This window comes from Amblyomma americanum, chromosome 4 (genome assembly GCF_052857255.1).
Source record: "Amblyomma americanum isolate KBUSLIRL-KWMA chromosome 4, ASM5285725v1, whole genome shotgun sequence".
Classification (NCBI taxonomy): Eukaryota; Metazoa; Arthropoda; class Arachnida; order Ixodida; family Ixodidae; genus Amblyomma; species Amblyomma americanum.
Window position 1 is genome coordinate 150,387,306 of NC_135500.1, and position 72,089 is coordinate 150,459,394.

At 44.9% G+C, this 72,089-nt stretch overlaps 1 pseudogene across 1 annotated transcript; it reads left to right on the forward strand.

Annotated features, from left to right (window-relative positions):
* Positions 1 to 14,890: 14,890 nt before the first annotated feature.
* On the forward strand, positions 14,891 to 27,611 carry LOC144130410 (methionine-R-sulfoxide reductase B1-like; annotated as a pseudogene). Its single transcript, XR_013314092.1, has 4 exons — positions 14,891 to 15,037; positions 17,115 to 17,263; positions 24,063 to 24,174; positions 27,295 to 27,611. The product of XR_013314092.1 is annotated as a methionine-R-sulfoxide reductase B1-like (transcript).
* Positions 27,612 to 72,089: the final 44,478 nt, after the last annotated feature.

Sequence of the window (72,089 nt, forward strand, 5' to 3'; positions counted from 1 at the left end):
TGCTTTGGACTGGAAGCAGGAAAATAATTTTCACTATACTAGCTCACACCTTGCTCTCCAGATGGCGACACCGATCAAGGCGCCCTCCCTCTCAACAAAAGAGCGGGATGCACAAAATCAGATCTCATAAGGAACCGTTAGTTTCATAACCAGAACAGTCCACATATATTAGCGCAGATTTTTACAAAATATTATTTAGAACGTTCAGCCATATTCTCAGAAATGTCGTAGAACTAAGAAGAAGTAATTAAACTAAGAAAGAGGTCCAGTTATATCTGCAGGTATTTCGCGCCTTATTTGCTGTATACTTTGAAAATGTCGTTCTTGTTTCACCTTCTGGATCCCTGTTTATCGTTTGGTCGGCAATTTTGAATTAAAAAGCACGCACGCTGAGAATCACGTTTGTAAAGAAATCGTGCCGTTACCTAACGTGCCCGCCTGCTAAGAATGGTTATAAAGCTTGGAATGAAAGGGCGGCCTGAGAGAATCCTCACTCTCTTCCTGAGTGCTGAATAACCATATGCTATGCTTGTACATAGCCACCAAGAGGTAGTCGGTTCGAGATGTCTGTATTGATTAAAACTGCGTCCAAAGACTGGTTTAAAACAGTCACAAATAGTACCATGCAGTACGTTCCTTGCATGCTGTTACATGGCCACACAAACTGCTTGAACAATAAAAGTGACCGCAAAAATTTTTGTACGGGACGAATCGAAGTCACGTTCTAAGGTGCTTTTGTATTGTTCCGTGTAAAACCGCATCTTAAACATAGATGTCCCACACTTGTTAGGCTGCAACCGAAACCACCGAATAGAAACATCCTGATATGGAACTCGTATGAAGGAAGACACACTTGTCAAGGTCAGGACTCGTCTTGGTGTGCAACCTAAAGCTGTTTGGAAACAGGCAGATGTATACTCAGTGCTTTAGTCATTGCACAGTACTTACGTAGCGAACGCTTCCGCCTCTCAGTTGCATGAAAGTAGACGCTTTCGACCACTGCCCATCAGAGGCTAACAAGCCTATATATCGCATTAATAATACAGGTTTCACATAAATGCACCTTTCAAGCATCAACGGACTAAGGGATGACTTTTCAGTGTTTCATGGCTTGTCAGTAGATACCACTTAGGCATGGCGTCTGCCCTCGTATCCATAGCTCTTAGTGGTTGCCTGACGCGCTACGCCAGGCGACGTGATGAGTATGAGAGTTACGTGACTAGCACTAAGTGAGACTTACCCCTGTAAACTAGCCGAATAGATGGCGGGGTACCTGAGGAGAGGTCCATTAGCTATTGTTGATTAGGAAAGAAATTTTAGCTTAGCCTTCATTAAAACCCGTAGGCGAAGCAAGCTTAAAGCGATTTCGTTTCCATTGAAAGATGAAAAACACTAACAGAAGCTATGCGAGGCCTTTTCACAATCTTATCATCTAATATATGCTTTTTTATGTGTGCATGTGTGCGTCTGTACGTGAGTGCGTATGTCCGTGAGTGCATGTGTGTATGTGTGCTATTTTCTTGTGCACATGTGTGCATGTGTGCATGTGCGCATTTCAAGGGTAAGCTCTTTCCGCGTTCCTTCCTGCTAGAGTCCTTATTCTCTTGCTATCGGACAACCAGCCTTTGTTTGCTCGGGAACAAGTTTCAATTCTGGCCACGAACAGAAAATTGTGCATATGTCGCATGCTCGCCTAATTTGTGAATCCTCGAACCGCTATGACCTTCTTTTTTTATCTAATAACCCATTCTTTCCATTGGGAGCCTCACTCGACTCTGAAAAGTTCGCGCGTCTCAAGTATTTTGAAGTCAGAACTAGTGAGCAGCTTCTTTTTTGCTTCCCGCGATCGTCGGTCGATCGCTGCCATGCATCCGCAATAGAAATGAACCGCGCGGTATGTTCTCAAGTTAGCCTTTGAAATTGAATTACGGATGAAGAAGTTCCTCACATCCTCTGAACCGCATATGTTGCACTCGTATTATTTCCATCTACTATTCTTTTTTTTTTTGCGTTCATGGTATGCTGTGTTTGGTTTTTAAGGTTCTTCGGAGTACATCAATAGTTCTTCTCCTACTTCACTGTGCATGAAAAAAAGCGGTACTTCGGATTGTATAAGAAGCGGGCTTGGAGAGAGAAGCAGTAAAGAAAACGGCAGCGTGAGCAAAAAAAGTCTTTTTTTTTGTTTTAATGCAAATTTCGCATGCTTTTAAAACCAACGCATGTTGCTTTCAAACTGATGAAGATTATTTGACCTAAATGATGAAAATGAATTGTCGCATTTAATTACGTTTCATTTCGCTGTTGATATTTAGCGGCGTGTGGCTGTTTGTGATCACAACGGTTTAAATAGACTGATTTCACCAGCAGTTGCGCTACGCCACTGGCACAGCAGTGCACTATGAGAGTTGTGGTACTACGGCCGGCGGCCGCGTCGGTGCGTTAAAAACTGGGTTTTTATGTTATGGTTGGTTTGTTACTCTCTGTGGAACGAGAGGACGCGGCATCACGTGATCAGCGATGGAACTGCCACTGAATCATTACGGTAGACCGAACACGACACTTTTTCGAGCCGCTTACGCATGACGCGTTTACATGCTGTGGAGACACCTACTTATCAATCTAATTGCCCTAGGCGGGGGAAGACATTGAACAACACTAAGCTCGATTATGACGTCTTGCAAATTGTTGGACTTACCGCTCTAAAGAGGTGCTTAAGATTGCCGAGGAATGCCCCAAAAATATTAGACTGCGCTATTTAATCCAATGAGAACACAGCAGAACCCCGCCGCTGGCTTTCATACTTTGTCATTTTTAGCGTGGTGGCACTTCTAGGACCATTTGCTGATTTCGGACATATCTACGCATTACGTGTCCGATGCCTGCTTAGTGGCAAGCGGCCCACCTTCGCACCTAGTTATGGGCAAGCTGCCAGGTATGTACACGCGGCAGCCCTTCATGTGGGTGAAGGCCTTCAATGTAAAAGCCTTCGTTTAAAGGCCTTTATGTCAAAGGGATCTTGAGTAAAGGCCTTATGATAAAGGTCTTTAGGATTAACGCCTTCATGATAAATGCATCCCGAATAAAGATCTTCAGATAGAAGGCATTTAGTCTGAATGCCTTGATCATAAAGGCATTTAGGTGAATTGCCTTTAGCACTTAAGGGTCCGAATTAGCCACTGTTATTAGTGCTACTGCAAGATATACCGCGCTAAACCATGCTAAACCGTCTGCTGTTTTTTTCCCACTCAGTATTTACCTTTCGATTGCCAGCACGCTATGTCGCGCATATCGAGGATAGTGCCTGTTTTCGGTTAAGACCGAATTTTTGCAACTGAGCACATTACACTATTACAGTTACTATTACTGTTACCATTACTACTACAGTTTTTGTTCCGCTTAAACCTAAAACCTCAAAGTCAAGTTCTATGCTCTTGCTTCAGAACTCATCTGTTAAAAACCGCTTACCACTGTGTACCGCGTTTTACAAATTTCCTACTGAGTGGCAATCAATAATTTTGGAATTGAAATTCCATTTTACATTCTTAACAGCTTCAAATTACAGCTGGTTTGCTTTGCTACGAGTGCTAAGCGCTCTTAGTATCAGGTCGAGCCACGTCAAAAACCCGTGATACATCAGCGTGTCTACAGGATGATGTACTCAGGGTAGTATGACGCTTGCAGCGCTTGAGCCAAACCTTCGGACACAACTGAAATTCCTCGCAGCAACAGAAATGCGTCTTGGTAACTTTTACTTCTTATAGCCTCCAGCGAAAAAATTTTAAACAAGAGTTATGTGCCCAATGGTAAAAACTGACAGCCTTCAATCAAAACTACTTCCTGGGTCGTGGTTCTTTCGTTTCTTTATATTCTCACTTGCTCCTGGTGCATTTTGGGCTGTATCTTTTTTGCAATAACTTATTTTGTTTATTGGGACCCAGCCTTGTTGGATGATGGGGCTCAGTCTTACCATAGTGCTTTCAAGTCTATGTCTTACGCTAGCTCTCTAGGCTATGTCTGTGTTTCTATATATACTGCATTTCGCTGCGCGCTACTGCTGTAGCAAGCGCCGCATAGAAAAATCCAGCACATTAAACAGCCTCTTTAAGCCTTGTTTCTTCTCTTCAAGCCGTTGGTTTCGAAGTCGTGATCGAGATGTGGAATCTGTTTGGTTGTGCTCATATCGTGTTCTCCGCAAATTTGCATCACTAATCCGGAGATATGGGTATTTTAATAATTTTGCGCACTCGGGTTCACCAGACGGTGTAATAGACTATTTTACTGCTTATACGAATTATGTATACACTCCAACTGGGAATTATCGGTGCCAACACTTTTGCAGTGTCAACGAAAATAATAATGACAAGGGAATTACTATCATAGCTACAAGCATAGTTCTTAACTATAAGCAAAGAGAAACCGTCTGTCCATTACCCTCAGTGCACGACCGTTTATTTTTCGGAAATCAATAAGGGCAACAGTCATCAAGTGCTTATTCGGGCTGATCCATATGGTGTCCTCTAAATTACATGGTGACAATACATGTCATTGTGATATTGTGACAATATATGTCGTACTTTTTATTATTCACAACTATTCTAGTCCTTTGATGGCGCACGCACATGGGAGAAACGAAAGAGAGTTGTAAAGTAACGCGCCATTCATTCCCTGTTCGCACGACTTTTAAGCAGCAATGAAAAGCAAACTTTTCACAAAGTCGAGCGCTCAGAGGCCATCCTGTTCATCAGTAATTCATTAGAAGAATATTTTAAGCATGCTAAGTGACGGCAAGTTAGTTGTGCAGGAAAGGCTATTTCATTTACAGTGGGGTTGTTCGTCAGTGTACTCGCCCGAATTCTGAATATGGATCAAACTGGAGCATGAAAGTGGATTAACTTTTGTATAGATCTAATTCTTGCGAACGTTCTGATGGCTAGAATACAGTGAGATAATGGCAATAAAGGAGTTGTACCGACCATCATCATCGCGGCATCGCCCTTCCCGCGCAGGCAAGCGCAAGCTTCGAACGCTGGAGGGCGCTCGAGGTCGGCGAACAGCTCGGCCGCTTCGCTTCTCAGCTGGCGAGGCCTCGCCGTACCGGCTCCCGTCGTCGATAACAACAGATGTAGCTGCCGCCACGCGCAGAGTAAACAAAAAAAAGAACCCGACCTTTTTTAAGCTCTGTCTCCAAAACAAATAGTGTACATTATTTGGCTGATATATATGCAGCAAACGCCGAAGTCACTAGCAGGCATGTAGTCCTACGTATTAAAACGAACTATAAATCAGCCCGTGCAGCACATGCATTGTCAGATGTTGCGTATGAAGCCTCTGTAGAAGATTCTGTAGGCCACTCTCTCGTGAGTGCGTGCTCAGTATACAGCTTGAAATGAACCTCCGGAAATCATTAGTTATCGAGGAGGTGCTGATCATAGCTACTGTGTAGCGCTAGCGTTTCGTCTAGCAAGTTTATGGGCTGAACAGCTCTTCAATGACCAAGAAGCATTTTTGCTGCCATTTACCTGCTCGCATCATTACAAAGGTGGTGTTCCGTTCCTGCTAACAGGAATGATGTTTTCCTAGTGGGGAATAAATATAATACAATTTGCGGTTGTCTCAATATTTTTTTAAGTGCAACGAAATCCTATCTACTACGCGTGGTAAGGGTGGTCAGACTTTCAAGTTGGAATGATGGAAACGAAACCATTCGAAAATTGTTGAACTTTTACTTCCTTATTTCGCATGGAAAAGTCGAGGAAGGCTTCGATGTACACCATTACAAGAACAACGTGGGATAGCAGCCACCATAGTGCGGGGCGCAAACGCAGTATAACAGGATTGATCCCAAATAGAGATGTTGAACTCGACGCAGAACTCAATTCATTTCCCGAGAAGCCAGCGCAAACAGTTGTGCTTGTTGAGCAGCGGCTTCTCTGTAGCCTGCATTTTGTGTATTAAAAGCTCCCACCGGGTTCACAGCTAGAAACAAGGCTTGAGGGCCGGCCTTGTAAAACGTTTGTTCACGCCATTGTTTCAGGGTGCTCTGTTCTCTTTAATCCGCGGTACAACCAGGCCAATACTTCAAGGTGACAACCCCCCCCCCCCCCTCCCTCCTTCAACACCCAAATAAAACTCAGGGGTCGGGCTTAAGATGCATTAGATGCTCGGGCATTAGATGCTCGAATGCCACCCCCGGAGAACAGTCGCAGGGGTCAAGCAGAGGACCTCGCGCTGTGGTGCCATTTGAACGTGGCACGGGCTTCCTTACTCTAGCTGATGTTTACGTCATGCTGAGAACCTAGAGACAACATGGGAACATGGGGAACATTTTATCTGCTTATAGAGCGGGTCGCTGACTTGAATTAGCTATTGCTCGTCCTGAATGCACGACGTGTGCACTTTGCCCGTGAGGCTCTTCGTTTTCCTGCAGCTTCGCATCTCGATGTGCTTCCTGGAGCCCATCAAAAAAGAAACTCCAACGGCAGCAGTATCGGAATTCACACAGGAGACTGAGTGCACGAGTGAAAACTCTGCTTTCTGGCGCAGGCAGTGAAATCTCTCGCGTGTACGCATGATATTACCCAGTTTGCTAGCACGCGAGCGAAAAAGAAAGTTCGGAAGATGTTTACTCAGCTATAGATGTCCTGTGTTGCGCGGCTGGCCTTATCTTTAGCCGGCTTAGCGTTATGGCTGCCTGGTGAATCTTCAGGATGAAACATTTCAGCGTCTTTCATGCTTATGTAACTGTTGGTTTCTTTTTTTTTATTGTTGGTGTGTTGTGTTATGATCTAAATTCCACTTTGCTACAACTCCTTCAATAGGTGTTAACAGTATTGTAAATAAATAAATAATAATGCTTCGGGGCAATATTTGTTTTGTAATTGACAAGGAAACTTTGGCAGTAGAAGCACAAAGAAAGACTAAAGGTAAGAGCAGTCAGCGTGCTAGCAGTTTGTACAAAAGTTTGCTCTTGTCCGCGCAAAAATTGAAAATGTTGGCTGAATCAGCTGAAAACTGCCATGGAGCGCTTTGTTCAGAAGCCCTCACTAAGTTTTGACACCGATAGCGCTTTGCACCACAAGTTAGCAACATTTTCTAGAACATCCAGAGAACATAACGTGTACTGCTTCTGTGGTGTGTTGAACGAAACCGTGCTTCATAAAAGGACGCGTCAGATTTGGAGTGAAGGATGACAAAAACCACCTGTCTTCAAATAAAAGTGTCCCTGAGCAATAAAGTATAGGTTGTGGCCATTTTCATAGAACAAAATGCTCCCGTCACTTTTGAACAGAATAGCTTTATTTTTGGACAAACAGAACTTTTATTTCAGGTCACGCCCGCCAAACATAACGACAGAAAAAAGGAAGTACAGTGAAATTCGGACAATTCTTTAAATAATAAAATTTCGTAGCAAGCTTCAAAATTTTTCAAATGAAACACTTTGCCGCCAGATGGGTTAAAGCACACTATATTAATCAAGCCTGCAATGTGTCCGAAATCGTTTAATTTTTCAAGAACTTCATTTATAATGACAAGTATAGGAAGACAAATCACTCTACGGCGGAGGTTAGTAACCAAACAACCGCAGTACTAAATCAGTGATTATGGGAATCTGCTACGGAGGACGAGTCTGAATGTTCGATTGCGGTCTGCGGCGACCACATTGATATGAAAGTGTAATGGAAAACTGCACAGCGTTTAGATTTCGTTGGATGATAAGCGGCCTCAATCGACACGTCAAAGTTGTACCTAAGCCCAACGCCAAAGCCTGCCTCGTAGTTCCTCTGTGAGGTCGGCCCGCAAACGTTAATTACAATATACGCAATAGTTTATGGACAGAATAAACAGAGGAGCGTCTTCTCTAGAAGTAGGCACGTGGGGCCTTCGAGTGAGTTAGATGTATGGAGATGTTTTTATTTGTTTTTCCTGGATGCCAAGGTGTAGCTCCATTTGCGGTGTTTTCATTTTTGCGAGAAATGCAATTCAAAATAAAATGTGAAATACTCAGGATAAAATAAGTTATATTGAACTGTAGATGCTCTGGATATGATTCATAAACGACCAGAAGGTAACAGTTTGTCATGCGACTCCCGTTGGCGACTAGTTGAATTGGATGCCTTTTAAAATTACGTGAGTCAACATACAGTGATAACGATCGCGATCTGAAGAAATTGTCGTCGTTGGGACGGACATGAAAATACCTTATTGATAAAGAAATTCAACTTTGCAAATTTTTTGCCCTGCGTGGGACATTAATAACAAGCTCTGAAAACATCTACTTCGTGATGGGAGCCCGTTCGTCGCCAGTCTTGGACAAATTATTGTAGCTCAAAATTACGCTCAATCGGTTTTGCATTGTTTGCGAAATTTTTATTCTGCTGTCTAATGGAAGCAGTTCAAATGTCAAAAAAATTTAACTTATACATGTAATAGGATGTGTAAAACCTTCTTAAGTGTGTATTTTTATATTTGACACTGGCGTTGTGAGTGGTTGGCGCAAAACAGATGAGCGACGCAAAAAAGCACAGTAGGAAAAAGACGGCAGATCAGCGATTCTTTCAGCTCGAAATGATTTCACTTCTGAAAATTTACAAATTGTGTGGGAAACGCCACATTTTAGTAGCACGTATACAGAAATGTGAGACGCATTCAGCTACAACCTTAACTTCTACATCCTTCCATAAAAAGTTATCTGTTGCTTCAGCAGCAACAAAGGCGGACGGCTAATTTACCCAATCCTTTATTTGAAGGTGTGACATGCCTAAGCAACATCCTGCTTTTCCTGTCAAAGAAAGATTAAAAAGCACAGCCTTGTCTGTGAAAACCTCTCTGTAGACGCAGTATTTTCAATGTATCACCAGGAGTGTGCAGTAGAGCCTTTGAAAAAGAAATAATGTTGTATGAGCTTTTTGGTTACACACTGCCAAGTTTTTCCCAAGTAGCCCGCATGTCAAGAAAACAAGTGAAGTTGGTGCACATCACAGCACATCACAGCACTACCTTCGGCAGTAATGCGTTCCTATCGAGAGGCACAAATGGACACAGGCGGCTGAGACTAAGCGCTGCAGCGGAAATGCTCACTCCAAACACATATCACACCAACTTTTTATCAGCCTGTGGGCAATCTTTACATATTTGAAACTAATACAATCTTAATCCGCACTAAATAATCATGTTTCATGCAGCTTTCTTCTGCGTGTCCATTTTAACTCCTGAGAAATTCAGCACACAAAAACAGCATTACACCAGCAGGAAATCAAGATTCCTGCAGGGAATTAACTTGCCCAGCAAACAAGCTGTAAGGAGAACTACTCATGATAAGTTAAAGTTTTCATTATCTCACCATACAGTAATAGGTGAGAGTGACAGTAAAGAAAAATAACAAAGGATTTTCTATTTTCAATAGGATCACATAACAATAACGTACTTCTTAGTATAGACGTTTAACTCTAAAATGGAAATACCGCACTACATTTTCGTCAGGTGCTTTACAAGAGACCGTCAGGCCCTCACACCAGCTCTCATATCTGAAATTCGACGCAACCCTTATTCCGCTTTTGCGAAACTCAGAAATACTATCAGCATCAACATCAAAGCTACCCATCTCCAGCAAAAGGGCTCGGGAAAGCAGATGAACGCGTGCCCCTAAGACTTTTTACGAATACTGTTGTATGCCCTGCTACAATCAAACATTTCGGTCCTATGGTAACAGCTAGGCAGGGGCTCGCACTGTGGGGAGGTCGCTGACACCTGCCACATGGTGTGGACCTGCGAGCAGAACACAGCCTTTTGCCCCCCCCCCCCCCCCCCCCCCCCTAAGCTGGAGGACCGGGAGGCGGCCCTGCTCGGCTGCTTGGGCCTCAAGGCCCAGCGGGCCTTGGTCCAGAGGGTCTGGACGGAGGCTTCTACCAATGGGGTCCCGGACTAGGGACTCCACCTAGTATGTAAGGAGGCTTCCTACTAGTGGAAGTCCCCGAACACTTCTCTGTATATATATAGCATAAATCCTTTTCACCGCCACCAGCACTGCCCCAATGCCTGAAAGCTTCCAAACGTAAACCTGAGTTTCATATGCCACCTTTTGAAAAAGAAGGTTACGATCAGGACGCCTGAATACTTGAAGGCCCTTCATCACAAAATCTACACATAGCTCTTTACCCGGATTGCTCACGCATATCCAACTTAACAAGGCGTCTTCCACATATGCAAACTAGAAAAGGCAACTGACGGGATCCTGAGTTTTGCTTTTATTTCCGACGCAGAGCTCGCACCTCTACTCGTCCAAATGATCACACGGCTTCAAAGCATCGTTACATTGATGTGAGGCTGACGCGACGGCACCGTTTGGAACTCGACTACTACTGGAAATCTACTCGCTTACCAGGTGACCTCTTGCTCTTCTGGCTTTCTTTTTTGATCGAATGCCCATTTACACTGACAGCTTTATTTTGGAGCTACAACACGAAGCTTTACTACAGGTTCCCTCTTATCGTTAAAAAAATGCATTATTGATTTGGGACGTTCACACCACAGGGCGCTTCTTATCCACGCCGCGAGTATTTTCTTGAAAACTTGTGTCATCGTCGGACTACTAGAAAATTTTTCGCCGAGTGACACAATATCTCTGAGAAAAAAAAAAGTGATTTCAACCGCACAAATAGGTGAAATGAGCTAGCGTTGGCTCTAACCTCTGGCGCAGAAGCAATTTTCCTGCGTACAGGAATGTTGGCTTTTCCTCATAACTTGGATGTTTCAGGGAGGAATATGGTGCACCTACATGCGACTCTACTTCCACTCAAATAAATCCAACTCAAGACGAGCACTGCCATAGATCCTACGCAAAGTAGCGCTGCTTATGCAAATATCAGAAAATTTATTTCTGCAGTGTCGCATTGTTTCATCTCGCGCTGGTGTATTTGAAAGCAATATGGCTACCGTCAGCTGATGTTATGTAGCAATTAAAGCATTAAGACATCAACAGAAAAAACATATTACTGAAGGTAATCTTGGTAAACAGAGAGAACGGCCAGATCACTTAATCCTTATAGAATTGGCTGTAATGCAATTTTTTGTTTTTCCTTAACCAATCTATTAATAAGTGTAATCCGCAAAAAACGTAAACGACATTTCATCTTCCCTAAAGGTACTTGCGAGGGACAATAAGATACTAAATCTGGTTGTGATTTAGAAGGACATCTTGTGTTTGTAACCTCTTGTGTAGTAAATATGGACGTTTAAAATGATTTCATGGGTGTGTGGCGCCTTTTCCAGAAAAATGGCTTGGTGTTCATTCCATGGAGGTATTATCCTGATAATACGAAGTACCAACGTAACAATAGTTGAAATTAAATCTGCATAATTTAAACAAACGCCGAAAGTGTCAAGAAAAAATAGAAAAGAACTAAAAGTGAAGAAATAAGAAGACATCACAGAACTCATTACAACCGGGTGCTGCTTGAGTCGTAATTCAATTTCAGAACTTGACCCGACCACAAATAAAGTGCACTTCACATTCGTTCCGAATGCCGAGAACTCATCGACCGAAGAATCCTGTTGAGGGAAAAGAAGTTCTGTAATGGCGTGCACACAAGAGCTTCAGGGAGGCGTCCGCATCTCAAAGAAGACGTGAGGGCGGTCGAGTACAGAAATCCGCCATTCAGACAACGGACGAAATAAAGCGCAGAGAACAGAGACACATGGCTGAACAAAATGGCAAAAGCTTGGAAGGAGAATCCTCGGACGTGCATGAGAATGGGGATCGGATAAGAGTTGAGAAGAGGATAATTAGCTTACGAAAGAGGCGCGAACTTCTGACCCAAACTAAAGGCGTGCCTGCTGATAAGAAAGAATAAAGGAACATTTCGAGGACGGTAATAAAAATAAAGGTGGCAGAACAAATGTGTGCACTAGGAATGTCGTTCCGCTTAGTGGGATGCCGCGAGGTCCTCTTGAATGCGCCATAGCCTGATTTCCTGGTTGTTCGCGCACACAGTTCTTGATTTGTTCTTATATTTACCGGCCGACAAAAAGAGAGAATTCGTTGCGCTCAAATCGCTGCCAATGTGTGCAGTGGTGTAGTGGTCTGCGAAAAGATACCTGGCGTTAACGAACGATTGGTACTTATCAGTCAATCACAGTGCATTGCATAGCAAACTAAAACAAATGACATATGGGCTAAAATTTTATCAGTTGTCTGTGAATGTGTGTTTAAGGATGACAAATTGCAACAATTTTTTTATCCGAAATTAGAAATATCTTAGCTGTTGTGTGCCAGAGCAATAAAAAAAAACGCAAAAAAGTAAAACAGAGATCTGCTTATCGAGAAACATATCGCCGCCGCTTTGGAATACATGGCGTTTACTTACTGATGGCAGAACCCAGCATGTCTGTTTTAATTCAGTTCTATACGTACTGATGCAAAGAGACCAAGGCACCTCACTGTAGGTGTGTTCTACTACAGAGCTGTCATTATATGATACAAATTATGCTACTTCAAAAAGAAGAAAGACGCACCGTTACAAAGCGCGTCACCTTGTAAACTGCTGTTCCCTTGTGAGACTGTTGAACATCACTTTGGTTTTCAGCCTGTTAATTTTAAGACGTGCCGTTTTGCTCTTGCTGTCTAATTCATTGGTCATGCTTTGCAGCTCATCTCCTGAGTGAGCTAGGTTGCAAGCATCAGCGAAAGGCAACGTCATCGGCGATCGCAAATTACTCGGGTATTCTCCATTAGCACTTATCCCCAACTGTTCCCAATTCAGGCCTCGGAACACCTCCTGTAAACCAGCGGTGAATATCACTCGCGAGATCGTGCCTCCTTGCCTGAAGTCCTTCCTTACTGGAATTTTATTGCTGACTTCATGAACGACTATGTAAGCCTTGCATCGTTATAGATATCTTTCCAGTATTTTCACATAACGCTCTTCAGCACCCTGATTCCGCAATGCCTGCATGAATGCGCTGCTTTCCACTGTGTCAACTAATTTTTCGTGATAAATGAACGCTACACATAGCAGTTGGTTATATTTTGCGCATCACCTGATTTTATACCACCTGATTGATAGTGCGAATATGGTCTATTGTCGAGTATCCTTTACGAAAGCTTGCCTCTTCGTTTGGTTGATTGAAGTAGAAGGTTGTTGTTATTGTATTTGCGATTACAGAGTAAATACTTTGTTGACGACCGACATAAGTTAATCGGTTTGTAATTTTTGAAGTCCTTGACGTCTCCATTTATATGAATCAAGATAATATTAGCGTCCTTTCAAGCTTCTGGTACTATCGAGGTCATAAAGTATTGTGTATACAGGGTGACTAGTTTTTCTAGCACAATCTCCCCTCTGTCCATAAAGTGACCTGCTGTTACGTGATCCTCACCAGTTGCTTCCCCCTTTGCATTGCTCCTAAGGCTTTCTTTACTTCCTCTTTCTTTGCTGGCGCGATGTCCCGTTGCTGTGTGCTACTGCCTCTCTCCTTGAAGTTCTGATTACATTCGCTGCTGTGTAGATTTGTGTAGAACTCTTCGGCTACTTTAACTTTCTCATCCATATTGCTAATGAAATTGCCCTCCTTAACTGTCCACGCGGACATCTGGTTTTTACCTATGCCTAGTTTTCTATTCACTGCTTTTTTGCTACCTCCGTTCTTTAGAACATGCTCGATTTTCTTCTTATTAATCCTCCTTAAGTCGCCTACCTTGCTATTGTTTATTAACTTTCGCAGCTCTGCTATTTCTAATCTCTCCGTATTGTCACATGCTTTCATGTTTTGCTATTTCAATAGTTTCGGACATTCGAATAGATTCGCATTTGCAGTTGGAAGATATGAGATTCGCTACTCGAATATTATGAAAATTTTAAAATCTTTAGCGGGACCACTATCTCCCAATGTTACACATGCACTTTATCTCACCTTTCACGTCAGTAACAATTTTGAACATTGAAAATGTAACCGCACCTGTTGGTATCTCAGGCGGTATGTTTGGGCCGAAGCCGGGCGCAGGAATTTGGAAGCGTGGTGAGAGCGCAGAAAACGAAAATCATTGTACAGCATATCTAAATGGTAGCCAGTAAGCACCAAAAAATGAGATGAGAGAGGCGCCCATTGCACTGAGGTCCTGCTCTTTTCGAATGGTCCTCATCTCCATGCACCTAAACAGGGAATCTAGATTTTTCGCATATATGAAATCACTTTTCGGCCGTTGCGGTATCGTTTTCTTTCCACTTCCGAAGCTATGACGAATACGCAGTCGTGGTGGCATATAGCGCAGGTAGTAAAAACGAAACGACCAGCTTGGACACTAACGACAAGGCAGGAATTGTAGGAGCGCATTCAGAGCAGTCTTCACTGAAGAGGGGCAGATATATTTTCGCATATGAAACATACAATTGAAAAGAAGTAAAAACAAAACTACCTGTTTTCTTCATCTGTTTTGTTACATATCTCTGCAGTTAGGCGACGAAAAAAGCTACCAGGGAAGATTCTTGACAGTCCGTCGGGAACATCTCTTCATATTTAGGTGGTATGCAGCCACGATTCTTTGTTTGTTGTTGGCCATTCAAAAGATGGCACATATCCGCACTGGAAGATTGGCCATGAGTCAGGAGGCAGAGGTTACTATACACCTGTGCTCAATAAAGACAAAACAAAGCACGCGGAAGAGCAACAAGGATAGATTCTATGCATTAGCACCAATATTTGCAGATTCATCTAGCAATAACTGATTTTATCAGCAACATAGCATTACTGATGTTTTACGGACAAGCCCGCCCTGAATTCTTGCCTCCTTTAATTTAGCTTGAATTATTGCTGCGACCGCGGTAGACAGCGGGTAACACGATAGAGCGAGAACGAAGTGATTGCAGTTACTTGAGGAGAAGAAGAAGAAGAACGTTGTCTCGAGCGGCCAGCGATAGACGGTCGACGCCTGCGCTTAGGTGCGTCCGGTGTAGGGTGCCTTCGCGTTGACCTTGGACCTTTTCCACGATGTCCCACGGCAATTGGAGGGACGACGAGATATACCGAGACCACTTCGAGCCCGGTGAGCAGCACCCGCCTTTGAACGGGCCGACTTCATCGCGCGAGCTGTTGCTCGTCGGAGATTACGCACTTGATAAGCTGCGACCTCCGTTCTGTTCTGACTCTGGACATCGCAACTTAATGGGACAGACTCCTTTCCTGGAGGGCTCTTGATAAAGTTGTTTTGTTCACCTTAGGTTCAGGCGCTGCACCAGGCATCCGAGTACAGGGTACGTAATTTAGGCACTTCGCCTTAGTGAAAATGGCACTGCAGACTGGGCTTTGCACTCGCCGTTGGGACTGCGGTGCGACTAGAGTGGAGTTATAGCCTCGTTTGTTATTCAAAAGTATCTCCTTATTACGTGCCATTGAGTCATTCCTGAAGGGTTGCATACGGCTTGTTAGTCATTCGCGCCTCAATTTTTCAGCTCATAAACAAGGTTAATATAGGCAACAGGCACGCACATTTTGTCATGTATTCATACTCGTGCAGTTTTCAGCGCTGGAAGCCGCTTTACTGGCTCTTGCGTGGCTCCATGCTATCGTGCGAGGAGTGAATTAATGCAGCCTGGCCACTGCATTCAGCGATACCTTCGCGATGAGCCACCAGTGTTAAACTTGTGCTAGGCCCGTTTGCAAGACCCGCAGCTTGTCTAAATCACCTATACCGATAAGTGCAAATCAATGTAGAGTGAGGATGTTAAGTGCAAGAACGGTTAGTCTACTTCTTCTCTTTTTATTTTTACCGGGAACAGTTGCCGGTGAAAAAGCTGCTCCGGAATGTACAACTTTACAAAAGCTCCCTAAATATAGCAGAAAATGTCTTAGTGGGTGATTACAAAGGTGTGAATGCTGTGTCACAATGAATGCCTACCGTTAGATATTTTTTCTTGACGCCTCGTTCTTGAAATTAAGAGCTATTTTCCGAAATGTTGATATTTTTAAAATAAATTTCTGGATCTTATTACGCATGTGTTGATCTTCTCTATCAAGGCTATACTGCAACAGTAACGAATAACCACAAGGTTCGTCCAAGGAGTGGTACAAGTTTGAAGCAGGAAATATCGAGTTATGTACTGAGGTTTGTGAAATGAATTCTCCAGCTCGTTGCTCAGGTTACAGCAAGAAGAGAATTTTTTCACATTACCTGCCTGACCCGTGGTTTTTCTTGAAAGTTCTGTGTCAGTTATTGCCAGGGAAACGCGCACTGCTTCGAGAGAGAGAGAGAAACAACTTTATTGTAACACCAGTCAATGAACGCCAGGAGAGAAGTCCATCTCCCCTGTCGGCCCTAGCCGTCGGCCGGGATCCCTTGGGATACAGCAGCAGCAAGGGCTTGACCGATGATGTCTTGCTGGACGTTGGGGTCTGGGCTGCGGAGCAAAGCCTCCCAGGATTCTATAGTGCGTGAGCTATCATATTTAGCCGGGCACGTCCACACCATGTGGACCAAATTTGCTGGCTGATCGCAAAATTTGCACTTTGACCTGAATACTGTAGGATGCCACTTGCTGTAGAGTACTGGGTTGGGAAAAACCCCTGTCTGTAATTTCCTCCAAAGAACCTCCTCTTTTTTATTGAGCGTTTTGTCCGCTCCCGGATAAATCTGACGATTTAGTCTGTAGTATTGTGTGATTTCCTGGTATGCGCGCATATCCTCTGTGCTGTTTGTACTTCCAGAGATTTGGGAGGTCCCAGGGGTCGACCGGTAAGTGAGACCTCGGGCGACCGAATGAGCCTCCTCGTTCCCTTTAAGTCCTTGGTGAGCTGGTGCCCAAACGAGCAGAACCAGTTCTCTGGGTCCTCCTTCCCTGCTTAATATACGTATGGCAGTCTCCGTCACCCTCCCCGATTCGTAATTTCTCACAGCGTTTTTTGAATCGAATTACTCGAATTTAATAGGTTCTGTTCACAAAACGGGAATGGAGCAGTTACTGCGACATCAAGTTTTAATGCCCGAACTTTGGGGTTTTTTTTGGTTTAAATAAACGGAGATAAAGGTGTTTTTTTTTTGCTTTGGATTCTTAAGCTAACAGGATGGAACTTTTTCTTTTTTTGGGACTACAGCACCTTAAGTGGATTCGTTCGTTGATGCGCAGGTGTCTACGTCTGCTCCAATTGTGATAACAAGCTGTTTGAGAGCGGATCCAAGTTTGCGCACAAGTCCCCCTGGCCATCGTTTAGCCAAACCGTGCACGGGAAGAGCGTCAAGAAGGAACCAGAACCCAACAAACCAAAGGCTCTCCGGGTAAACCTTAGATTGTACCTCGTGTTTCAGCGAAAGAGAACCAGAACCAAATTTTTTTTAAAATAGGCTTTTTCAGGTATGAAGGCGGATTCTGCGGCTCAATAATACCTGCGTTGGCGGACATCAGAAAACATGTAAATAATGTCAACTGCTCAGCCGCTTAACTATTTGCTGATAACAGCCTTTTTTACTATAAAGGCTAGGCTACTGGTTGCAATTAGAGACTTGTAGCCGGTTGTTAGCAACAGCCCAATCAGTTTTTAAAATTTTGAAAACGCGATTACCCCCGGTCGGCGTTGTGGCTGGACAAAATTTGGCTTTTTTAACTAGCTACGTGCCCTGGAAAGATTGCTCTGCTTCATGATTTTCGAAACTCATGTATTTTGGCACGGTTTAGTCAGATTTTGTTGAGCCACAGCGCCGAGGATAATCGCGTTTTCGAAATTATAAAAACTGTTACGGCTACTACTAACGACCGGCTACAACTTTCTAATTGCACCCAGTAGCCTGCTATACTTTAAATGTTAGTGAGAAGAAATTAGTTAAGCGGCTAACTAGTTAACATTATTTACATGCTTTATGATTTACGTCAACGCAGGTATTATTGTGCCGAAGAAGCCGCCTTCATACCGGGCTTATGCGTTTGTTGGCGAGCAATCGACAACGGTGGCTTAACACTGCCAGGTAGCGGCCAATTTGCCACGATTGTTACTTAGCAGATGTGGATGCGCAACGAGAAGCAACAGGAACAATCCTTTTTATAAAATATATGTTTGTCTCAATCAGGATATTATATTATGGTTCTCCGCTTTCATGTCAACAGGTCCGTTTGAATAGCTAGCCTGTAATCATTACACGAGGAACTAATTATTGGCTCAATAAGCGTCCAGCGGCTTCTCCAGTCCATATACATACTGCAACAGAAATGCACTCGAAAAATAGATATTCAGAAGGATAAAGATTAAATAACAAAATTAGAAAGTCAGCTAATTTGGTTCAGACTTAAAATTATCAGCTTTCGGTTGCGCCCCCTTCTTGTAAGGAAAACATGGGAGACGAAGAACCCGGATTTAGCGGTAGGGCGTAGGAGCACCGAAAAAACAAGTTCCGAAAAAAATTACGGTATAACTTTAGACCAAAAACTTTGGTTGAATACTTCCTTGCATTTCCGGGGCAGTTGTATAGAGTACGCGTCGACAGACACGTAAAATGAGCCTCGGTGGCGTTTTTATTGCGTTAGCAACGAGAACTCGTAAAGGCCCGTTGGAAACGTTCACTTGTTCCGGAGCAGAGTGGGCGATTTTGGTGGCTTTAATAACCTTTATTTTTGGTCTTTGAAAGTTGCTAAAGATTATTTTGTACTTGTTTATTATCAGTCAACCTTTTCAGTCTTTACTTACCACTAGCTATGAGCAAAGGTTAGAAGATGTCGAGTTGCGAATCAAATATTCTACTGCTGAATTCCGCGAACGAATAAAATATAGCATGTTAAAACTATCCAAAATGAATCGAATGTGCCGAAAAGTTTTTCGGTACTTTTCTAGTAATAGACACGAATCTCGATTTAGGCACGCCATATATTTCTGGAGGACTGTTTCAAAACCAGAGCACAATTTGACGCCATACAGCAAGTTGCTACCATCACGGTGCCTGATGTGGCTAGGATCGCTTTTCACTAGATAGTTGGTTCAGCGTTGCGATGCAGTTCATTCGAGTCGCGGTGTTCATAAAGTTCATGCAAGGCCCCCAATTTTTTGCTGCCTGGCAGGGCTCAGGTTTATTCAGCAGACTTTGTTTTGATACTTCATTTCAACGGCCATGGGTCATACCAATTTTTTGCTCCTCTTGTGTACTGTGTTGTGGCCTTAGATTATTCGCTAACGCCACCATTAGAAAGAAAATTTATACGTATAAGATGGCGGTCATCGAATTCGTATACAAACTTTGTTTTGTTTACGCCAAAATGTAAATCACTGTTGGATCCATTCACAGCTATAGCTATAACTCCGCAGCATCACCTCTAGCATTTCACCTTTTCGCAGGGATATTGGTTTTGTACGAATATGCTTTCCACCAACGAATATATTTTGTTCCTATCCAATTAAGTTATAGCAACAACATCTGTATTCCACTGGGTGGATAACCTACACAACCTGTATTTGATTGGGTTAAGAAAAGTTACTATGCGCGCAACCCAGCTTTCCACATAAAAAGTTTTCAGTAAATATGAAACATTTCTGAGGTTCACTGTGTGTTAAGGGAATGCCTCGAGGTGGAGTAAATCTTTAATACGACCGGGATTACTCATTAGCATCTACTCAAGCACAGTCAAACGCCTACGAAGTAGCGCTATGCAGCTTTTACAGAGACGCCACCACTGAAGAAAAATTCGTCGTGGTCCGGATGTCGAACCCGGACCACTGTTTGCCCTGGACCGTCGCTCTAGAAGCTGAAAAAACAAATATTTTCTCCAGCTATATTTATTCTACTTTCGGTAATTCTCCTAAATCACATCAGACTAACAAGTTTCCAGTTTCAAATGTTGAACAATTGGGCCTTGCCCTGCCGTATGCTAGCCTTCCTGTTTGGATCATTTGGTGTAACGACGGTCCAGGACAGATAGTGCTCAGAGTCTCTGAATTCCGACCTGCCGCTGGGTGGATCCTAATGACTACTAGCTGTCTTTTCACCGAAGTTACTCTGGATCACGCATCACGCCATGAAGCGGAAAAAGTATGCACTGGGTTCGGACCTTGTGCTCTATCACTTTTTTCAACCAGAGTTCCAATGTCGTGCGTGTTATAAAAAAAAACGCTGCAATCGCACACTATAATATCATATCAATATTCCGAGAACGATAGAATCCATACGCACTAAAATCGCACCGAATGTGATTATTAAGTATTTTTGAATGTTTCGGCTGGGAAACCTCTTCATGCGTTAAAATTGTGCATTGTTAGCGAGGATATTCACCACTGCTTTCAAGGCCATGAAAATTGAAACATAATGAAGGCTGTTCGAATTGCCTAAGCGACAGGCCAGATACTGCCGTGAAATACTCCTGATCCTGAGCTCCTTCAACACTATGGTGTCTGATTTCCTGCCGCCACCTGCGGCGTCCCCGACCATGAAAACATGGTTTATGGTTTAAGAGTGTTTAATGTCCAAAGCGACTCAGGCTATGAGGGACGCCGTAGTTAAGGGCTCCGGAAATTTCGACCACCTAGGGTTCTTTAACGTGCACTGACATCGCACAGCACACGGGCCTAGAGAATTTCACCTCCATCGAATTCGACCGCAGCGAATAGGATCGAACCCACGTCTTTAGGGTCAGCAGCCAATCGCCATAACCACTCAGCCACCGCGACGGCTTCCGACCATGACAACAAATCATGGAGGAAGGTATGGCGCCTTCAGACGCATGAGGGTAATGTCACTGGCTGTCATATGCCAGCAGTGGCCTGTTTCCTTGCTCGATGAGAGAAAGCACTACTGATGCACCATGAAAAATGGCAAAATTCTGCTTTAATGATTTCTTTTTGAAGTGAACAGTGGAATAGAGGACAGGCGAGTTACCTTCAAAAATGAGTTACAACTAACGAATGGAATTCGTCCCTACCACTTCAATGCAAGAAAATGTGACGAGCTTAGCTTTCTCTAAGAAAGATAATTCTAGAGAGAAAATGTCTGGATGTTTAACGAGTAGCTTCGTTGATCCGTTGTCTGTACTGACAGAAGGAAAAATGAAACGCGCATTGATTGCTTGGGATGATACTACTCTCTCTAGGACACGTCCCTCCCCCCAAAAAACAAGTAAGGTATGGCTTAAGTGGTAGAGCGCAGACAGTGTCCAAAAATTACGCAGTTGGGCGTGCAGAGTAGTGATACCAGCTCATTAGTAAGTTTTGCCCTAAAACTTCACTAGGAAGAGCAAGATGAATGTATCGGACAACGCACTAATGGTAAACGACAATATTATAGTAACAGTTAGTGGACACAGTTGCACAGGTATCTAGGTTTTATTAGCTTTCAACGTGCCGTATCCAAAGAGGCAGAGATAGGCCCTCGAAAGCTTTGGATGGCGTTTGAGAGGGCCAGGCCGAATGCCTTTCAAAACTGTGGCTCGCGGGGTCGATTAAACGAAGCACTTCTTTATCATCACTCAGTTGTCGCGTAGCGACAAACTAGAGTCACTGGAAAAATTTTGAAAGCTTCAAAAGGTAAGTTGGAAGCAAAGCTTCCAATGACTCTACGAAAAACACTGCTCATGCCCCAAAATTCTGTCGGGTTCCCATTAAAGTGTCACTGAGGACAGTGTCATAAGCAAAGCTTCCAATGACTCTACAGCAAAGGCTGCTCATGCCCCAAAATTCTGTCGTGTCCCCACTAAAGTGACACTGAGGACAGTGCCATTGATTCAAAGTCTTGCCACCATAACTGCGAGGAGTTTAAAGAAATCCGTGCAAAGAGTCCATATGGAAGGGAATGGCGGAAATTAAAAAAAAAAAGCCTCAAAGCCACGCCGTTTGCTTGCGTTAGCGGTCCGCGATAGCGACACCTAAATCTTTACTTTGAACTTCTTTATATGTTAAAAGTCCAATTCTTGGCGTAATATGTGTTCTTTTACAGCAACGTGGTAATATATCGATAAAGACGGAGTTCAACTTCTAAGTGTTTCTTTAGTATCTCAACTTCTATGGCGTATGAGCTACCTCGTTTTCTAGGTGGATTATGGTGATGCGTCAATATACGTGGGTGAGCCAGGCTATTGCTTATCTTACTTTTCAAGGAAAAAAAAACCTTGTGGTCTGCTGCTTTCCAGAAATATGTTTACTTTGTCCTACTTTGTGTGCATGAAACTGAGTCTAGCATTCGTAGCCATCGCCACAAAAAGCGTGGACGCCACGGACATCATTGACCCGACTGACATATTCACCCCTTCCCGGAAATCACCGCTGCAGATTCTTCCTAGAGCAGGGTACAGACAGATGCCATGTTGTGCAGGGCAAGCCACACACACGTTTTAGATCTTTATCGAACTCCGAAAATAGAACACCTAGCTAAATGCGAAAAATGCACTGCTCTCACAGAAAGCCGCTATATTCAAACTGGATGATCACCACAAGTTCTTACCATCTGGAACATAAACATTGAAACAATAAAACGTTTCGAATGCATATAAATAACATGTGCACCAAAATGTAGTTGGAATCATGTGCATGCCAACGCATCAGGAAAAAAGCAGATTTGGATACGGTTTGAGGCTTGTGTGATAGCTCATGTCATAACACTGCGTATTGGAAAACTTCGTACGGCTGCGTAAAAAAAAGCTGCCGAAAAAAAACTCATAACAGAGAAATAAATACAGAGGGTATGCTGGCACTAATAAAATATGTTTTAAGAGTGACTTACGACAATTTAATACATGATTGATAACCGGCTGCGTTCGCATGATGTGGAAGTTCCGTAAAAACATAAGCAACCTTCAAAAAACAAGACAACAAGCTGTACTGAGAAGATACTGCGATATCCACAGTCCCGTGAATTATTGTTTTTCTTCATGTTTTAAGCGCAATACTACAACTTCTAGTCATTTAGCTCATGTACCATTACCTGATGTACCATAAAATCTGGCGAGGCAGTTTTTGGGTACTGGTATTTTTCTAGGGTAATTTACGCACTTCGCGCAAATAGTCCATTCCATAATCGGCAGTTGCAGTTCGGAACACTACAGCCAATCCTTTATTCATGCGCAGGTTACCTATTCTGAGAATGCATAACAGTAATTGAACTGTCCTCGCTTCCTTCAGAGCTCTACTGAATACACCTGGCTTTCGCGGGCAAGGCTTCTGCACCGTTGTCACGTATTGAGTGCGGTAGCTTCGCCAGTTATTAGAAAGCACTTGAGTCAAGTTTTCCGAGCTACTGAATAACATCTATGGCCAGAAACGTGTCAAGCGAAAATTAGAGCGAAGTCACCGTCGGTGGCTCATGTTTCTGCTTGAACAAAACTGCGCTGGCCGCATTTCATTGTTGAATACTTCGATTCACTACAGTAAAAATGTCTCGGTTCATGCTGGAGACTTCTAGTACAATTGGTGTGTCTACACCTATTATTTCATCACATGCCCTTTTTACACAAAGAAGCTCACAATGTAGGTGCATGTCAGAACATCTTCAGGACTGTAGTACCTGCGTAGCTCTCACAATGCTTTTTTGATACATAGTAGAAGGTTGATGCAAGCAATCCATTAGGCACAGAAAGCGACATCGCAGAGCTGCTAAACTCTCTTAAGGTGTTGTCGAATATGTCTTTATTGCAGAAACGGTTCTACTCTTTACTGTTATAACTACCTTGTTTACCTTTTTATCAAATGCTACGCATTTTACATCCGGCCTCTTTGTTCTGTCATGTTTTTACAATGTATTGCCATGTCCACATTCAATGGTTTTATCCAAGCTTTCTACATATGGTTTCTCAGTCTGGCTTAATCAATTTTAATGTGTGGCATTTTACCTCACTCTATGCCTTTTCAATTAGTATACCAACAACAACCTTGTTTACTTTAACCTTGTTTTGGGGCTCTCTGGTCCGGTGGCCATTGCGTTATCAAACTCCGAACTTCGTAGCTAGTGAAGCCTGAATTTGAATGATTTGCCCAGAGATTTAACGAGATTAGAGTATTTTGGTCTAGCTGTGCTCATTCCATGTTTTCTTGTTGAATATTTGCTGTCGGTTTAAACCGATACTGAAGCTGCGTTGCGGATCACAGTAATCGAAATGCACCACCATGCGCAGATCTACTGCGGCAAGTGTGAATCTCGCCTTGGCCACGAGTTCCTGGGCGAGGGACCTAAGGGAAAGTCACGTTTCTGAATAACATCGGAATCCATCAAGTTCGTCGGCAATGGTAAGAGGTACATCGTGTAATAAACTCAAGATTAAAGATGCGCGGATTACAACACGATTCTATTAGTATTCTTGATAGCAAAAACGATTCAATGCCTTTTTTGGCTATGTTGATGCCTGCTGGGCATAGACGCATTTATTGCATGCAAAAGTGGTCCTAAAAACAACACCTTCCCTCCCCCCCTTCCCCCCGCACACGACATAAACTCTGCACGCAAAGGCCGGAAAAGAATCTGTGATCACCATCCTAACGCTAATGGAGGTGCTGGCTAGCTGCAAGGATTGGCGCCAGAATATGCTTTCTTTACGTAACCGCAGCTTGCATGTTTTAGCGGCTTGTGGTGTGGATCTTTTTAGCTAAAATTTTCGCCTTTTCTGGCTTGCTAAAGCTCCAACTTAAGTGAAAGTACCTTATGTGTCATTGGAACGCTGTAATCTACCGGTACAGGCCAACTAGAAATTCTATTTAGCGCACCTTTAAATAGTATTTCCAAACCCTAACACAAACTTGTATCAAACGCCCATGCCGTCTCTTACGTTTTCCTTTTCTATCAATTCCGATCTTTCGAGGATGCTCGCAGGCTTCGGCAAGATCTATTTGGGTCACCGTAAATACGATGTCAAAAACACTAGGCTGTGTCATTTGAATGCGATTTCTGCTTTTGTGTAGGCCCTGTGAATTCCAACACGCTAGCACATGCGAAGGGTGCGCGCGAGAACCGCACCGCCAACAAAGTGTTGTGCATGGCGAAATTGTGAAGCTGATTTGATTTCTATCGAACTGTTTGTTAAATGTTGAGGAATGAGGTCTACTTATCTACTCTAAAAGCTTAAGCATGACAAAGAATAAATGCGTAAAAATACAATAGAAGAAATGGGGGAAAGTAAAGTGCGACTGAAACTAAAATAGGGAACGTATATTGGGAGGACAAGTGCTTGAGGCAAGACAGGCATTTATTTCGACAGCTGTATAGGGCGAATTAGAGGGAAAAAATTCTATGCATATATTACATTGGCTGGAAGGCGAGCTGCACAGTGTAGTAGCATATGAAGAACAAAAAAAATACTACAGTATCAAATGTAGTGCTAAGTATAGTGTAGAACCAGCAGGCGTAAAGGGCGCCATTATGGCTCTGTATTTCGCTACTAGGCCAAATTGATCCGGTAGTAAATAACCCTTTGACAAGCTGAGTACACAATTCTATACAAAGCGATCACGAAGGCTTTGGTGCGATAGCGTCAATGAGTGATGAAGTCGAGAGTTGGACGAAAACTCGTCTGGTCGGGGACAATCATAATCAAACTTAAAAGGAGGACGCCGACCAAAAGTAAATACAAAAAACAACAAAATGACGTTTTGGCTCCCACACGGGAGCCTTGTTCACAATGAGCTTGTGAACAATGAGCATTGTGAACAAGGCTCCCGTTCGGGAGCCGAAACGTCATTTTGTTGTTTTTTGTATTTACTTTTGGTCGACGTCCTCCTTTTAAGTTTTATCGTCAATGAGTGACTAGCAAAAAGTCGTTAGTTCCAGATGAAGCTCTGACTAATTAGGGTATGGTCGGAGGAGTGTTGCGCCAGCTACATGAAATGGAAGGGGTCATTGAGCCAGCTGTAGCCCAGTGGAGAGACGGTGTGAAGATGAAGACCGAGAAAAGCGGTTGCGTGTGCATGTAGATGCTAGGTGAGAGAGAAGAAGGATGAAGCTATCTGCGCAGGAGAGGTAGATTAAGGGCGAAGCCGGTCCTTTGACAGGTTCCGAACGACGTGCACGGCTGGACGAACAGCAATTCAAAAGAAGAGGGCTAACGTGTGTCAACCGATTCACAAAGTATAGAGAGGCAGCAAGGCGAAGAAGACCGGCGAAGAGAGTACAACCTTGCTAAACGGAATGCAGAAAAGATAAAGAGCGAGGAAGAAGAGGCGAATGATGAAGTAGCTGGAGGCACCTACAGTAGAGAGGCGGGTACAACTGTCTTAAGATACTACTGAACAAAGGGACCGACAACGCGAATCTGCGCGAGCAGCTCAGGTGGCTTATCCTAAGAGGAAAGCCGAGTAACGACTCTAACTTTTGTGTGTAGTTCGAATTTTCAATCTTATAAAAACTTAAAAATATACAAAGGAAGCTAGACAAAAGCCGACGTGCTAGTGTACCTATCTCTTATTCAGCTGAACCAGGTAAATCGGCAGCGATTTTTATCTGAGAATGGGCGGCAGCTAGCAGTGATTTCTTTCAGGTGAATTTCGCTTCACTCATCTAGCAAAGAATCTGTTATTTTATGCCGTGTAGCGAACATAGTACAATTCTCGCAACACAGTGATGGGGGATAGCAAGTTTTCCGCCATTTTCTTTAGCGGACATATTTCCCACGAGTAATAAAACCATCTTTTATTGCGCAGTTCGAAACGTGATGTGCGCTTTCGAAACAAATTGTTCCCATTATAGTTCGGATAATTATTCGATAAGTCGCGGCTTTTGCACCGTGTTATTTTTGTCAATTATGACAGTCCTTACGTATTTAACCACCGGTATTTTGTGCTCGATAAATACCACATTGATTATTTATCGCAAGATTTGGATATATTATTTAGGCGTAAAAAAGTTTTTCCCGTTGGAAACAGCATGGCAAAGGGTTAAGGGCTCGCCGTGAGAAAGGCCTGCTACCGCTGCTGCTTTCTATCGGTAAGCTTACGGGTATGCACTGCGGTGGTATAAGGATCTCGTATGATAATCGCATTTTCAGAACAAGATGTTTAAACGGCCAACAGGATGATCTTAATGTTTGTCGTCACTTCGCGCTGGTGTGTCAAATATAAACTACTAACTAGACAGTCTAGCTACCTGTTTGCAATTAGAGCGGATAATTAAACCCGAGAGGTTGCTCAGCTATTCATTTCTATTACGGCTCTGCAACATTGACCGTTTAATTCCTCGCAACGCTGCCAGATGTTACCTTCACTTCCAAACACGGTGGGTCACAAATCTGATCCACCATCAGACCTAGCCAAGGGGTCACTCAACTTCCCCTAGAGAACTTCCAATAATTTCGGAAGCTGGCAGTGCAATTATTGCTAAACGCCCCACTTGTCGCTACTGATGAGCCATCTGTTATGCAGATGAAGGCGTCACTAGCCCGCCGGGGCCGAGCAAGGGCGGATGAGGAGGGAAGTAAGGGCAGCAAGGCAACGATGACTGCCCTCGGTTGAACGACGCCGACAGGAAGCTGGGGCCACGGGCGGCGCGGCAACGCACTCGTGAAGGTGGCCGGCAAATCCCTGGGAAAGGAACCGGACCACTGGATGGAAGCCGCCTGCGGCCTCGGCGAGATTACGCACGCTGTTTTTTGCATGCTCATGCAAAACTGATCTGAAAACAAATGGCTTAAAAATTCAATATATTTGAAGAACATGCTTTCACGCGCTCATACATACGAGCATTTTGTATTGTGTCATGCAGTGTATGAGTGTCTAGGCTGATTGAAAGTCAGATGACGTTAAACGGTTGCAATAGACTTTCTTCCGCACACGAGTAGAAAATATATCAGGGTCACTGCAGCCAAGAAGCTCGTAATGTAGTAAATCCACAAACCACTTAGATATCCATTATGAGACAGTAAAGAGGAATATACACTGGTACATAGCACTGCCATCAAATAGCAGATTTGATGCTCATCTGAAGCTACGCGCTTCACCACAAAACGTCGCCGGGACGTCCCACGAATACCAGGGATATTCTGTCACGTGGCGGTGACGTCAGTCTGTCAGTTAGGAAGACAGAGAAAGGCTTCTAAAAGAAACTCATCACTGAGCTGACTTACGACAACAAGTGAAAACTACTTGGTGGCGCCGAAAGCAACAGACGTGCTCGGTTGTCGTCGAAGAACACAAGCACCGCCGATCTCTGCTGCGTTTAATTTACAGGTGACGAGAAGTTTCGAGATACGGCGTGTAAAGCACCTACGGTAATGTCTGGCAACCTAAAACGAGTTGCGCGCGGCTGCAAACATACCAGGCGAATCTCGTCACAACTTTCTTCGCAAAGCCGTAGGCAGTGAGCGTGCGGCTTTGTTTGTTTTCGGCATGAACTAAGAATACTAACTTTTGCGATAATATGATTCTCGTGCCTGTCTCGATGACAAAAAGCAGAGCCATGTAGGGGATTCATTGCGGTTCGTCAAGTGCTCGGCTAACACGGCGTGGTGCACTGCCCCTCCCCCTCCCCCCCCCCCCCCCCCCCATCAGCCTCATCCCCTCAACGCTCACTCTTCTTGGAAGATTTAGGCTGTTCTACATACTGTACGACGCGCAAGATAACACATTCTATTTGACGGGTTGCAACAGCTGCTTTCTCAGCAACTATCATGCAACCTAGAGTTACCAGCCTACTCATCGTGGAATTTTTGAAGCCAAAATTTCAGTACGCTAGGTAGAGCCGTGCCTCACGTGACACTAAATTTAACCTTCACCGAGTTAAAGGTCATGCATGGCTATAAGTCGCATCACAGCTAAGCCCTTCAGCCTAACCATGTGGACCACCTTGGTGTCGCACCATATGGTCATGACTTTTGACATTTGAACTTGATCTTTGACTTCAGGATTACTTTTGACATTGGCTGACCTTTCAGTCTTGTCTTAGTTAAAGGGGAGGGGGTCATGTGATTATACGCGTGGATGACGTCACGTAACCGTCGCTGAGAAGCGTTTGCTGAATACCATGTTTAACTATGATAAACCTCTGCCAATTTTTAATTACCGTACTCGTTAACACCCTTTGTATCCTGACATAAGTGTGCGGTTCCAAGTCACCACCACAGCCACTCACTTAACTATTTTAAAGTTTATTCTAGCGATGTCTCCTAACCGCTTCCGTTGCTAACTTTCGAAGCTCTGGTGCTACAGCACGTCTTTCCGTGGATAATAAGTTTATTCAGAGAGGGCTGTAAGTTAGGCACATAGGGACGCATGATTCTCTCAAGCACGCATATAATTTTTTTTTGGTGTTCTCTATTCTGCAAAGTCAAAAGACAGTTTCAGTAGAGCAACTTATTGCAATTTCAAGGATACGCCGGACATCGCTGAAAACGACTTCCTCAAAGTGCCTTGGAGTGTCAACCACCTCCACTGAGGAAATCCACGTTTTCGCTTCATCACGTGTGTCATAGACGCATGTGTTGCATTTTTTTTTGTGTTCCAGACATGAATGTCAACTTCAAAGGTAAACTTCTCCAAGCCTAAGTGGCATGCACTTGGCCCCTTCATAGTATACGTGGAGGAAGGGTTTATTATTGCTCGAGTGGGAGAATTCAGTTCCTGCATCACAATGCTTTGCTAATTTTCATTTCTGTGCGTGTGTGAGTGTTCTTTGCACGCGCGCGCAAAGAACACCCAGATTTTCATTAGAGGGAAGCGTTTTCTATACTTACATTCCTTTACTGCCTTGTTGCATAAGTAACTTTTTTTTTAGTAGCTCTTTTCAAAAAGTTCACAGCAGTGGCCAACTACACTGGGCGCTGTGCGCGTTCAAAGCCTTCTGTGCAGTTTTTTTAAATAGAGGTTCGTGTTATTTTGTGTTATAATTATTCTTTATTCTTTATTCAATAATGACCCCGTCTTTCATCCCCTCTGTGTGTCTTCCGAGTTGAAAGCAATGCAAAGTATTTGAGAAATGCTATATGGCGTTTATGCGTTTTCATAACGCCGATTGCCAAGTTATCATTCTCGAAATTAATATTCGAAGGTATCTTTTGCGAAGGCTCTACTACAAACGCCGAATAATGTTTAGTAAAATCCCTGCTCACTAGCTCCTTGCGACGACAAAGCGGCATTTGTTATTCTGTGTGTTGAAAAGAAAAACGCAGTGTGGGTTGTGTTGAGCAGATGAGGACCCAACGCGGAATGCGAGTATAACATTTAAATGGTGCCTGATATTTGCTGTTTGGACCAGCACTATCTAACCTTGGCCCGCAAATAATCCTCTTGCAATATGAAAGCATGCACTACAAAAGAATATTGAGAAACACCATTTGCGGAAAGCTTTTTAAAGGCGGCATACTTGAAGCAGCTTATAGCGGCTTGACTAGGACCAAGCTAGGCGTTAAAAATCTACAAGGGCTCTAACATGTGTACTTTGGAAACTGCGGGGACTGCCGCTAAAAAAAAAAAATTATAGTATGACTTCATAGCATGACTTTAGGAGTGAGTGAACAATTCATTGGCATTTAGATCTTTGACAGGAGCAGGGAATATCTGTCTATTTAATGCAAGGCTACATAGCTTGGAGAAAACCATGGAGTTTTGGAGAAGGAATCGTCTTTTTATTTCATGTCGGGTGAATCTCTAGGGCAGCCCGGAATTTATTATCTGCTCAATATAACAGGACCGTATGCACGTAAGTCGCTGCTCTTACGCCTTCTACTTTTAACATTCCTCATGGCACGCCAAAAGAACTTAGACATTTTTGTACGTTTTTCTCCTTTAACTCAATATTTCCGCTCAAACTCTTAGTCTGGGAATATACGTGTCCGAGAGGGGAACTGCAGTTTTATTGTGAGCCAATATGTAAAGAAACAGTTGGCCTTTTATCATTCGGCCTTTTATTAGCGACAGCCGTTCGAACCGAGCTTGTTCCGAACAGCAGTTTCATCGCCAGTAAAAAAGCGTGGTAAGAAGTTTACCTGCGCTTGAGTGAATTAACAGAAATGCAAGGTCGCCATGCGATTACAAAGAAACTAGGCAGACGATAAGTGCGCGTCGGCAGCCGCATTTAAATGAATTCGATAGGAGCGAGTCGAGTTAGGCGCCGGACTGTACACGGTAACACTTGCTCCACAACTTCGCGTTGAAATTACTTCAGTACAAGCGAGTGAAGACAGCCGCAGCACCAGCTCGGAGTCACTGTGACGGGAGGAGCAAAGCAATTCTTGCTCTCTGACGCCCTCAGCAATGAAATCCCAAGCGTGAAAGAATATGAAGAAGTTCAAGAGGGCCCAGAAAGTCGGCAGAGCTCCTCCTGTCGATTTGAGCGGACGCGACTGCTCCTGTCACCGATGCGATTCGATGAAGTTGATATAAGCCGGGTTACCGGTTTTCTGACTGACAGACGAAACTGACATGACACTGGTGAGTTCGTTTTACCGGCGTTTGTGTCGTTGCCTTCAGGCAAATGACGTCCTTACCTTCTAGTAATTTGTCACCGCGGCTGTATTGAACAGCATGAGAGCAAACTTTAGGGCTTGATACTCTCCCTCTTTTGCAACACCGACTGTTTCTTTCTTGGTTGGCCACCACGTGGACGTAACTTCATTTGGTGGCCATTTAAGCCACTTTATACTAACCTGTGTAATTACGAATTTGCAACGGTTTCTAATAATTTGTTCTGCCTAGCGTTTTCTTTTTTTCTGGCGATTTTAGCATTCTTCATAATAAATAGGGCGCCCCTCTTATGAAACCTAGTAATTTTCCTCGGACTGGTGGTAGCATTTCCGCCACCATTTTCTCGCTTACAGTTCTCACCAACACTACTGATGTCAATTTGATTTTAATTTATAGCATCTTGTTCATCTTCGAGGCAGAAAATTGTGCCGCCATCCCTAAGGCCTTAATTTCACAATCCATGTGTTTAGATATTACAGTTCCTAATCACTTTGAGAGTGTGCAGAAAATTTTGTATACGCGTGTAAAATATATCCTTCCTTGTCTTTTTCTGTATAAGTGATGAACTAGCTTCTTTAGGCGTGTATGTACAAGCTAGGCGAAGAAATATAGGCTTTGAATCGAAACTACAAATTACTCCTGAAAGGCTTAAGACGAACTGTGACAGACCTTAACTTTGTAAATCACCTCTTAAATTAAGTCTCATGCTCATCGCAAGCCCAATACACACAGATCCATGTTCCGATCTGGAAGGTGTTTGAAGTTTTCTTTCTACTGTTGAATCTTGAGAACAGAAACTACTTTAAGTGTGTAAGTTGTTCAAAGTGTTCGGTTAAGAGGCAGAGATAACCTACTCTGTATATAAACTAGAAACATAAACTGCATAAAGTTTCGTTGTGTTTAGGATCCTGAGTCTCGATTCGGCTGGCGTCTGATATAAGTTGCAGACACTGCGTTTCTCCAGAACTTTGTTGGCGAGTATGCTTTCAGGTTGAACTGTGCGGGATTAGCCCACATCTCTGGGCTGGTTAAACATATTAAACAGAGGACAGCCTAATCGTGGTACCCTTTCTTGGCCTTAACGTGCCCAGTTTGTAGGGACTGCACGATATTAAAATACAAAATTCTCAGCAGCAAATGCATCTGTGATGTCGAAAACTTCTACATAGCCAAAAATAAAATTTTAGTGGATTTCTGCTCACACCAAAAATTAGATGTGATTCTCAGAGTCGCATTATTGGTAATTTCAGCCTGACTAAATTAAAACTAAAATATAAAATGAAGTTCTTTTCAAGCGGCGGCCAGACATAGGAGCGGAGAAATAAAAAATGTACAGCGAAGGCCCTATATGCACCAGCGGGAAAAAAAGCTGCCATAAGAAATCGAAAAACCTTCAGCTTTAGGCTCTTTTGGTTCCCGGAAATGCTAATTCCTTAACACGAAGCGTTACGAAAGGAACTCGTGAGCGTCTTGAAAGAATACCTTCGCTATGCAAATTTCATCATTTCTCCTGCAGTTTTATCTACCCTTCAATCAACGCCTTTTCACGCTTTGAAGTCCGTAAGGCAGCACTCATATCGACGGCGGAAAGAAAAAGGCGAAGTAATAAAATCTACAGAGGGCTTATAACTTATTTAAAAGGCAGTGCTTTCGCAGAAAAAAAACTGACTTTCTTTAGCTTGTGTTCTAACTGCGCTTTAAAATGTATAACCAGGGTTAAGCAGAAAAATGCGCCATAGTGGGCTTTGAATGGAAGGTCTCAAGTGGTATTGCTTTATAATGTCTTCCTCAAGAGGAAGCATAACTGGAGGAAAATCAAGCATGTCTAAGGTGAGTTACTTGTACTGAAGTTGGAACCCGAATCCTCGATATCGTTCGCGGGACCTTACTAATTTTTTTTTTACATATGACGATGACTTAGAGTGAAAGGCTAGCGGTTTTCTTTACAGTGACATCGAATAGCTTTAGCTGCATGCGAGCGATTCCAATAAAAACCAGGGCTGTAAGAAGCCCCAAAAGCAGTGTGGACAGCACAGCCACTGCAAAGTACGAACAGTGGAGGACAGGCTATGGGTAAACTGGCAATTCCACTTGTTGGGCCTGTTGCCTGGTTGGGTCTGGGACTTCATTTCGGTAACAAGGTGCATTTAGAATGAATGAAGGAACAACTGCTGAAAGCTTAGCTACTAAAGTTGGCCACGTGCGGTGCGGTGCGCAATTGCGACGGGTGGTACCTAAGTTCAATTCCCGAAAATAGGACACTACTTATTCTGTTATTAGGTGGCGCGTTGTCGATATCTGTATGTGATCGTCATTTCCGCTGTTTGCAGTCAGATATCTCACTTCGGTTTTCCGAACGTCTTTATGAAGACTTAAGATGTGTTTTTAACTTTTTTTGGCTAAACCTTCTAAACCTTCTGAACCGCTAAACCTTCTCGTCTACACCGCTTCATTAGAAGTATCGCTTCTCAGCATAACTAATAGAATAGACAACGTACGGAATGTTTTCCGCTGGATTCGAGCTGATTTGCGAAAGCGGTAATCGATAAATGAACGGACGTCAGGAAAACGTCAAAAATTTTTGACTCCTTTCGGATGACAAAAGCAGACTTTTTGAAGATTTTACAGCTCCAGTAGCCCCGTATCAGCTGCTTCGAGTATGACTGGGACTCGTCACAGCGCAATTTAATGCCACGTTTGTGGAAACATAGAGGAAAGTAGTCCAAAATTAACCTTTCCACAGCAGAGTTACCCCACCTAAGGCTTCAAGGCTACAAGCTAATGCGCCCACACGTACGTAAACGCTCCGCCGCAGCACAAACACGCACGTTGCCGCATGAAATCTTCTTTACCGCCGTCTATTTGATAATAAGCTCGCATTGGCATGCCCATTATTGCAAGATGTATCCGGGGTTGACGTTGGTGTGTGAAATCTCGGTGGAGAAGAGGCAATGTAGACAGCCAGAATTAACGCCGCAAGTGTTTCGTGTTGGAGAAATTTCTTCCAAGAGGGAAGAGCAACCATAGAAGTACGTCGGTTGAAGTGAAGTATCGGCGGCTGCGCAGGCTAGGCGTATGCGTTGAGCAGCAATAGCGCAGGAGGATAAGCAGACAGAGTGAATTTTAAGCTTTAGTGCTACTGCTTTCTCAACAAGTAATGCAATTTGGCGACCGCTAAATTTTCTTTCTCTGCCATTAGTGAGCCTTGCCTTTGATTAAAAAGCCGGCGGGTGCCAAGCAAAGATACAAACAAAAACAAAACAACCGGCACAAAATACAGGCTCAGATTTCGAAAGTTGAAACTGCCAAAGTATAATTAAGGTCGAAAATTGCTTGGATGTACAAAAGACCCATGAGACGATGTCCTAAGGTCTAATTTTTGGTTGTAATGTGCAAGTTTGCTTTCGGCAATTATTTAACCTTCGAGGTATGATATAAGTTATAAATTAGTTGGGTGAAATCGCTTCCAATTGAGAGCATTGTCATGTTAGAGAAGCATACAGCCAATATTGTCCACTAACTGCTATACGAGTGTAACCGATGTGTACGGAAAGATCGTGTCGCACGACGCTGGTAGTGAATGCTTAGAACCGTCACTTTTTGTTTGGGATTTAAGTTGTTGCGCTTGCTTCTAAGGAGTTTTGCAAGAAGACCTTTTGTAGCGAGAGCTACACTGCGGCAGCCGCATCGCGAGGTCAGCGTGGCCGCACTTGAATCGTGGTCGCACCGTGGCTTCGAGCCGTTGCCTATCAACTGCAACAGCTGGCCGCCGTTACTCGCTCCGCCAGCTGTGCGCATGCGCGTGGCGTCATAGCAGGTGCCGCCTCTACCGGCGCGCCGGCGAAACCGAGTTGCAACAGCCATGCGCATTCACCGTAGGAAGGAGAGGGGTTCGCGCAGCTGTATATATAGGACGCGGCTCAGTGGAGCCGTCGGTAGAGATGCTAGAGAGACTGAAAGAAGCCAGGCTTCGCCGTCGGAATGAAACTAAGAGGAGGCAGCGAGCCGAACAAACCGACGAAGAGCGAGCTAAGCGTCTCGATAAGCGGCGCAAGGAAGACGCGGCTAGACGGGCCCCCTTAGCCTCCGACATTGCCTCCGACAGTCCTGCGTCTCTCAAAGAAGCTAGACTTATGAGGTGAAACGAAGCAAACAAGCTCTTGCTAATCTACCAGGTTTAACAAGAGCTAAACCACAGTTAAGTTTTCATACTGGTCTCCACTCATACTAACCGAAATCAATCAAGAACAATTAGCCTCTCTGGGACCCTGCCAGAGTCAGGATGCTTTGTCACTTGCTCATATATTGCGACCATTGAGTTTGAATCCCGGAAGAAGAGCTTTGCCAGCCTACACATGTGCTGGTTATAAAGCCAACAAGACCAGGAGCGGTCGAGACAATGATTCCTAGCTAAATGTAACCATTGCGTGGGTACAACAATACTTATCTCAAATGTCTACAGAGCTGATGATGACAACTGCGCTGTTCATTGATTTATTATTTCCTTTTGCTGAAAGGCGTTCGTTTATTACGTTCAAAGGAGTTATGCACAAATGTTAGCCTATTTAGAGGAAAGAACACACTGGAGGATGAGGATGCTCAATTATGAATCACTGGAGCTCACAGCCGTAGGAAAAGTAAAGGTATACGCGTAATGGTGAAAAAAAATCCAACAGTCTAAAGAGCACATTCCGCATGGCGTGTGACACTTGCAGTGCAGAACTATTATACATGTGCATAGGTTCGCGAAACGATGCTATTTACTACTGTCGTTTTTTTTTTCCTAGGCAATGCGGGCAAGTAACTACGTCATGTTTAGTTTTGCTTTTCTGTTATTCTGTTTTCCTGACTTCTTTCGCTTGTTCATAAAACCTCCAAGAATCAAAACACAGATAGTAAGTAAAAAATAAATGCTTTAGCCTGCTCGTGACGCCTTTTATTACTGCAACGCATCGCCTTAAATCATTTGACAATTCAGCCTGTCGAGAGGAAGGGCCGAATGCCGAGGCGAAATACGAAGTAACATCTCCGGCGCACATCGTCACCCATCATATTCATCTTTGTTCCGTCTATCCTCTTCTCGAGTGCAGAGTAGCGAACAGCAAAATCATAACTATCAAAACTCATGACGGCCTCTTTTCTGTCCTTATCAAATGAATTTCTCGTGTATAAAAGCGCACTTGTTTTGAACAACATTCTTGTGCTCTCGATGCTTTATGGGTTCTCGATGTTAGATTTTATATGGCTTTATAATATTTTGCGGTAATGACATGCATAGATTGATTGAGTGATTGATTAAAATATGTCCTTTATTAGAAGCCCTCATGTGCACATTGCTCGAGGCATCTGTGCTGCCATGTGGCCCTACAGTTGTCACGGCGACCGAGTTGGGTGCTGACTCGGTCGTCGCCGGCCGCCGCAAATATTAGCGGTAGGGACTTCTGCCACAATTTTTTCCAGCTCTTCAAGTGTCCCGTAAAGACCACCAGCACGAAATCTGATGTGTCCCAAATGGTTAAAATATTTGCTTCTGAAGAACACTACCAATTTCTGTACTCACTGAGTAAAGCTGAGATTTGGGCGAGTAGGTAAGCCTTCATGGTGGGTGAACAGTCGACCAACACCTCAGATCAGGACTCCCACCCAGAATTACTCGCCATGCGGAAACCCTTTATCACCGACTACGCCTGAACGCAGCATTTACAAACGGCTTGCGATAGCGTTTCGGTCACATGAACAGTCCGCCTTGTGTCAACTGCGGCTGCAATGAAACTCTGAAACATATCCTGCTTGAGTGCCCTGCGTAGGCCGACGAGCGTGCACACTGTGAAAATTGCATGGAGAAGCTTTCCCTAGTGCCTCTAACAATCTACTTTGTTTTAGGTCCCTCAGGCTGCCATAAGCAACACAGGGTCATGCAATAAACTTTTTGATTGCATACTTAAATGATACTGGACATGTTGAAAAGCTGGAATTTCACCTTGAATGTTATCTGCATACATTATTTACGCCGTGAACTTTGTTAGCCTATTTCTCGGAGAGGGCCCTTCATCATTTCATATTTAACATCATTACTCGCCGAGACACCTCATTCCGCATTTAATGGCTGTATTTTATCTTCTCACCTTTTTATTTGTTTTATTTTACTTTTTCCCCACCGCTATCCTTCCGCCTTTATCTCCCAATTTTCTTGCCCATGCAGAGCAGCAAGCCAGCGATTTTTAAACGCCAGCTAAATTCTCTGTCTTTTCACTAAAGACCATCTCTCTCTCTTTTCGACCTTTGCCCAGAGCAGAGCAGTGGCCATGTTGTGGTGGGCTGCTGGCAGGACCGAGTACGAGGCCGGGCGGAGAGCAACGTGAAGCCCTGCTAGCTCTCTTCTACGAAGCTCCGAATAATGCTGAAATTCCCCGACGATGCGCATAGTGGTCTCTGGGCTTCGGCATCAACGTTACATACCTTCGTCGGGTTCATTGTTTATACACTGGTGTCTTAACGACGGGATTAGCGCCGCGTAGGTTGTAAGGGGGCAGACTAGACTCTGCGTACTCCTCGGTAGCTCCTCCGGCATAGGAGAAATAGGGCGCGCCTTGTCGACGGGCTCATCTCGTTCTCCGCGGAGGGGCTGAAGAGCCTTGCGGTGTCGCTTCATCGTGATTTACCTGAAGGCTCAAGGGCCCAACAAGCAGGTGTGCGTGCCCGCTATGGTGGTAACAGCGTTACGCGTGGATGTTGTCTTAAGTGCTGCTGCTCACGCGCCTCTTTTGGCTTACTCATTGCCTTCGATGCCTGTGTGTGCAGGCATCCAGGAAATCGTGGCCGTAGTGTTAAATTGGCGGCCGAGTTCCGGAAACGTTAATAAATCACGGACGATGGTGCAGTATGCGAAAGTCTTGCGGCTCTCACTTATCCGCACATTTCATACGCGCGAGAAGAATTCGCTAAGAGGCAGAGTCTGCGCGTGGAGTCATATTAAGCAAAAGTTTGCGGGGCCCCCTGCGATGCTTTTTGGAGAGCTCTAAGTACTACTTTTAGAACGTCCACGTCGTCGAAGATGAAGGGCATAGCTGCATTCCCCATGCGACGGGTGATATGAGCACGTGCCAATGTCCGCATATGCTTGGGAACTTCATTCTAGCTAGGATTATGCTCACCGGCTCTGGGCAGTAAAGTCTCTGGCATATCGGTGTATATTATAGTGGCAGTAGACGGTGGGTTGTGAGCTATGCTACAGCTATGCGCTTTAGCGAAACGCTAGCAATGGTTTGATATCAGTGATTAGAACATCACCCATGAAAGGATCAGGGCTTCATAACCGAAGTTGATCCGTGGAAAACATCAAGTTGTGCTTCGTGTTTTGCATCTGCGAAGCTTAATCTGAAAACAATGTTACGCTTGCCTTTTTCGAGACAGCGCTCGAGCAAAGAGTCTTTCTGCTGTGTACTCCCTATGTAAGACTTTTTAAAACAAATACTGCGAAGATTTTCTATGTAGCACATGCTGCGCGACATGTTGCTTGAGCATATGTCACAACTAGGACGCCCGAGGTAAGGCTGTTCATGTTATATACTTTTCGCTTGCTTATATACAGAACTTGAAACTGGTTAATTGGCAAGCATGCAAAAATCTTGGAGAAAAATAGCATTGCAGCGGTGTTTTCGGATAGCAAAAGAATTAAGAGATCCGCAACATTTACTTTTTATTGGTTCTCACAAGTATTGTCCTTAGAAAAAGAGCTTAAGACTATAGAAAAAAGTCACACAAAACTAAAGCCTATCAACCTTAAAAGAGAAGAAATAACCAAGAGCGTGAATTTTGTGAAGAACGCTTAGGGATCGCGGAGTGCATTAAATTTTCTTTTCCGGGGCATTAGGAGTAATTGCCGGTTCCAATAAGAATACTCTGGCAGAACACCTCTTATCATAATTGATGCTCTCCATCACATGAATCTAATGTTTCCATAAGCGCACACGCAACAATGCAATCCGGAAGAGATGAGACCCAAAGTGTCATCAGAAAGCTATTTCTTTGCTCTTCTAGCTGATCAGTACGTTTGGTTTAGGCCTTATTTTTTCGCTATACTTATTGAAAGTGCTACTCACTGCTTGTGTTACGGGTTTTCTGTCGTACTGCATTCATCAAAGTTGCCAGTTGCGCGCTTCTTCTCGCCGACACGCCGACTCGCCACCTTATTGCCCGCAGCATATTGTCCAATGCCGCCCCTTTCCAGCTCAATAGACCACCATTTCTCCAAACAGACGCGCCTCTGCGGAGTGCCGCTCGCGTCTTGCTTTAGGACAAATAGAAAAACACTGGAATTCAATGTTGCCTTCTTGCAGAATAAATGCGTCTTTTTCATGTGAACGGGAAGAAACACTGTTGCATGCTTTACTAGATTTTTCTGCGTCAGAGCTTCTTCCGAGAGCGAAAATGTTCTCTGAAAGTAATGTGTTGAAAAAGGAGCAGAATTAAGCTGCAAGGAGGAAAATTTTTAGCCTTAGTATTGTCATTCTGTGCAGTTTATTACTGCACGTTTTAAAAGCGACAATATTGTTTGAGATGAGCACGCATTTGCGCGCATATATTAGGATTTCTTCAAGCCAAGGTAAAATACATTGAAAGCTTGCTCTGGCCATTCAGCACGAATAAATGCTGAGAAACTAGAGGTTTAGTTGTGCAATGCACGATGTAATTTCACGAAAATAAAAGAAACAAAACAAACCATTGCCCATTACAATTTATATGCGTCATATATTACTTACATTAAGAGTCAATGCCTTGATTAGCACGCTTGTGAAGTTTCTGTTCTCTTCTTTTCAAGAGTGATGCAAAATGATTTCATTCTTCATGGCCACATAATTTTTCAACGTTATAAGCACTTTAATATTTCGCAGTAATTGAGACGGCGCACACACCGCACGATTTCCCTTCGCAAATTAGTAGTAAAGACGAACAATTAGCCGTTAGAAATTGTCCGCTGGTTGTGTACTAATAACATATTTCCAGTTTACTGAGCAACTTTCAGCAGAAACTCACTGCTCAGCATGTCACAACCTGCCCGAATCGATTTGTCGCAATTTGAAGTTGTCCGCAGTCCTAAAGTAGGATGACGGTCCTCTGGTTGTAATGTGAAGTATTGAAAGTTAAAAGGCAGCAATACACAATGTCGCGTAAAAGGTCTTTTTTTTTCAGAAAATCAGTCAAATGCAAGATCCCCCACCTTGAATTCTCGGGCTTGCTTGCTTTCGCCTGATGCGTCCTTGGTATATACTTACTAGGCTTACCATGGTCTTTACCATGGTCTTCTTGTAAATACGTAATGAATTGTGATGATTAGCATAAGGTAACTGTACGCATGAGGTCTAATATTGTGCATGACGACTGTTTTCTTCGCGCTTCTTTTCAACATGTTCAATTTCTTGCGTGTTGAGAGGCCCTCTGGTTTCTCCATTTTCAGTGCTCTTACACTGTTTCCACTCATCTGTGCACACAGTCTCAACTACTTACAGTTTCTTAGTGAAGATTAAGCTATTAACCACAGCTCTTTAATTTTTTCCTAGCAGTTGTAACAAGCTATATTTCGCAGTAAACGCCTTCATGATGTCGCCGCCAGTGCCGCTTGATGTACAGAAGCCACGTTGAATAAAGAGATTTGATATTGGGGATCTGTGAGGGGTTTCTTAACCCGAAAACTAAAAAAATTACGGGTGACTCTGTAGTGTTATGAATCAAGGCTTCTGACAATTGGAACAATCCAGAAGTATTCTTGACTCAGTGTTCAGTTATCTAAAGCACAGTTTTTAGTGCCATAGTGGTCATCATCTTCAGTCAAATTACAACCACTGTAGGACAAAGTCCCGTCTGAATTCTCTCCCATGTTCCCTACTGGGAACCAGCCGCACCCATTTGAAGTCAGCAAGTTTTCTTATCTCTTTTATCCCACCTGACAGTGTTCCGTCTGCAGCTGGTTTTTTGTTTATTTGGGATGTAATATGTTACCACAGAATCGCTTTCTGGTGCGTATTCACCGCCTGGCATGGTCTGCCCAAGCTAATTTGCTCGTTTTATTATTATCAGAATAACACTTATCCGACATTTTCCGTTCACCAGCCGAGACAATGAAACACGAAGGTATAAAACACTGAAAACTAAAGCTAAAGTCGCGCCGCTTGCGCTAATGCACCAGCAAAGTCGTCGCCAATTGAAATTTCACACTGTAAAATCTATTTCATTCTCTGAAATAAGAAGAACGAGTCAGAAACGTTCGCGCACACTTTACGAATATCATTTTCATACTGAGTGGTTTAAATATTCATTTTTGGCGTCAACAACTAGAGAGAAGCTCATAAAATCCTAGGGGTCCCATCCATCGTTCATTATTCTCTTGGCATTCTCATGTTTAAGTTCAGGAAAGGATCACTTTCCATTCCGTTAATTAATATTGACACCGCCAATTCATCGTCGTCGTTCTACTAGAACCACGAGAGCGCGGAATGCGCGCGCGAGCTGGCCTTAAAAAAGGAAGCCGAAGTGTCTGGCTGCGAATGCTCCGCTTTTGGGACTGCTACTGACGTCCGCTGCAGTCACCTACTCCAACCGAGCTGTACCACCCGTGACATCTGGTGGAGGTGCTGGGTAACGCATTCCATGTCTCGGACTCCCCCAGCAAGCAGGGATTCAAGTGCTCGAGGGTCATCTGCCATCGAGGTGACGCCTGTACACCACGGCAGCCGCCGGCTCCAAGGCCTTCAACCCGAGTTTGGGCTTCTAGAGTCTCGCTCAACCCAAGCGGTTCGTTCAGCGCCATCGTCGACGACCGTCCAGCCCGAAATAGGCATGCAGACGACGATTAGTTCACCTTCTGTTGTGCTGCAGCAGCCTCGAGAGCCACCGATCTTCCAAGGTTCTCCAGGCGAAGACCCGGAAGACTGGCTGGAGAAATTTGAACGCGTGGCCCGGTACAACAGATGGGCGGAAGACTCCAAGCTTCAACACGTGTTCTTTTCGCTGGAGGGCGCAGCTCGTACGTGGTTCGAGAACCGGGAGTCGTCCATAACGACGTGGAACGTATTTAAAGACCAGTTCCTGAAGGATTTCACCACGGTGATTCGAAGAGAACGGGCCGATCTGCTCCTTCAGTCCCGAACCCAGCTACCAAATGAAAACATACTGGTATACTTCGAAGAGATGGCAAAGTTATTTCGTCGAGCTGACCCGGACATGACAGAGCAGAAGAAACTCCGGTACCTTATGCGAGGTGTCAAGGAGCAAATCTTTGCCGGACTGGTTCGCAATCCACCGAGCACGGTCGCAGAGTTTCTGTCGGAGTCAACCACCATGGAAAAGACACTCGATATGCGGTTGCGGCAATACGAGCGTCAACCTTTGGCCATGACTGCGGCAACCACGGACATCAGTAACACCCACATGCTTCGCGAAACCGTACGAGCTATCGTTCGCGAGGAGCTCCAGAAGCTGTTCCCGGCTACGCCGCCTGCGCCAACGGTTACTGCTCTATCCGAGGTTATTCGAGAAGAGGTGCAACAGGCGCTTACAACACCAGCTCCCTTTCAGCCGTCCACAGCCCCACCACAAATGACATACGCCGCTGTTGCTCGTCGCGCACAACCACCGCCGACTCGTCTTCAGGAAACCCCGGCCTCTTTTCGGCCGCCACCACCTGCTCGTCCTGCTCCATCGTATCCCCGTAAAAGTGACATCTGGCGCACTCCCAACTACCGTCCTCTCTGCTATCATTGCGGTGAGCCGGGCCACCTGTACCGCAACTGCAGGTATCGTCAGATGGGCCTGCCGGGGTTCCCTGCAGATGCACCACGTCCGCAGCCTGGGCAGCGACCCAGAGAAATCAACGATTATCTGGCCGAATCTGCCGGTGGGACCCGCAGGTCGCCATCCCCACGTCGTCGGTCTTACGGTGACTTTCCTCGGGGAAGGTCGCCAAGCCCCCGCCAGGAAAACTAAAAGCAGCAACCTTTGAGGGGGAGGTTGCCCACCGACGAAATGTAACAGACCCTCCTACGCCGCAACTAGGTGGCCACCCGATGCCACGACCGAATGCCGTCCAACACCGTGAAACGCCGACTCAACGGGAATGCCACCTGACGTATCGAAATGAACCCGCGCCGCACCGCAGCCGTGACCGAACACCGCGCCGTACCGCTCACACGCCGTCTACGACAGCAAACCTGAGCATTTCCCTCGACGGAACAGACGTCACTGCACTCGTCGACACAGGGGCGGATTACTCTATCCTCAGTGGAAATTTTGCCGCCACTTTGAAAAAGGTCACCACTCCGTGGATGGGCCCACAGATTCGTACAGCCGGGGGTCACTTAGTTACACCGACCGGGACTTGCACATCAAGAGTAGCAGTTCAAGGCACAACCTACCTGGCAACGTTCGTTATACTCGAACATTGTTCACGTGACGTCATTCTCGGGATGGATTTCTTGACCGAGAATGGAGCGGTCATCGACCTCCAGTCAAAGGCCGTGTGTTTCTCCACAGAGAACGCAATACACAGAGATCCAGACCATCCGACCGCACTTTGCATCCTGGATGACCACGTCACCATCCCACCTCGTTCGAGTATTATGGTTTCTGTCGGCGCCAAGACTGTGCGGAATTTCGAAGGCGTCGCGGAAGGCAACCAGATCTTGCTTTTTGCCAGGAGCCTTGCTGTCGCCAGAGGAGTCGTTAATCTCGTCGACGGAGAAACAGAAGTGCTGATAACCAATTTCGGTGGTGCACACCAACATCTGAACGTGGGAACCGTTGTGGCTTACGTTGATGCCATCGCCCATGTCAGCAGCACACCCAGTATTTCCACAATGTCGTTGTCGCAAGAGCAGAGCCCAGTCACTGGTTTCACGTTCGACGTCAATCCAGCACTCTTCCCGACGCAGCAACAACAAGTTAAAGATCTTCTTCTGCGCTACGGCGACATCTTCTCGGTATCATCGCGTGTTGGACGAACTCACCTAGCGAAGCATCGCATTATTACGGACGATAACGTGCACCCTCTCCGACAGTCCCCCTACCGAGTGTCTCCCGCTGAACGCGACGCTATTGGCCGCCAAGTCAAGGAAATGCTCCGCGACGACGTAATTCGTCCTTCCCGGAGTCCCTGGGCAGCGCCAGTCGTCCTTGTGAAGAAGAAAGACGGAACATTGCGGTTCTGTGTAGACTACCGTCGCTTAAACAAAATCACCAAAAAGGATGTCTATCCTCTCCCCCGGATCGACGACACTCTGGATCGCCTCTGTAGCGCTAAATACTTTTCTTCGATGGACCTCAAGTCAGGTTACTGGCAAATTGAGGCCGATGAGCGGGACCGTGAAAAAACAGCTTTTATTACTCCAGATGGCCTGTATGAATTTACGGCCATGCCCTTTGGACTGTGCTCTGCACCGGCAACTTTCCAACGCCTCATGGATACCGTCCTTGCCGATTTAAAATGGCAGACGTGTCTCGTCTATCTTGACGATGTTGTCGTCTTCGCCCCGACTTTCCAGGAGCATCTTCACCGCTCGAATTGGTCCTACAAGCAATAAGGTCTTCTGGACTCACGCTCAAAAATGAGAAATGCCACTTTGCGTATACAGAGCTGAAGTTCTTAGGGCACGTTGTGAATCAAGCCGGTGTTCAGCCTGATCCTGAAAAAACAACAGCTATTGCACATTTTCCGCCGCCGCAAGACCTGAAAGCTGTCCGCCGTTTTCTTGGATTGTGCGCGTATTACCGTCGCTTCGTGAAAGATTTTGCTCGCATTGCCGAGCCGCTGACGCGCCTAACAAGGTCGGACACACCTTTCACATGGGAAGCAGCGCAAGAAAATGCATTCCGCAGCCTTCAAAGTTTCCTGCAGGCGCCTCCCGTTCTGGCTCACTTCGACGTAAACGCCGACACGGTGCTCCATACTGATGCCAGCAACATCGGCTTAGGTGCTGTCCTGGTCCAGATCCAAGCAGGTCAAGAACGGGTCATCGCTTACGCAAGTCGATGTTTGTCACCAGCCGAATCAAACTATTCCGCTACCGAGAAAGAATGCCTTGCCATTGTATGGGCCACTTCGAAATTCCGACCGTACCTTTACGGCAAAAATTTTAAGGTGGTGACCGATCATCATGCCTTATGCTGGCTCGCAAGCCTTAAAGACCCGTCCGCTCGCCTCGTCCGATGGAGTCTGCGGCTCCAGGAATACGACATGACTGTCGTGTACAAATCCGGGCGCAAGCACTCTGACGCCGATTGTCTGTCCCGCGCCCCAGTAGATCCTTCTACCGACGCCTGTAATGATGACGACATCTTACTGACTGCTCTCAGCGCCTCCTGCCTCGCTGACCAACAATGCGCCGACCTCGAACTTCGAGACGTAATGGAATTTCTCAACGGCAGCAACACGACCGCCCCACGCGCTTTCAGGCGCGTGTTGCCATCTTTATGCATCCGCAATGGTCTTCTGGTCAAGAAAAATTTCGCTCCAAACAATACGCAATACCTAATCGTCGTACCGCCTAGCCTGCGCAATGAAATCCTCCAAGCCTCCCATGACGAACCCACTTCTGGACATTTGGGCATAGCCCGTACGCTAGCCCGAATCCAAGAGAATTACTACTGGCCTCGTCTCCGTGCTGATGTCACTCACTACGTCAGAACGTGCCGAGCCTGTCAGCGTCGCAAGGTACCGTCAACCAAACAAGCTGGGTTCTTGATGCCCATTAGACCACCCACAAGGCCCTTCCAACGAATAGGAATGGACATGCTGGGTCCGTTCCCACGTTCGAACTCTGGCAATAAATGGATAATTGTCGCGACGGACTACCTTACCCGCTATGCAGAAACGTCAGCTCTACCCAGCGGCACCGCTTTAGAAGTCGCTCAGTTCTTCGTGCATCAGATCGTACTCCGCCATGGGGCACCTGAAGTGCTGATCACTGACAGAGGCCCTGCGTTCATGGCTGAGCTGCTGCAGGAGATCTTGGTTTACAGTCATACCGACCACCGCCGAACAACGTCGTACCACCCTCAAACGAACGGGTTGACTGAAAGACTGAACCGAACCCTTTCTGACATGATTTCCATGTACGTCGATATTGAACACAAAACGTGGGACGAAGTGCTTCCTTATGTCACCTTCGCCTACAATACGGCCATGCAAGAAACAACGCAGATGTCCCCATTCCAACTCGTCTACGGCCGTGCAGTGACGACGATGCTCGACGCAATGTTACCACATCTGGACGACTCTAGCCTTCACACTGATACCTACACGTTTCTGGAACGCGCCGAAGCTGCTCGCCAACTGGCCAAAGTTCGAATTCAGGACCAACAACTTCGAGATGCAGATCGCTACAATCGGCGCCGTCACGACGTCCATTATGCGCCTGGCGACCGTGTGTGGGTGTGGTTCCCCATTCGGCGACGAGGACTGAGCGAAAAACTTCTCCATCGCTACTTCGGACCATACCGCGTGGTCAGGTCATTGGGCGACCTCAACTACGAGGTCATTCCCGATGGATTTCAGAAGTCCCGACGGTCCCCGTGCCCTGAAGTGGTTCACGTGGTCCGCCTGAAGCCTTATCACGATCGGTAGCCTCGCCCACTAACCCCGTTCAGTCCTTCCGACCTCTCCACTCACTCCCAGCATCGGGACGATGCTTCTTTTTGCCGGGGAGTAATGACACCGCCAATTCATCGTCGTCGTTCTACTAGAACCACGAGAGCGCGGAATGCGCGCGCGAGCTGGCCTTAAAAAAGGAAGCCGAAGTGTCTGGCTGCGAATGCTCCGCTTTTGGGACTGCTACTGACGTGCGCTGCAGTCACCTACTCCAACCGAGCTGTACCACCCGTGACAATATTATCCAGTTTCCTCGACGAAGTTTCACTCGCTTTTCATGCCAAAACAATTTTTTACTACCTAAGCCTAGAACTAACTACAGTAAATTCACAGTAAATTTCTCTGGTTTATTCAAGTGTAATTCATCACCATTTAGTATAAGGCAATCATCTAACATTCATACTTTGAAGCGAAGTTTCCGTATTTTTATTCAACGCAAATATCTTTTCTTCTATAGAGCATAAAGGAGCACTCACTTGAATTGTTCTCCTCTATTTATGCATTTATGTGCATTTACCCTACGCATGTTTCGTCTACAGTTGCATCTTATTGCATTTTCGGTTGTTTTACTAATTATTTTTGTACTCTGTTTTAATTTTATAATAATTATAATAATAATAATTGGTTTTGGGGGAAAGGAAATGGCGCAGTATCTGTCTCATATATCGTTGGACACCTGAACAGCGCCGTAAGGGAAGGGATAAAGGAGGCAGTGAAAGAAGAAAGGGAGAGGTGCCGTAGTGAAGGGTTCCGGATTAATTTCGACCACCTGGGGATCTTTAACGTGCATTGACATCGCACAGCAGACGGGCGCCTTAGCGTTCAATTTTATCCGCTGTTCGTACATATTTTTTTCGTACATATTGATTTTTTGTAAGTTTGTAACAGGAGGCCCCCTGTGCTGCCATTGGCTTTGGGACATCCTTCTGTATTTAACAAATATTTGTATGTACTTTTTGTTCGTTTAAATAAACTGATTCTGATTCTGATTCTGAATTATATTTTTCAAAAACTAAGTTTGTCATTATTAATGTTTCCTGCTCAAGTTTAGAGCTCAACACATAATTAGCGCACGGTTCAAGTGTTTCTTCCTTGCAAATATTGCACTTTTGTTAGCGCACGATTATTCGTCTTTTTACATTGTATTTCAACTGTGCAGCTATACAAAAACTATCAATATTGCCTTCGTATCTCCAGTGCATGTTAGTGTATTCGGTTTTATTTTATAAGTGTTTTAAACAACTTTATATCTTTTGTTGCTATATTTTGCAAGATATAACCCTTCGTTGTGTTATTTAATGTACCCTATTTACTTACGGTAGAGATTTTTCGTACTAGATTAGTTGCTTCTTGCGGTTCTGCTTTACGCTTGCCATTCGTTTTTAATAATTTAAAATGCTTACGAACAAAGGTATTCTTCTCAGTCAGTTTAACTGACCTTGTAATGCCCTCCTGCAACGATCCCAGATTAGATTAGCAATATGTGTATAAACTGAATAAATAAATATGTAAATAAATAAATAAACCTTCCTGCTCTCTTTTTCTTGGTTAATGCTTTAGCTTTTCTTTCCATGGACTATTACATACCATTTTTCCTACCACAAGCCGCTTCACTGCATGCTATGAAACTTTAAGCCTTTCTGCTATATTTCAAGTTTCGGCATGTTAGGTGAGTACTCGCAGGATGGCCCATTACTACACGATATTTTTTTAGAGTTGACCAGGAAATGATATTTTCCACACCTCCATACAAACAACGTAGGGGAAGTGAGTGCATGTAAATATGCCCTCTCAATTTATCCACCGCTGCACTCTCTTAAGTGCTGCATGTAAACTATAGAGTAAAAATATTCATCGCACAACAAACATTCCTTACCGCTTGTGCGATGGAACGGATTCGTTACAGTTGCTGCTTGCTTCTATAGTCAACATTTCCTTTTTGTTACATTTCCGGCGCTAACTCTGGCTGTTCCTTTGTCGTTATCTCTGTATCTATCACAGAGTGTCAGCCCCTAACGAGTTCTCTTTTCCCCAGCGTGAGGGTTAGGTATTCTCGACCCTTTGTATGTATGACCTTCGCCGGGATGATTCATCAGGGCGCTCTTTCAGGATTAGGCGCCCCATGGCAGCCCGTTCGGCGCAGGGCCCGATGCGAACAATGATGCGCAATTTGTTTTCCCGGGACACCCAGTCTGTCTTCTGTGCCGAGGATCTCTCGCCTTTTCTGCCACGAATGAACGATGCCTCCTGGGGTCGTATTCGGTTCAGTCCTGTGGGGACGGTCTGCTCCCTTGAGACATCTCTATTTCTATGAGGACACGTGCAGCATTAAAAATGGGAGATGTGCGGAAAATAACCAAAGTTATAGTAGCATAGAGACGCGAAGTTTTCTGCGTTATCTCAAAGAACAGGAAAAGAGGAACGATTGAGTTAAAAATATTTGGACCCTCAATGTTCGTTTAGCGTCTAAGTTGTGGACAGAGTACTAACTGGGAGTATTACGTTAAGGTGGAACGTGTGTTGAGAAATGCAGGACACCCAAATTTAAGTCTTGAGAATTTGTCACATATATGGGAAAATGTTTTGAAGCATTGCGATGGTTTGAAAGACCCTACATGCAACATTCTGGTTTGTCACACGCCATGCACGGCTCTTTCAGCGAGATCCATCAATGTGATTGTGCAGGCCTGAAGGCGTTTATATAGCACGTTACGAAATAAGCAGTGGGTATGCTAGTATGGAGTATTAAAACTCCGCCTTTAAAAATAAGAGTGTGCCTAATGACACGCATCTGAGAAGAAAATAGAGCATTTTACATGGATTTGGTGAGACATACATTTTACTCGCCGAAGTCATTAAAGAAAAACTTAAAATTGTTGACGCTTTGGAAATAATACATGTCTTGTACGTATTCATGGGTGCCTTGTAAAAATACATACACATGCACCGGAGAGAGCTTGTGCATCTGTAGTTCTCTGCTGGGGAAGGAAACATTATCTTTTACTGCGCGTACACATTTGTAGAGCAAGATCAATTTTAAGGCAATCAAACGAAAATCGCGGTTTTGAAGTTAACACAGAATTTTCAATTATTGAAGTATCTTTATCGGATACCGTTATAGAGCAGCTATATTCTTCATTCACTGCATGAAATATTCATGAAGGTAAATTTTTTATTGGTCTGGCTGAACGAGAAGTGATGTACAGTGCGCAGTTTTGGCTAGTTTTTATAGTGAGTAACAACTAGAGTAACTAGCTAGAGTTGTTATAGTGAGATGCAAAACAGCGTAGCGACAAAGGTCGACAGAAAGGTAACACAATGGGGGTGTTGTCTTTCTTTCGTCGCTGTCGGTTGTGCTGCTTTTTTCCTCTGGAAGACAAGTTTCAACGTCAAGCACGCGGTAAATCGCAAATCGAACCCTCCTGTTCAACGATAGTCGGTATGATAAGAATTTTAGTACAGTTGAAAAACAACAATGTTCTATGCAAGATATCCTGCCGCTTACGTCGCGCTTATAGTGCCATCTTTATAGCTCTCACGAAGGCGCTGGTACGTTATCTGCTACATGTGCTTTTTTATTCGCGTGTAGGCATCGTTAATGTAGCAAGTGGAATTCCAAAAGGCATGGCTTGAACGCTGAGCTTCCTTGCTGCTGTTGGAAACTGGGCTCATTTCCTGACGCGAAAGAGACCTGGAACTTCGTGTAAATGAAGATTCTGCGTCTTAGTGTGTTTATGAATGGACCAAATTGTGACATTGTGAGCGTAAATTGTGGACTGCATATGTGATGTTCTCCTAATTTTTAAACTATTGGTATGAACGCTATAAGTAGTACGGGTGTTAAGACTGAGCCTTGTGGCGTGCCGCTATATGAGATGCAATTACCAACTGTCGCTACAATTATGTAGCTAGGTTCATGCGGCTAACCATAACAGAATAAAGAAATTGCCAGCTACCAGATTCACGCTCAAGACTGGCATCCAGACATTACAAGATGTGGATGAGCAGGGTCTTCTTGGGCTGGGCGTACGTGAGCCAGTCAAAGGAACACAATGATTTCTTATGACAAAAAAAAAGCAGAGGCGAATACGCTGCACTTGATTACACGCATCTCATCTAGGGGAGCAGGGCCGAGATGCCCAGAAATCCTGTACGCTCCGTACTAATTCATCCAGGATACTATACCATGCTCAGTTCCATCGACTGACAAGACTGCAAAGGGTAGAGTTAGAAACAATAAATAAGATAGCAATACGCACAATCATGGCACTCACAAAACTTACAGCCATCCCGATTCTCCAAGAATATGCAAAGTTTAACACACTGACTGAAGTTATTGAACTGCGAAAGGCAAAAAGACATCTCAACGGAAAGTATTTTACGCCCGCTGCAGCTGTATACAGTGAGTTGAAAGCGCTTTTACCGACAATTATAGCCCCCTCCACCGCTCCGTGGCGATACACTGTAATAAATGCAAAGAGGACGGCAATGCTCTATCCCAAAGCAAAGCCGACAACTTGAACAGTGGTTGATAGAAGTTCAGGAACGCGTATATCTTATACAAATGCAAGGGGGCATAGAAAAGAGGCTGATGAAGGGCGATAACTAGCCCTACACATCTTGAGTTAATCACACGCCGGGAATACGTATCATACCCCCAGGACCCAATCATGATGGAGCTCTACGTTATCTGTGATACGATGGGGCCTTTAAATAGCAAACCGTCTATAAGAAAAGCACATAACTACGAGGACTTCTTAGCAGCAAATAAATAATTAAAAATAGTCACTATGCTGAGCATTAAATAGGAGATACATGCTTTCGGCGTAAAAAAATGAGGCGAATCTATATAAACTGTGCTCAAGAAGATACTCAATGTTTACTACTGTAAAAAAGATGTCTTTACACTCCAGGCCCTAAATACGAATGCCACCTCAAAAGCCTTTCTTTTGATCTCCTCTCCCTTCTTCCCATCTTGTCTTCATCTATAAGGAGAAGTACAGGTTCTTTAATTTCCCAGTGCGCTTACTCCTTTGCTTAAATCTTAACGTGATTGGAGGAGGTATTCTTTAGAAGGATTAGGGCTGGAGGCCCTCACCCCGGCGATGACTAACCGATGGGGCTCTCAGGAAGATGCAGACTCCATGTCCGAACGGTTTTACGCTTGCCGCTGAAGTGGAACTTTGCCATCTTTTCTGGACGTGCTTAGGTATGCAGGCCTAAAGAAGAAGATTACTGGAAGCCGTCCATGCGGCTACAAGGGAGGAAAACATTTCCTTGTGGCTAACGGACAACGCTATCAAATTTCATCTAATAGTACCACGGCCGAACCTCTCCTACCGCAGCAATCGATGCTCATTTTTCGAGGCGCTAAGTAGGGATTTAAATTAGTTGCGTAAGGTTTTGTTCAGAGGAGTCGGTTCATTTTTATTGTTTTTAATGCCTTTCGGTATTTCATACTCTGCTTATTTATTTTATACGAAAACTCCTGCTTTCATCGCGGTTTTATGAAAAGTTTGTAATTGCCGGTTTTTGTGCTAACTGTGAGGGACACTATTTGAGGCCCAAGGTAGAATTCTCCAATAGGATGGCGGATTACAATAAGAGCCGAAGCCTGCCAAGCTTCCTGCAAGAAAATACCCTACACGACTTTGTGTAGCATACAGCCAGCCCAAATTATGCCCAGTGACACGTGTTTAACTCAAAAAGAAAAAGTGTACAATATTGAAAGTTGGCTGGTGGTAATGTTGTTTTATTTTTGCGTTTTTCTAAGGCAACGTCCAGGAATTTGAAATTCTGTAACTGCTAAGTACATTCCTAGCTCCTTACTTCGTGATAACGAACAACTGCTAAGCGATCAAGATTAAATGTTTGAGGGATGAATGTCTGTCTCTGAAATAAGTGCCTAATTTTTGCACTTCATAATTCTTTGGAACTTGCGTAGTAATAGCATATATCTAGCATATGGCAACATAAATGGAGAAAACTTCTTGCTAAAATTTGAGCCCTTTTTAAAGATACTGTACTAATCAAGCGCACTCTATAGGCTATAACCATTTTAAGGCTTAGTTTTTAATTTAATTTAAAATAAATTAATTACCTAATTAATAATACATAATAATTAAATTAAGGCTTAATTTTCAAGGCTCCGGCATTTAGATCCTCGGCCCCTTACTGAAGCCAAGATTCTGGGTCCTTGGAGTAAGCCTTCATCGCAGCGGACAGCTTTGAAGGCACTTTTCAAGCTCTTGAAGGACTCAGGACTGAGTGCAAGGTTGTGAACTATCAGTGTGTGTACAGTGTACCCTGCAAGTAATGGCCAACGGACATGTGGAAAAGTGTTAATCTCCCTTTGTTCTCTTCCCTTTCTATCTCTCGCTCCGTTCCCCTTCGCACGTGTAGGGTAGCATACCGGGCGCTGCCTAGTTAACCTCCCTGCCTTTCCGTTTGTCTTTCTCTCTCTTTAAGGCTGAATGGCCAGGCCGCAATTTCATGGCTGAAAAATTTTTAAAAAGTGGTGTAAGGTTCTAATTATAGGCACAGAATAAGCACCGCAACTAGAAGTGATAAGCAATTTTTCGCTGTTTGGAACGCAGCTTTCGAACCTTCTACTTTCAGCGTCAGTTGTGGACCTACTGCAGAACGAAGACAAAAATTATTTGCTTTTATTAAGGCTGTTATCAGATGCGCGAATAACGTGAAGGGCCAGCCATTTGTTTGAATTATTCAGACAATATAACTAGTCCAACTAGCAGAAAAAAATATGGTCTTACTCTACAGAAGACGATGGGAACTTGCGGAGAAGGCACAGTTCAGTGGCTATTTTTCGTGCTTGAAAAAGTGGCAAGCGAATGTAATGCGAAGTCAAGATAATCGGTGGTCCTGAAAAGTAACGGACTGTATTGCAAGGGAAGTCAAGCGTAACAGGGGGTGGTACCGCGTTAGCTGGGCGCATGAGAGTAAGAGGTTTGCGGGGATACGATGATGGCACCTGGCACTGGATAGGGTTTTTTTGTGAGATATGGGAGAGGTATTTGGCCTGCATTGGGCGTAGTCAGGCTGATGATGAAGCTTTGTTATGCAGATATGCAGAATTGATTGACAAGGAAATATATAAGCGCTCTTAAGCTGATTTAAAGTCTTATTTCTTGGCCTTTACTTATCATATTATAAGAGAGTAATGAACGAGTTTTTGCGCAACATTATCACAGTTACGCCGCTAAATCTTGGTTGGTGCTGTGAAAAACAGCGCTGGGTTGCGTAATTTCCACGACCGCACGCTGAGACCAATACGGAGCCTATTACCCAGGCGTCAGGGAGTAACGCCAAAACATTAAATGAAAGAAAATTAACCTAACCTCAACGTCGGGCAAAAATGCTGGCGTATAATAAAGCCCCTATTTTACTTCACTGCAACAACATCATTGCGGCGTTGCTATTTTCAAAGAGGCGAATAAGGACCTCAGCTCCTGGGTCCGGCCTCGCGGTTGCTGTAAGTTTAATTTCGACTGTTCGAACGTGTCGGCCCCTTATTGAGGCAATCACTCAGTCACCCATGTGCAGTCGACCGGGCAACCCTGTTTGCGTCGGTCTTGCTAGGCGTTCGGCGAGCGAATTAAGAAACTGCCAAGTGGAAACAGTGGCGTCTCCCTGGAGACGGGAGATGAGGGTCAGCTCTTAACCACTTTCACTCAGAACTTACCGTGATTTAGGGCGCTCATTGCGGCGCTAATTGCCCCCGACAACCGGCCATCGCCGGCGGACAGCCGCTTACGCTCAGCGCTGTGTGAAAACGCAATTTCCCGGCAGACGCCATCTCCGCCTGCTACTGAGTGAGTTTCAGCTCGACTAATTGCAATTATCGGTAAAACGTGCGCGCTTTCAAATTTCCTCGTCTCGATGAGGTCCTTCCTTTCTTGAAAACTACTGCTGTGGGCCGCTGAGAGCGAAACGAATATTGGGCGAAAGGAACGTCGCTCCATATTAAGGAGATGGGGTCAGCGACCAGTTTAGAGACGTGCCGTGACTTCAGACCAACTTTTGCGCTGGAAAGAAATCTTACGAGCGTTTGAGGACCTTGTGTCGATAATGAAGAGGATTATTTATGAGCAGAGAATTGCAAACAGGCTGAAAAAGAAAGAATTTCTTTAAGTATCGAAACAGTTTTCATAGTACAAAAGAGCGCTTACGTGCCATGACCTAATGTGCCGTGTGGAGCACCGATTTAAGGACCGGTGAGGTAAGCAAAAAGAAACTAATTGCATGTCATAGCCTATGGGCGTTCTCTATTCTGTGTAGTCATATCATTCCTCTATCATCTGTGAACATAAGTAACATGTTCTGTTTTCTATGAAGACTTCACCTCTTCCCTCCACATCTTCTCCCACTGCCTGGCGCACCCTCTCCCGCGGGACCTGGAAGAGTACCTCAAGACCTGGGAGGACTAAAAGAACCTGCGGCGCTCGGAGCACCCGGCCGTGCAGACAACTGCCACATAGGAGCATAATCATTGCCACATAGGGACATAATCACTTGATCAAGTGGTATCCAGCGAGAACGAGACGCTTGCGCACACCGAATTCCTTCGTTAAAATAGTCTTGCTGTCGGTCTGTATGTTGTGAACAGTACTATGCACGGCTTGGTGAAGCTGTGCTCTTTATTATGCTGAAGTTCTTGTGTAATTTTTCTAGCGATAGCTACATTACGGTAGCATTTCGAGCTTTCAGCGTGGCGGCGACGTGGCTGCGCTAGTACGCTGTCACGTGGTTGGTTATGTGGTGCGGAGCCACGTGGTACTGAGCGCCAGCGAAACCGAGCTGCCACAACTGTGCGCATGCGCCGTGCCAAGTGGGACGAAGATGAAGAAGGAACGCCCAGTGAAACGGAGCGACGAAAGACTCACTTCGCAATTCAACTGAGCAAGTTCCAGTAGGCCAACTGTAGCTATCGCGTCACTGCAGGTATAACCAGAGCTATACCACCGCCAATTTTTTCATTGCGCGAAAAGTACTCGCCGGCGGCAATGTAAGACAACAACCGTTTCTTATACATCCACGAAAATAAAAAAAATATTGCTATCAGGAGTGTGACGACTGTAGCTTGCGTGATCTGGCGCACAAATTGACGACGCTGTAATGTTGAGTGCACATTTTTCTATTAATTGTTGCAGCACTTTACACAAAGGCCACTCCAGCCGATGACACTGCGTGAAGTGAATGCCCTTTGCCCTGCATGTGAGATTATTACATTCTCGCCCTTTTCTTGCAGTGTGTTATTCGGCATTCGATTTAAGGTTGCACTGGCTGAAAATCATGGAGCCTTGTTACACGCCGAGGTACCTACTACAGAGAAGCTAAGGCGAGTTATTCCGCTTCGCTTTTTCTTGGGCATTGTCTCGAATGCTAACTTGTTGAACGTTCTTTAGAATACCATCTGTGCTAGCTTTCGTCACCTGCATATAATTTCGTTATTGAATAAACATTACATTTGATGTTTATGTATTTGTCCAAATATGAGGTATTTGAAAGGTTCGATTAAGGATGCGGCATTACCTCTAGGTGAGATCAGTTATATCTTTAGATTCAGTAGCGAATTCATTAGGTACAAATAACTTGCGCAAATTCTGTTAAGCTACAGGACCCTTTGGCTGATCCGGGTCAGAGAGGAAATCATTAGCGCTGCTTTATGAATACGACGCTTCAAGCCAAGGAGCAGTCTGTGCTCTAGTATGTCTAGCATGCCTAGATCATATATTTGGCTGTGAATGACTACGGAACTAAATCGACGGAATAAAACTCTAATTTCTGTTAATCCTCCCAGCCATGATAAAACTCTCGGTGAGCGGGGAAGGGCACGTTGAGCGTAGAATATTTTTGTGCCTAAAACTAGTTCTTGAAGTAAAAATATCAACCACTGTCATTATTGCGGCCTCGTGACAGGCCAGTAAAGTTGCCTTCCACATTTTACTCGTAGTTCATCTAACTGTTCAACCTAGTGCCCTTCCATATTTTGTGTTGTGTTGGGTTTAGGGCAAAAAGCAACAAATTTTCCATATTTTGGTGAAACCAATAAAGTAGGCGGATGACAAGTTATGGCATAACTATAAAGTCACTTGAAATTCATCACGCCATAAGGGTGCAATTTATGGCATATAATATTGCATATATAGTTTTGCATATTTTTAACTCTTTACAGATCCTCTTTTTAAACCCTGCGAGAGATACGTCGGTGCGGTCTGCGCTGGTCTGTGCGGGACGCTAATCCTTCGGTTGCCTGTGTTAAAGCCCTCCGCCGCCGAAGACATCGATATTACCCCATGCTCTTCCGTTCTTGTTCACCTGTCTTGCGACTGTCTCTGTGACGACGCTGTCCTCATTACTCCAGGCCATACTTTTCTGCACCGCAAGTGTCTCCCTCTGCCATACGCCGTACTGACTGTGTCCCGCTGTCGTCTCGATACTTTTGGTCTCTAACCCGTTATCCTGCCCTACAGGTCTGCACCTTGGTGAATGCCTCGGCAGTGGGCAGCCCATCGCATCTCTGCTCATCCGCGAGGAGACTGACGATACACCGCTCCTCGCCGTGAACGCGCTCAGCCCTTCTGCCTCTACGCTAAATTCCTCTTCTACAGAATTGTTCTTGCGGTCCATCGACGCCGATCTTTCTCCGCCGCAAAAAATACAGATTCTCACCCTATTTCATCAATTCCTCTGTTCCTTCGACGCTCACTAAACTTCCTTGGGCTGAACATCCACCGTAAGCCATCGCATCGACACTGGTGCCCACGCGCCGCTGCGGCAGCGCCCCTTTCGTGTGTTTCCAACCGAGGGCCACACTATTACAGAGCAAGTCGACCAAATTCTTCAGAACGGCGTCATTCAGCCCTCAAGCAGCCCTTGGGCATCGCCTGTTGTCGATGTGAAAAAGAAAGATGGCCCCATGCGCTTCTGTGTCGATTAACGCCGCCTTAATAAGGCTACGCGCAAGGACGTCCATTCCTTCCCATGCATAGACGACGCTCTAACACGTCAATAACCTGTAAATACCAATACCATTCCAATAACATGTCATAACGACGTTATGCTTGCCCAAAAAGTCCATTCATGGGGTCAGATCTTTGGCGCAGTGTGGCAGAACAAAAAAGGGCGAACAAAACAGAGTTGAAAATGGTGACTCGAGCATTGCACATTCCGATAGGCATCATAAGGCGACCACCAGCAGTAGGAATTTGCGGTCTATTCAAGTCTATTTGGGTCCTGCTGAGGCGATCAACTAGTTTCTTGCTTATTATCGAAAAGACGGCGCCTATATCAACTAAAGCAGTCACTGGGTACCCGTCACCGTGAATGCGGAGGTTGGCGCTAACAACTGCATCGGTGTCAGGAAAATTCGGTATCCCGGAATCAGGCTTCGGCGACATCGGGATCTCTGAATCACGCTCTGGCGGCATGGGGCTTTTCGGAATATCAGTATCAGCATCCTTCCCTCCTGTAGTCGGGGCGTTCATTTTCTCCGGTGTGGGCTTCGAGACCGCCCCCGCGCGCGATCTGCGAAACCGAGGGGGATGGGTGGCGTGTAGCGCCCGAGAAATGGCGAACGTTGTCTACCAGTAGGGGAAATGGCACTGGTATAGCGAGGTATTCTTGCATTTCACGGGGTCGCTTACCGAAACGGGAAAAGGGAGCGTAACTTGCAAAACCCCGGAGCGTGATTTCTTGTTGGAGACAACGGGGACGCAGGGGGCCGGCTTCCCTGCAATGAAATCCGAGCGGCTGCCGCTGGGATAACAATGTTTACATTATTTATCGCTTAAAGAAAATTCCTTATAAAGCAGCAGGAAAAACAACCATGCCGCCGGTGGGATTCGAACCCACGACCTCCGAATATCGCGTCTGGTGCTCTACCAACTGAGCTACGGCGCGGGCTGTCCAATCTGCTGCTCTCGTATGTATGTATGTTTATTGGGTGTAAGAGCATGGCATTGATTTGTAAGTTTTAAGGCATTTCTGTCATTTATCTTTCGTATTTTGCTGTATCAGATGTCTGGGAGGAATCGGGCAAGTTATTGAAGGGTGTACTATCTGCTGCTAAAAGAATGGCGTTTTCCGGGCCAAACCACAGGTTGGTCCTTTGTGCCGTGTTCCTAGGCCAGCTGCTAAGCTGCCGCCATCCAATGTCACTTTTGCTGACGCTTTCAACAACCAAGGTACAAGCAGGGACCGAAGAGTTTTGCAAAGGGACCAACCCAGCCTTTCTTGCCTCTCTTACCCTTAGCTTTGTTGCCCTGATCGTTGGGACCATCATGTTTTACTACGGATCTTATCGAGACAGATAGACTGCTGTTTTGAAGTGCAAATCGGCACAGAAAGCCAAAAGTTGAAATCATTGTTCACTAATTGTTCTTGTAATGAATATAAATCAACCGCTGACAGCTGCTAGTATTGCTAGGTGCAACAAAACAAGCATAAAATACCTGCTTGAGAAATGTTTGACAAAGCAAACAACAAACAGGAATTTTAGGCTCAAGAAAAAGAAGCAAAAAAAAATTTATATAAGATTGCACAGTGCGGCACAATAATGCATTCGATGCAGAATAGCAAGAACCGTGGAACGCGTATATGTTCAGAGTGAAAAAAAAAAAAAAACTAACTGACTTAACAGCTAGTTTTTCTTTCACTTTAGGTTCTAGTTCTTGCAATACGCAAGCTAGCTGTGAACATTCGAAGAGCCGAACATTTCTCATACGTTTTTGGTATTCATTGGAAATGCGCCGTTGAGGCTTGCTCATTAGTGAACGACCCAGCGCGCTTTTATCTAGATTACTCGGTGGTGTGTAATTCTCTGGTGGCGTTTACCACGCAATACATCGAAGAAGACCGATTAAGGAAGGAAGGCATGCCTGTATGCGCCCTGAGAGGTGCTTGCCAAGGAAAACGGCACGGTATAGAACAGGAGGGGCCATTATATAGGAGGAGCTTCTTGAGTAATTTGCTTGCAATGCTTCCTAACGATCGCCTGTTGCCGGCACACGCAAAGGAAGGTAAAAACACCAGCATGCAGGAGCGAATGACTGCATATTCTCTTTACCCGATGTAAAAAGGCTTTGTCGCAATGACGCCGGACTGCGGAACCTTCCCTTGGATGGAGGCTGCAAGCGGAAAAGCCTGTGAGTTGCGAGTTTACTCAGCATATTGGTTTCTCCCTTCGTAAAGACTCTTTAAGTTTTGTTAATTTGTGGAATCAATGAGGAGTGTGACGGCTAGGTACTGGGCCCTGCCAGACACTCGACACATCCGCCTTAAACGGCTAGATCCGGCGATGACCTTTTCTGTGCCTCCCGGAACACCACGCCCTATTAGAAGAAGAAGAAGAAGAAGACTTTATTTCCACCATGTGCAGTACACAGATGGAGGACGACGGAAAAAAGCCGTCAATAGGCGGCTTGACGAGTCCGTCGCCCCACTTAATGAGCAGCGTTTGGTGACAGCAATCAATTCATACAGTCAAACAAAAGAAAATGAAAACACTTGATCAGTGCAGAACAGAAGCAAAACAGAGTGGTCCGAAAAATGAAATCCCAGGATAAGAAAAATCAGTTATTCATCCTCAGTAAACATAGAGCGAAGCTTAGCAGCGGAGCAAATAAATAAATCAAAGTTAGTAGACAGATAATGGTTTAACAGTGATGGTAAAGAATAACATAGCCGTTCCATGCCAGAGTTCAAACGGGGTGCAACGATTTTCCAACATTCTCCATGTATTGTAGCATAATTTTGTTCATTCTTTTCTAAATATGCCAGAGTACCAAGGTTATGTATGTTATATCTTACTTCATATTTAAATCTAGTACTCAGACGGTAGAGATATAGTTTATGAGCCGTAATGACAGCGGACTTCCCGGACTATACCACATGTGGCGTGCAAGAGACTAAAGAACATGCTTTAGTGGCGTGTCCGGCATATGTACATGAAAGACTCATGCTCGCATCTGCTTTGAAGTCTATGGTCACAAGGACCCTCTCGGAGGATTATATCCTCGGCGCTTGGCCAGAATGTTTGAAAACTGTACAGGCAACGCGAACTCTCTCACGCTTTTAGGCGACATGAACCTTGCCTTGCGTTTGTGATGTTTGAAAGCGTGCCCTGTTTTTTTAAATTTGTTTTATGTATTTTTATCTGCCTCCTCCCATCATCATCATCCCCCATCGTGGCCCTCTTTTTTCTCCTCTTTCCGTTCCGCAGTGTAGAGTAGCAGGGCAGATATTTATTTTGCAGGCCAACCTCTCTGCCTTTCCCGTCAATAAACCCTCTTCCTTGGTAATTTATCACAAAAATTTAGGTTAAGCTTCACGAGATCAGTTTTCAGCATTTTGTGGGATGCGACTGAAGGAGTCCTCTTTAAAGGGGTCAGTACATTGCACCTTATTGTAATAGGCAAAAGCAAATTTTATTGACTAATGAAATTCTTTTGTAGCGATATCTTTACACAGTAATTACCGTGTGTTTATTATACACAGTTATTGACTGGTCGTCACTTTTTTATAGCCTGCTACAAACGATGATTGGGAATTTTTATTTTCTGGTGCAAGGTATGAGGTGGGTCTGTTAAATAACGCGTGCCAATTATAACGCATATCTTGTGCTTTCGTGCTTGGTCATATCATCCCTATTATAGGCTGTGTATACAATGTTAACCAGATTTACCTGGAATGATTTACGGACAAGTTTTTCAAAGTTTGTTTTCCCTGTGTATGTCTTTGCGCATGAACCTGACTATTTAAGTATACGTTATACCTCTCCCATACACACGAATAAAACCAAGATATGTTATCTCTCGTCGTTACGATGCGGGATAGTCTTCAAATGCGGGACGATTTTCTCTTTTAGAGTGAAACCAAATGCAATAACAATGAAAATTAAAAACAAAAGATGGCAAGCTTTGAAAAAATTATATAGACATCTTCTCTCACCACGTCTGAAGTAATATCTCAAGCAGCACAAGTAATTGACCCAACATTGGAACTGTATTGGTAAAGTTGGCCCTACAAAGGACCAGGATGGGACCATCCTGTTGAAATATTGGGCCTATGACCTGTGCCGCTTGGGTGCCTTCGCCTGACTATTTTTTTTTCTCATGCTTTAAATCATGGCACATTATGTCAGCGCGGTTTCACTTCTCATTTTTATCCACTGCTTTGCTCCAGCGAGGCCACACGTTATCATGACCACGTTATTCCCACTCTTATACGGATAGCGACCAACGCACGTTAGTATGAACTGATCCGCAATCGATCTGGAGCGAGAAAGGCGCCAAACTGCAGCAACCCTAAAGGTGTAGTCGGCTATAACTCATCGAAGCAGCTCATGGAGAAACAGAACATGAAATTAAAACATCACAGTGGCCACGCTGCGATCGGAAGTAGGCTGCATGTTTATTGCATGAGCGACCCGAATAAGCCTCGTTATTGATCAGTGTCGCTCATACATTTCAGTCGGTCGGTACCAATACATGCGTCCAGGGCTCCACTGGATTTTTTTCTTTTTGTTATAGCCTACCGGTTTCTTTCTTTTGGGTTGTGATTCAAACACACTGTTTGTCCAGAATGATGCACATATCAATTCGCGGAAAATGTAGGCAATCATGCTCCCTTTGCCGTAAGCTAGATTATTGTAGTCGGCAATTATGCTCTTTTTGCCTCGATCAACGACGGTTTCACTTGAGACGGCCCTAATGTTTTTTTTAGCAGTCTTTGCGCTGGGCGCAGTTGGTTTCCAGTTCGTAATTTACCGGGACATTAGTGCTGCGCCCACCTGGTGCCCATGGTGGCCATGCAAATGAGCAAAATTATAGTAGCGGCACATTAACTTTGTCTTTGTTCAGTGGTCAGAATTCTCATTATGTTTCCTCATATTGGTATCTGGCAATGGACCACCCCATACAATTTCTAAAGGGAGACTGATCGCTTTCTTTTTTGTTTTCACTGTACTGCCAAATTGGGCCAATGGCTTGGTAGCTTAAAGGGCACTTCAACTTCAAAGCTTTTCCTCATGCGCGAGGAAAACGGTCACCGTCGTAGCACGAGTTAGTATCCTTTCTTTACCCTTGCGTGTAGTTTTTCACTGAGTTAGTATTGTGTGGCGACCAAGGTGAAATTCAGAGTTCAGGGCGTTTCAAAACCGAGTAGAGTTTGTTTTATTTTTTTCTTGACACCGGACAAAATAGCTCTCATCAAGGCGAAAGAGAGCACTCCGTTGTCATAGCGACATGCCATAACCTACGCAATTTATGCAAACAGAACGCAAAATCACTCTCGCTTATTGTTTCAAACACGGTGCATTTGAATACACTCCCTCTAGCAAGGTCTTTCCCTTTACTGGCATGCAGTTTGACTCCTCCTGCCTCAACGGCCCTTGACCATCGGCATCATCATTGATCGCTATTGTCTGCAGTCAACCAGCTCGCATCTCTTCAAATCTGGTGTCAGTAAGTTTGTGAACTTCAGTGGCATCAGTGGTCACCGCATTTGTGAAGGTGGAGCCAATTTGAGGAATTTTTGGCACTCTCAAGATTTCGCCCTGTGCCGCGGCCCTAAGCCTAAATGTGGCTACGGCTCCGCCAGCCGTGACCGTGCATCCACCAGCAATGGTGGCCTCCAACTCGATCTGTGGGTATGATCCGTCGACCGTGCAAGTCGTGAACATGGACACCGTTCAGCCCGAGGATTCTATTCAATCCGAAAAAGTACCTCGAAGACTTGGTGAGAATTTGGCGTAAGAAGCCTTTGGCACCCAAAACACCTTTCGTCGCCGCCCAACAGCAGGAAACGGCGTGCACGGAGCATGCTCCGCGAAGAGAAGCTGTCGGCTTGACATTGAGAGGGGGAGCCTACCGACCCCAATGGCGGCCGCTGCAGACACTGCCACCGCGTACTGGGCGTCAAGAAATCATTGTCCTACACAAGCCAGCTACAAGGTTGGACTTGAAGGCGAGATTCGCCCCCGGACAAGCCGGAGCCGCTGTGGACGGCCTACTCAAGGAGCTCGGTGACGTGGGACTCACCGTGTGGACTCTGTATGACTCAAACGTGTTGGTGTGCACCCTCAACTCACTTGCGGCCGCCGAGCGCTTGTTCGGTGACGTCACACCATCAAGCGCCGTATGCCAGTACGCACTACGGTGCCCTCTCAAGGCCCTGGTGACTGGGGATCCCAGTTGACCGCAAACTCGGAGACTCACTGATCGCTGTCGTCAGCTTCGCCGCTAAGGTGGTGCCGCAACAGATCAAATGCCATCGACTGAGTGTAACACTACGCCTCTACATGAAGCCAGTTCCTGCGTGTTACCGCTGCGGCACGCTTGAATCGAGATAAATCTGGTCGCGTCTTGCATCCACAAAGTTATAAAGCGGCGCGGCGGCAGCTTTGAAGAATGAACAAACACTACAAAGGTTCGCGGCAATGGGCACAAAATCATTGCCTAAATTCGGGGTTTTTTCTCGAAGCGTCAGGCCTTCCTGGGGGTAGAAGACGAAGGACACGCACCCTACACGATGGGAACACGGGGCACACCCCAAGAGGTGGTATTGTTATCGCTCTCCTTGAATATTGCAATGATGCAGCTTCCACAACAATTGGCCCGGTTGGAAGGCGGCCGCCACGCGATTTACGCGGAAGACATAACACTTTAGACGTGCCGCCTTGAGCAGGCAGCCATCATAGAGGATGGCTGCACCATCAGCTGTGGACTCCAACCTGAGCTCTCACATATTCGATCAGACCTAAAAGATCACACGAGTCTACACTTCTCTTTGCGGTATGGGAAAAGTATTTTTTTTCACCTGCCCACTCATTTATCATGGGAGGTCCTATCAGAGAGTTGAGGAGATCTGGTTCTTGGCCTTGTTCATTCGCATTAAGATCAGTCCGGAGTCTACCATCGCCAATCTCAGGCGAGTACGTGAACAGGTGGAACGTATGATCTACCGCATTGCAATCAAGTGCGGCGGGTGAAGGGGAAGGGACGCGCTTCGGCTAGTCAGTGCCTTCGTAGCCAGCAAGATCCTAATATTTGTACCGTAACTTCACAGAAGGATACAACAAAAACAACAAACGAACGCATTGACGACATCATAAGGAAGGCCACAAATGGAGCAATGGATATCTCGAATGCCACCTCCAAAACGAGGTTTTCCTTGCTAGGGCTGCTCAACGCGTACAAGGAGCTACGGGAGGCCCACCTCGTGAACCAATGCACGTGTCTATCGCAGATGGCAGCCGGGCGCCACCTGCTAGGCCTCTTAAACATACAACACGATTGCACCTAATAGAAGAAACTTCGGCTCAAAGAGTTCTGGCTTCGCAAGCTCTGTGTCAAACCACTCCTTAGAAACATGGACAAGCAGACGCATGAATGTAGACTAGCAGCACGCGGTCAGCCACTCTAAAGTCAACACGGGACACGGCAAGTTCGTATTACGTGGGCGTGGCAGGGCACCGCCCTCCGGATTCTATACGGCAGCTATAGTTCACCAGAACCGCGACGTGAACGTGGACCCCAATTCGAGGACAATCGTAACAGACGGACAATGAGCCTGCGAGCATTACGTGGCCGGCGAGGTTTCACTGCTAGATTACCATCGCCTAACATAGCCTCTAAAGGAATCTGTTTCCTCTCCTAAATGCATCGTTTGGACTCCGGGCCACCAGGGTCTCCGAGGCAACAAAGCCGCTTGCGGAGCTGCCCGAGCGCTTATTTAGAGGGCTCATTACACTGATTCTATCGGCTCAGAACCTATACAACCACTCCTGCGGTGTCGCGCAATTCTGGCTATTGCAACGGCAGCTTTACCCAGTTCGAGCAAAGAGGCTAAGGCGGACGAATGAACCCTGAAGCGCCTGTATAGCAAAACCTTGTGGTGTCCTGCGATAGCAAAACAATTTGATCAAAATATAGATCGGCGGTGCGCACACTGTGGGGAGATTTCCGATGTCAATCACATGGTGTTGGCATGTAAGCAGAATCCTATCCTCTCCCTACACCTACTTCCACCCTAGGAATATGGGAGGTGGCCCTGCTCAGTTGCTCATCCAAGCAGTCCCAACGGACTCTGGCCAGACGGGCAAGAGCGGCGGCTCTGTCCAGCGGGGTCCCGGACTGAGGACTCAGCTCATGTAAAGAGCAATTTTTGGGCCCGCACACTCTCATTCCCTGATTAAATGTTTTTCACAACCCATCATTCGCTCTTAATAAAGAAGGGGTGGCTTGATTTATTACGGACAACCAGTGTCCAATTCTACCACAAAACAATATACTTACATAAGAGATTCCGATTTTTTGTGATAACCGTAACATCCCATAGTGAAAGAAAAATGTGATTGGTCTTTTTTATCACTCTTTGTTTAGCTACTCGCAAAGTAGGTAGTGTGTGTTGCGAACATACTATTTCAACTGCGAAATGTTTCAAATGTGTCAAGTTTCAGGGTCTGCTTTCTTATCGTCCTTATATGAACTCTTTGAAAAATAAAAATAAAACTTTTGCTCATGAAGGGAACAGTTGAAGGTACCGGGTTCAGAGAGCTTGTTAATATTTGCTATAACGCTTCTTTTTGCATTTTGCTGCAAAATTTTGTGACTATGATAGCAACAGCGTCAGTCATAAGTTCCGTAAAACCGCGATATTGGCCGACACGCAGAGGGGGCAAATAAAGAGCCAACATACAGGCAATTTTGTTGTTTAGCTGCACCGTTCGTTTTCTCACAATAGTAGCGCAACGCACAGTGCCATCGATGCCTCCGGCTGCAACAGACTATTGTGATACGGCACTCACTTGTCCTGGATGACGCCAGTGGGTGACGTACTACAAAAGCGAGTGTACGTGCCTACGCTATTCAAACTCCACCAACGGCCTGTCTGCGGCCCAGATGATGCGCGAGGCCGATATGCTGCTGAGTGGCTGTCGCTGAATATCGCTAAGCATTTTCCAGATGGTATTTACGTGTGAATGCGTGTCGGCATATTCTAATGCACAAGAAGATGAGTTCGGTGATCAAAGACAGCTGCTAAGTGTTAAGTTTTTGAGATTTGTATTCGAAATCTCGAACATTCGCGCACGACGCAGTATCTGTCGCACATATCGGCGTGCACCTGAACCAGAGGAGAGATAAAGGAGGGAGTGAAAGAAGAAAGGAAGAAAGAGGTGCCGTAGTGGAAGGCACCGGAATAATTTCGACTGACTACCTAGGTATATTTAGCTTGCACTGACATCGCACAGCACACGGGCGTCTTTTTGCGTTTCGCCTCCATTGAAACGCGGCCATCGGGCACTGGTTTGAATCCAGTTGTGTTGTGTGCGTCTTTGTCCCTTGTCCCGTTTTGCGCTACACTCACATACCATGGATCACCCTTACGGATTCGACCAAGTTTCTACCCCAGTGAGTGTGTTGTACTTGAAAGCCGTGGCCGAAGCGCGCCACGCAAATGACGCCATCCCCCTTCCTGGAGCAATAGGCCGCCAGCGTCACAACCACCACAAGGTGGACTGGTTATGCGCCATTCTTTTCTTCAAAATCGATAGTCTAAAACTTCCGCTGGTTTTGAGAAAAGGAAAGGCGCTTGACTGGCTCAATTTCTAGGCGAACGTCCCCGCCTAATCACAGTTCGACTCTGTCCACTGACCTTGTGAGCAGGTTACACTTGCTACTCACAAGCTCCAAACAGCCGCACAGTGCTGAAAACCGGGGATTCAAGCTAGAAGTGCTTTCGCACCAACATTTTGTGACTTTCGAAGTTATTTATTCTCCAGAAAAGAGGAGACTAATTCTAGCGCAGTGATCACCAGAGACCCCCGAGATAACAGTTAATAAGGTATTGCTCTGAAACCTGACAACAAAAATACCCTCAGTACTTCTAGCGCTGAGATAAACTCTTCAGTTGCAGAAATATGCAACGTGACTACGTCAATTTAAACTAGCTGCCTTTCTAAGAACTCTCACTGAATAGTATCAGTACGTTACGAGAAGACTCGCTCTGAGCTTTCATTCATGTTGATGTGTTTCATATTTTTGATATAGGTTTCATAAGTGTCTGAACTAGCTAAGCAATCCGTAAAGGTGGTATACCTAAGAATGACTACACTTTACGACCGGTTCCAAATAGCTCCTGGGTCACCTGCACTTCTGTCACTCGAAATCAATGAAGAGGTTGCGAAACATATCATTCAAGTTTTACTGCGCCAAACTTTAAACTACTATTGTATGGTTACAGAGCGTATAGAAGGCCTATATATAGAAGAAACATGTAAAATAGGATGTATACAAGGTATTCCGTCTCCTGAGAACTCGACTCTGCACTGCGTGGTCCCTGCTTTTGTGCTTTCACAGGCCCCGACGCATCAAGAAAGAGCAAAGCAAAATAGCAGTACTAATGCCGAGCTGGAATTTAGCGTTCAAAAAACAGGCTGTAAGCAACCAGCCACTGCAGCGAGCGCACGTATGGGCAACGCGATAAGGTGGCCGGCGAACCACCCCGAAAGGAAAGTAACTAAACGACATGAGCAACCGCTATGTTTCTGAATAATAGAGGCAGAGGTTTCGAGCATCTGGTTTTCCATCTGACTTCAATCTGGAAGAAGAGAAGTGAGCTGGGAATAACAAACGTCTGACGCTCTTCAGCCTGGAGCGCAGTAAGGAAATAAAAAAAAAAGATGTTGCGCGTATCATCCGCTGCCCTGGCTGCAACCTGTAATAGTTCTGTATTTAATGACATGAAGTGTGTGACTGCTTTTGCGTGCTCACCATAGAGTATGTTTTAACTGTCGTGTTGGATTCTGTATAATTGAAGTGAGTTTAATTTTCTGCTACTGGATCCACTTCTACTCAAATAACCTTGGTGAACCTTGCATCAGAAGTCTAAAAGGCGCAGTTGACAGGTAAAAGGTTGAAGCTAACCGACAACAGCCCCCTTCACCAATCAAGAATCATGGGTGGTAGTAGGAGTACTACAATTTATTTGGTAGTCAGATGGGTAGCTGAACACATGCTTAGAGGCCCTAGTGCGGAGCCCTATATGCTGCTGCCAACGGATTGGATTGGTCTCAGCCTTGCTGGCGAGTGGCCGTGCTGTCCCTCAACAGCCCCTCTCGTGAGGTGCACGTACCCTTGAAAGAAAGGATGCCCACTCCTACATTTTTGGAGCGGATGATACGCAGTGGCACTATGTAGCTTCTGCAGTGTCTGCAGATATCGCCATCCAAGCTTGGGAAGGTAAATACAGGGTTTCTTCAAGAGTAAAGCAGTCTTAGAACGCAATCGTCTGTTTTGTTGTCTTAAATTATAAAGGGTTTAAAAAGTTCGTTCGTAGCTAAAGTTTTTTTAACATAAGCTAAATGTAGCTGAGCTGCGTCGAGCTTCAGCTTTCTATACTTGTCAGAGGAATTTCAGTATTTCATGATGGCCTATAGTTAACAGTTTACGGGGTTTAATGTCCCAAAGTGACTCGGGCTACGAGGGATGCCGTAGTGAAGGGCTCCAGAAACTTCGACCACCTGGGGTTCTTTAACGAGCAATATACGGACCTCCGCCGTTTCGCCTCCATCGAAATGCGACCGTCGCGGCCGCGATCGACTCCGACTCTTTCGAGTCAGCAGCCGAGCACCAAAACCACTGAGCCACCGTGGCTGCTTGAGTATTTGGTGCTGTGGAAAAAAAACACGCTGAAATAAAAGTCGTCTTGAAAGTAATTCACGCTGATTTAAGGGTCGTCTCCGTTCATGGCATTTTAGGCCCTGGAAAAGTGCGCGGAATCATCAGCGACACGAAGACGGTATGCTTAGCGAGATAAAAAGTTGTTTATAAAATGGTATAGTCATCCGTAATTTGGGCAACTACATGCACAAGGCCTTGAAGCTTCTACTCGTAGGGACTTGCAGCTTCTCTAATATCACAGAATTGTCGTGTCGAGCTTGGAGCGCGAACATTCAAATGTCGGTTACCTTAGCAGCGTAACCGCGTTCGCTGCCTCATCCAATGAGATATCACGGCTAGGTTTCCAGAAACTCCTGCATTATCTTTTTTATTGTTCTCAAGATCCTGGGGAATTTCAGATTTTTTTTAGCGGATAACTCATCCATTGCCCTGCGACTTTTCTCTTGCGACATTCGCAAAAATAATGTAAGTCTGGCGAGTGTGAGCATTAAAAGTTCGCCAGACTAAAGAAAAAACCTCGCCTGACTAAATGAGAAGCCGTGCCGCCTGTAGTCATCCCCCCTAGTTAGGCCTCGGATTAAGTTAATTCATGAAGCGGTGGTAATGTCAGGTACACCTCTAGTCGTTATTGCTTCACCCCTGAGAACCTCGAAGAGCATAGGAGAAGGTTCTCAGTAACTTAACGACCGATAATTTTGTTCAGTAGCAGTGGCCTGGCGGAAAACTCAAAACGGGTGCTGCCTAATTCAAAATCTTCAAAGAGAGTGCATTTACAGATTTTGTCAAGTGGCACATGGCTGCGGCCTGTTTTCTTTCGGTGTTATCGGTAGTGCTTGATTTCTTTCGCAATGCAGTAACAAGCAGGAAAGATGAATAAAAGACCAGTGTAACATGCACAAGGCCTTGAAGCTTGCTACTCGTCGGCAACCTTAGCACGCAGGCATAAAGAGCAACGTTTTCCCCCTTTAGCACGCATGCACTGAAAACAATAAAAGAATGTGATTGGGCAAATGCGCATACTAATCTTAATCTTATGAATTATTTCAACGAATAACATTATTGATTCCGCCCTGTGCTACAACGAAACTGTCTTTCGTTTCTTTTTTGTTTTGGATTAAATTGAAGAAGACAGCGAAACGCTACGTCACGTTAAGAAGCTAAAGTGCAGAGCACATCGTTGCACAACAGTCTCTAATGGTCTCATGCGTCACTCGCTAAGCGACACTGACTAGCACTCAGTGCAGTAAATGCTCGTAACGGAAGGGACAGAGCAAAGTGTGTGTCGCAAGTACATGTAGTAAGTTAGTTTTTTAGTATCGCTTAGTGAGACAGTCTGCGATAAAGATGCGAATGCAAATGAGGCCATTTTTTATTCCCTTCGTCACTACTTTTGGCCATTTTATTTATTACGCGGCGAAATTCGTTGTCAAGCTTCTAGGCTGCTCTTATCTCATTATTTATTTCACCCCCGGGGCTTGCAAGAAGCATTGCAGGCAGGATAAAGTCATTAATTTTCATCGTTCTGTCGTTTAACGTGTAAAACATAAAATACTTTGTAAAGCGCCTAGGTAAAGGTTTAAAATGAGGAGTGACTTTGTAGAAAGACAGGTACTTCGGGGTACGACGACTAAAAGGGTTTACTGGCAGAATGAGGAATCAGTTTTGGTTCATTATAAAAGTAGCGTATGAACACTAAATAGCACTTCGTGTTAGCCGCTCCTTTTCATCGCCATTCTCTTCGTTTTTATTACTCGTTAACACCGGAATATGGGTAAACATTGTTAAATTTGTACCTTTCACCCATATATTCGTTGTATGTACCCAAAAAACACAAATAAAAAAGTGCTTGCAATTTCCACCGCATGATTTCCTCTTTTCTGATGAGGGGTGTTTCCAAACCCTCAAATGTACAGTAAACGGCACCCAGAGGTCTTTAATACTAGATGTACGAACTGCAAAAACATTGCAGACCTAGTCCACATGGTCTGGACCTGCCCTTTCTATAACGACCCGAATAGAAATGTACAATCCTGGGAGACCTTATTGCTCAACCACGAAGCAGAAGAGCAGCGCAAAGCTATCAGTCGCCCTAACCATCGCCTAGTCCCAAGAAATTCCGGCCGATGGTGGGGAAAATGAATTGGGGTTTAGGCTATAGCATTCTCTCCAGTCATTTTTGAAGGGTGCGAATTAAGTTATTTCTCTCTCTCTATCTCAAAAATAGCTCGTTGCCTAACATTGTAACTCAACTGTCGACAGCAAACGCGTGTAAGGTGGGTGCACGGAGTGAGGAATTCAATGTAACGCTGCATCGCGTCCCAGTCTGCTGGCGCTTATTGCTCTTCTCGGAACAAGAACGGTCGTTTTTACTTGATGCATTTCACGTGAATGACTTGATAACCTCGCTTCCTTAAAGC